Source organism: Tetrao urogallus, assembly GCF_951394365.1.
Source record: "Tetrao urogallus genome assembly, chromosome: 11".
Classification (NCBI taxonomy): Eukaryota; Metazoa; Chordata; class Aves; order Galliformes; family Phasianidae; genus Tetrao; species Tetrao urogallus.
The window spans coordinates 2,732,852-2,791,449 of NC_136824.1; the positions used below are offsets into that span (position 1 = coordinate 2,732,852).

At 51.2% G+C, this 58,598-nt stretch overlaps 2 protein-coding genes across 2 annotated transcripts; one reads left to right on the plus strand and one right to left on the minus strand.

Annotated features, from left to right (window-relative positions):
• Positions 1–1,846: 1,846 nt before the first annotated feature.
• PLEKHO2 (pleckstrin homology domain containing O2) lies at positions 1,847–25,340 on the minus strand (the record flags this gene model as incomplete). The annotated part of the gene is made up of 6 exons (XM_079541097.1): positions 1,847–3,073; positions 5,510–5,608; positions 7,902–8,006; positions 15,034–15,150; positions 21,750–21,902; positions 25,332–25,340. The coding sequence occupies 6 exons, from the start codon at positions 25,338–25,340 to the stop codon at positions 1,847–1,849; spliced, it is 1,710 nt and encodes a 569-aa protein (XP_079397223.1).
• Positions 25,341–36,927: 11,587 nt separating this feature from the next.
• PCSK6 (proprotein convertase subtilisin/kexin type 6) lies at positions 36,928–58,258 on the plus strand (the record flags this gene model as incomplete). The annotated part of the gene is made up of 21 exons (XM_079540983.1): positions 36,928–37,149; positions 39,147–39,251; positions 41,859–41,969; positions 42,501–42,644; positions 42,859–42,935; positions 43,067–43,155; positions 45,494–45,666; positions 48,176–48,388; positions 48,873–48,973; positions 49,884–49,987; positions 50,625–50,742; positions 51,714–51,902; positions 52,090–52,226; positions 53,908–54,084; positions 54,472–54,574; positions 54,887–55,083; positions 55,363–55,450; positions 55,859–55,950; positions 57,115–57,244; positions 57,712–57,824; positions 58,161–58,258. 21 exons carry the CDS (start codon positions 36,928–36,930, stop codon positions 58,256–58,258), a joined length of 2,781 nt encoding a protein of 926 aa, XP_079397109.1.
• Between the last annotated feature and the right edge of the window lie 340 nt (positions 58,259–58,598).

Here is a 58,598-nt window from a genome sequence, read left to right on the forward strand (position 1 = left end):
CATGCAATGTCTACAGCTCAAGAGAGGGGGACAGACCACCATGGCTGCTTTAATCAAAAGAGGCTCTGGGTGGTGAAAAATGGGACATTTGGAAGCCCAAAGGCGGTATTTCTATGCTGGGACACATGAGCACATTGGCGAGGCTAAGAAGAGATAAAGAAAAAGCTTTACTGGGCTGCTGCAAAGGGAAGAGTTTGCAGCTGACTGCAGCTTTGCAGAACCTGGGAAGTTATACAAAGAAAATGGAAGAAATGGAAATGGGGGAGTGGAGTGCAGTGCTGACAAATGAGAAAAAAGAGCTAAGATAGCATGTCACTCCTTAAAACCAGTCAGGGAAGATTGTCATTTTCTGTGCTTCCAGAGCCTGCCTTAAGCAAAGGAGAAGCCCTTCATGGTGTCATATGATTCCCCTGAGAGCAAATACTGCAGAGAATAGGTGAGGGGACCCAGCTCAGGTACAGTGCTATGCAGTAGCAGCACAGACGTGATTTTATCACAATGTTAATCACTAGAGACCATGGGAACTGGGGCTGCTTTCAGCAGGTGGGTGGGAAAGCTGTGGGAACTGTGCCAGAGCCTTCTTGCAGTGCCTTTTTCAGACCCTTCTGCAGCAATGTACTTTTATTTTAATATACTTAAGCCACAGGGACCAGCCCCAAAGTTATGCACACAAAATGCCTTTCCCTCCATACTCCAATTACTCCAGACCTTTGTGCCAAACCATGGCTCTCAGGCTGGCCACAACACAGCAGGTAGAAACATGTTAAATAGGAAGGGGGATCCCATCCAGACTGGCTGCCTGATGTGCATGCTCCTGTCAGCTAACATCCCACAGCAGAGCCAATGGCTAAGGGAACGCGTGTCCTTAGAATATGAGCTTCTTACCACAGGCTGCCCCAGGGCATCTCCTGGACACAAGCGCTCCAAACAGCCGGCTAATTGTTCCCAACCCCGATGGCATTCAGAGTTATGGATGCGTATGGTCCTTACAAACAAACGCGTTGTGATGCTACAAAACACTTCTTCCTGCTTTGCATCGTGTCCTCAGTTTCTACATTCATGGAACAGGAACAATTAATACTTGCCTGGCAGTGCTGCACTGAGACTTGCATTCACTTACACAGTGCCTAGCACACCTACAGCTCTGCCCAGCTGGATTCAGAAGAGTGCCTTCATACAGACTTGCTAGATCTGAGGACACTTCTTGTAGGCAGGAGCTGGCCAGTTTTGCTTGCCTCTGTGTGAGGTCACTTTTTAACTGTGAATGTAGTTTTATGAGCATCTTCAGAGAAGTTGAAGCCATTTATCCTTACATTCCTAGATGTCACTGAGCCAGGTGCTCCAGGAAACCTTGCCAACAAAAGTATAAACAAAGTAAAGTTTTCTCTGACTACATTTATCCTAAATGAATTAAATGGGAAGACTAGATATGTGCCAGTGTAATCTGGTATCTGCTTGTAAATACAGATAGACAGGGGCTTTTGCTAGAATAACCATTCTGCTTCTTTCAAAAATTGAACTTGGTTTGACTATCAGAAATTGTTAAGGCCTGATCCATTCACTCGAAAAGACTTTGGATCAAGTCCATAAAGACTGTTCACATTTTCAAGCTGTTCAGTGTCTTGTAACCTTCTGCTGTGCAAAGAGGATCAGAGCTGGACTAGTACGTATGTACAGCGTGAAGAAAGAGAGAGAGGCTATAACTGAAAGCTCAATTCTGTTCCATAAACATGGTGCATGCACAGCAAAACACCACCTTTTGAACACTGGCCTAGCAATAGTACAAATCATAAATGGCAAAAGTTTAGCTTTGAGTTCCGCAAAAGAAGTCTCTTTGAGGAGTGTGTCAGGGAGCACTTCTCCTATAAAGAGTCACTAGATCTTTTTGCTTGTCTTTCTGTTTCTGTGTTGCTTCTTTTTTCAGTTCTCCAAGACTTCTAATTTCTTGCAAGACTTGTGTAGCTTGCCGAAGTTGTTCTACAGCCTCATTGAGTAATGCCTCTGCCACCACCGGGGGTCCATTGCCCTCCTGGGCCTGCTCCAACCCTTCCCTTAAAACCTTCTGCAGAAGTTTTTCTGCCTTCTCCCGTTCGTTAGCAACTTTCTCCTCCATTTTAGCTAAGCAGTAATGGGAATCCTCAGAGAGACCTTGGCGTGGAAGTGCTCTCTGTGTACTTTTGAAATCAGACAGCAAGTCTCCCAGAGAAGAACTGCGAAGTTTCAGAACTGAAGGGGTTTCTACAGATAATTTTTTCTCAATAGTTCCTTTTATACTCTCATGGCCTGACTCTGTAGCTGGGGAACTCTCTCTCTGTTCTGCTGAAGTTTGCTGTTCCATCTCAGTTGAGGTTCTCCCATTTCCTTCTTCAGTTTCAGCTGTTTGGGATGCTGACTCTGCTGCTTCACCAGCTTCAATGCCATTCACCGGGGACTTGGAACTGCCAGACCCCAGTTCTTCCAAACCCCCAGCTTCCAGATCACTGTGGTTGGAGTTCATAGTGGCTATCATTTTTTCTGATAGAACCTTAGGAGGAGGAACAGGAGGCTTTGCAACATCTGAGGTAGCAATTGTAGCAAGGCTGTCTTTGCCACTATCTCCTGATAATTCCAAGTCTTTTGCATTTTTAGGCTCAAGGACTGGTTGGTCCCAAGCAACTTTTAGCTTGTCTGACACGCTCTTAGGAAGAGGAACTGGAGCTTTTGCTGTGCCCTTGTTGCTGATCTCAACAAGCTGATCTCTGTTCTCCTCACTAGATTCTTCCACATTCTCCTCTCTGCTTACACAGTCCTCTTCCCTGGCATCTGCGTTCTCCTTCGATGCTAAGCCTTCCTTAAGCTTCTTATTTGGAGGCAACGGAGGGGACATTTTATGTTCCTGATCAGGAACACTGTTCTCTGCATCATGGTTTTCTTTTGTGCCAGAAGGTTTTGTAGGTGGCATAGGTGGCTTTGGAGTTTCTTTCTGAGGTGGCGGATTGTCATTTTCACTGACAGTGGAGTCAAAGTTTGGTGGTCCGTTGTCTACTATATCCAGATCTAGTCGCAGGATCCCATCTGATGTAGACTTGGCAGCCTGAAACATAAGAGAGAACTTTATCAATTTCTATTCCATCAATCCCCTGCTCAATCCTTTAACTTCAAGGAATTGCTATGGATACAGCGGTACAAACACTTGCAGCATAAAACTTCAGCTGAAAGGAGAAGGTGAGGGATTACTGTTTTGCACATCCACCCCCTACTTATACTCACACCTGTCGAAACTGCCAGGAGAATCTGACTGATAACAAAAACGGCGCTCTTAAGAGCAGCTGCTTCTGCAGCTCAAGAGCAATCCACAGAGCTTGTGCTGCTGCTATGCAGCATCACCCTGTAATACCACCTCACAGCAGTAGCTGTGAAACCCAATGCAATCTGCAATGCCCAAATTTAATGAGCTGTGATAAACCAAAACATTTTACCCGACAAAGAAGAAAGTAGGGTCAAGTCATGTACCGTACAGCAAATGTTGAATGCATCAATGAAGATTCCTATCCCTCTGCTTAGCCCACTTTTTCTACAGACCAACATGCTCTGAGAATGCTATGGGTGGTTTTGCTGCTGAATTATTTCCTGCCTGATGGTGCAGCAGCTTGCACAAGAATAACAAACCCAAGAGCCACAAGCAGTCAAAAATTAGGACCAAAGCATAGAATTTATTTTAATACTTTCTTTGAGCAGAACATCTCAAAGCCTGCTCCACACTCCTATTTCTGTTTTCCTGTCGATGCTAAGCAGTCAGCTCTGACTGATTCTAGTTCTTCGCCCTGTAGTAACTGGATCCCTCTACCCACCTCATTTCCTGTGTGCTTACCCAAAGCACTGCTGCTTTCTGCTTTTGGAACTGTCATATTTCTATGTGAACACATAAAACAAGTTGGCATACACTGAGATCACTTGGCCAGAGGTTCTATTGTAACACCATTGCCTTCTCACTCTTTCTCAGCCTGATGCCATTGCTGCCACACTGGGGCTAAAACTAGCTGGTTACACCTCCTGCAAACCACAGGCTGCCTGCAAACTTCTCTAGCAGGGGGATATCCTAAAAAGGGTGGATGTGGTCAACACACTGCAGGATGTGAGCTTAGTGCGCTGGACGGAGAGATGCAGTGACAGTTCCTGTGTGAGGGAACCCAATGCTGCACCAAACTGCAACTAGAGCCAGAGCCCTGCAGTGCAGAATTTAGGTAAAGGCTCTCTTGCCTTTCCAGCCGTTAACAGACAGAGAGACAGGCATGCTGCATCCTTACCTGGCCTGCTTTGGCACTGAAAATATTCATTCATCCCATTTCTCTCACAATGCTGCAGCCAGCAACTCTCATTCTCATCTTTCTGCAGGCTCTGTTCTCTCTCCTTGTTACTGCTTTTGAAATTGGAAGCCAGTTTTTCTCGAATTTGGCTGAAAGCGAGAGCACTTACAGATATTTATGTCTGAGGTATCTCATGAAAATAGGGAGCTAAGTAGGGCTGAGAGGGCTTATCAGTGCCCAGGGAAGGGCATCCAGCTTTGCTGAACCCATTCTATGCATCAGAGAATCCACACTTCATTGCTTCTGCAACTTCTGTCATGTTTTGCTCTGTTGTTTTCTGAAGGGATGGGTGAGAACCCGTGATTCATTCTTATGCATACCTCCAGAAGACACACTCTCCCTCCATTTCTATGCAAAATGAAAAATCTTGGGGCATCTCATTTCCTGCACTAGGGCCATCTGAGTGCTGTGCAGACACATAAGTCAGAGTCTGGGAAGTCTGAAGAAAGAAGGTTTGATTTAGAAACCTTCGTTGGTTTAGATTAATGTTCTGCTAAAATATCAATCTGTCTGTGGAAGCTTTTTCATAAATCACAGGAATCAAACATTCATAAGAACCTCTCCCACTGAAATGAGCTGCAGGTTTATTTTTGCCGTGTTATTTCTTTCCCTTTTTTTTTAAGTGACAGATCCAGAAAATCGGTTAAGGGTAGACAGGCTAGTCTATAAAACTGCCTGGGAGAATAATGTATTGTTTCAGAGCTAAGGAAGGGTTTGTAAACCTGAAAGCTTGTCTGTTTTTTCCAGTTAGTTTAATAAAAAATACAGCTTCTCCCCACAGACCGTGCAGTTCTTGTATCTTTACACCACTGTGGCTACAAAATCATCACTTCTTTGCAAATAAATATAGCAGCTTCGGTCTCTTCTGATTAAAATGAAACTATAAAGGCTCTCACCAGACAGCGAAGCAGCTCGTGACTTATGGGAAGCTAAATATATTGTAACACGGCGCAGCAACTACAGATCTATGGGTTAACCTGGAGATTAGTTAAGAGGTGTGGGCGCCGTGTCTCCCAGGGGAAGCCATTTCCCTCCTGAGCTTTCTCTGGACTGTCTGCACCTGGGTTTTCCTGAGGGTTTGCCCGTAGCTGGAAGGAGCAGTGTGCAGGGGTGCAGCTGGTCCCAGCTGGGGAGGTGGCTCTGTCCCCATGGGATGTACCTACCTCCTTGAGGTGGCTTCTTGTGGGCGGCCTGCGACCATGGGCCACTTTCACTCTGTCCCGAGTTACGTGGTCCAAGGAAAGGCTCTCATCTACTTTCACCTTTAAAAGGAAGGGAAACAGAAAAGGAAGAAGGTCGTTAATTTCTCACAATCCATCTATAAAATTCTCACTGTCACACATGAAGGGATGCAGCATTTGATCCAGGGAAGGTTTTTGAATATTTTCCCTTAGTTCCAGCTTGCCTGCAAAGCCCTGTGTGTATGTGATGGATATTTAAGGTATCTTCAGCGTATGTTTATCTAAAAGGCACTCTACATCAAAGCACCCAACCCTCAGAGTTCTGCAATCACTAGCCTCCCCTCTACCGAAAGGGCAGGTAAGAGAAGGACACAGGAGGGCTTTGTTGTCCCCACGCAGCCTGAGCTCTGAAACTGCTGTTGTCATCTTAGAGGTGAAAGCCCATTAATAACCGTGACCTGACGGTGAACTGTATCAGCAGTTCTTCGTAATAGACCTTCCCTTGTACAGCTCTAATGGCTGCAGGAAGCCGAATAGAAGGTGTGAGCAGTGACCTGGATTAATTGCAACTGTAGCTGAATTAACAAATTTATTTCCTGGAATCAGAGGAGTAATCCACTGCCACCCACGTGTGAGCAGGAAGGAATCACAGAATGGTTAAGGTTGGAAGGGACCTCTGGAGGTCACCTGCTCTAAACTGCCCATCAAGCAGGACCACCCAGAGCTCTTCTGAAGATCTCCAAGGAGATTTCCAAGGAAGAAGCCTCCACAGCTTCTCTGGGCAATTTAATAGGCTGAAGAAAAGCAAATCCAAGCCAGTTGAGGCCTGACCCATTAGCTTGTGCCTAGTCTGTGCAGAAACATTTCAAATCTGAAATCTGATCTTTAGCGGAATGAACAAGAATTAAAGTCTAGCTCTGCCCTGGATCCTCATCAGGAACATTGTCTCTGGGAGAAGGGAGAAGGGAGAGGGAGGTGACCCCAGACCTCACCACACCATGCTGGGGAGGGGGCTGTGGGCTTTGCTGCCCACTGCCCTGCTGCTGCAGGCAGCTCTGTCCGTGTCAGTGGCTCCAGGGAGGGCTGAGCAGCATTATGTTAGAGGACATTGTATCTCCTACCCACTGTAACGTGAGAGCAGACCTGGCTGCTCAGCTCTTTGCTGTTCTGCTTTGTAATGGCTTCTCAGGCTGCACACAGCTGCTCCCTGTAATTACACATGCTGCTTCCTCCTTGATCCAAGGGCTCCAGGTACCATTAAAAACCTGATGTGAGATGTGATTTACCCAGGTGAAAAAGGAGCATGTTCCAGCCTCTTCTCCAGCTTTTGCCCTGTCCTGAATAAAAGCAAAGCCCAAGCTCTCAGCTCTCAGAGTTTGCACTCAAGCACTGTCAAAGGAACTTAGCTCTTTTCTCGAAACTTTTACTCACTGCTTTGGTTTCCTTTGCTAAACAGATCTTGCTGTTTTCTTAGTCTCCTAGTTAATCCTGCCTAATTCTTCATGTCATTCCTGTAATGTACACTTGTACACTTGTACACTTGTACACTTCCTTTCAGTTACAAAAACAACTAAAGAATACATACTGCTCTTTCAGTTTAATTAGGGGCCAATTACAAGGTAACCTGGAGCAGAGCAAAGTTAGTCAGGCTTGAGGATGTGCATTTTTCATCCTTGCTTCTGCACACCAGAATGAGTGGGGAACTAGGGCCAGTGGAGAGAAAGGCAGGGAGAGTGCATGGGCTTGAGAAACCTCGGAGTAACTTTCCACTGGACTTCTCTCCAGCCTGAAGCAAGAATAGCTGGTGGACTGAGTCACTGCACATTTTTCCAGTCTTGAAGGCTGTCCTAACCAAATACCTCAATTTCCAGGCTACTTGGTGCTGGGCATCATGACAATGTGGGGAAGACAAGTCCTTCCAGTCGCAGCCAGTCGCATCCTCCAGGACAGGGGAAAACCATGTCACCAAAAGCCACTGATGCCATCAGACCATCTCCCCCTGACTTTGGTGAGCTCTGGTGTCCCATGGGTCTCTCAGTGAGATGTTAGCTCCTGCAGCACTGACGATGTCTCTGTACCATCTACTTAGCCTACTGTGCCTGCTTCTAACCCTACCAGAAAGGATGCAAACACCCCTTGATATGATCGAGCCTCTTGGGCTGGGAACTAGAGGGACTACAGACTCCTAGCCTGTAAGGATGCAGCTTGGTCTGCCTTGCATCCACCTGTGAATGGGCTTTCTTTCCTTTGGCAGTGCCTGGCATTCAGGAAGGACAGGGAGCCTGGGGTCTCACACAAGTTCTGTTGCTAGCTAAATAAGCAGTGAATGAGAAGTGACACAGAAGTACATGAGTTTGAAAACAGCATCTCTTACCTCATCAAATATTTTATTTTTGCCTCTATTGATGCCCTCATTCAGGGCTTTTATCCACGATTCCTTTTCTTCCAAAGTTGCAGCTTGAAATTTGATATCATGAACCTGCAAGAGCAGAGAGAGAATTTTGCCTAAGCATTACAGAGAGGCAGCGTTCTGCATTCTGTATATCCCTTCAGTTTTTATATAACATCCAGTTCCAGTCTGTGTTTAAAGTACAGATTCCTTTGCACTTTGGCAAGTACTTCCCTTCATAGCTCCTGTGAACAGAATTTTGTTATGCTGAGCTGTTTGCTGCTGTCGTTCTATTTTTGCAATTAGCAATTAAAGTAGTAAGTACGTTATGAGCTTCTTACTTCTGTAAAATCTATGGAATAGCTCTTATAGCAGAAAGTTGTTTGTACAGTGAATGGTCAAACTGCGTGCAGTGAATCAGACTGAGAGTCCAAGTTGTTTTGTGGCAGTTCAGATGCTATCAGCTGCTTTATCTCCAATTCTGCCACAGGCTGCAAGTAGGAAACCCACATGCCATAGGTTCTGCCTTCTTCCCTGCTCCTGCGGCTCTGCAGAACAGAGCCAATACAGGAATCAGGGCTCTGACCTTGGCTGCACCAACCCTGCTTCAGCTGCACATGGACAGGATGCGGCTAAGCGCAGCGTAACTGAAAAAATTAACAATATCTTTTCCTGCTTGCAAATGAAGAAAATAAAAACGGACTCTACAGATGTTCATTTTCTGGGGTCTGAACAGCTATCCTAAGAATACAGAACAATCTTAGGCCATAGAAGACACAGCTGGTAAAAAAGCACAGGACGAAAATGAGGACGGGAGCAATGATTGTATGGCTGTCCCCCATTCAACCAGCTCTGCCTTCCTCCAGAGTCATCCCAGGGTTGTGCTCAATGTTTTTAATCTCTAATTGACCACAGCAGGAACAATAAGTAAGATGCTATTTATTTTTCTGCTGTGTGCTATTGTGTAGTTTTGCCCCAAAGTACACTTCAGGTGAGAAAAATACCATCTTCATATTACAAGTTACTGTATGGCAGACTGGCTTGGATCCACATAGCTCCACTGAATCCAAATAGCTGCAATCTGCACTGTACAGACACAGATAAATGCTCTCGTGCTAAAGAACATCATGAAAGCTGCAAAATCAAGCACTCAAAAAAATTGGACAATCCCAAAGTTGCCTAGGTAACCTTAACCCAGCCACCACACAAGTTCCTCATGTGTCTATCCCTAATGACAGGGGTGGAGCTTCCTGCTGTGCTATCTCACAGTGTGCTGTGTGGGTCAATATTGATGGCACTGCGCTGCAGCCCTGCCCTGAAGACAGAATTACCAATTCCACTGATGGTCTCTTCTTCGCTGCTTATCACTACGATACCTGAGGACTTCACAAACTACTTTTCAGAACAATCATCCACATTTTACAGGTGGGGAGGAGAGTTATATAGAGGCTCACCTAAACCACATCCTAGTAGAGCCTTAGTTAAAATATTTTTTTCCAAGTATTTAACATGCTACAGTCATTTGTACTGCCTTCAAGACCAGCTGCAGTCTCATTTGTAAATCAGGCCCCACATTCTGAAATCACAACAGGGTTAGAACATCCAGACTATACAAAATGAGGGTGACAAGGCTAGTGCTCTTAGCAGCTTCCTGTTTTGTTTATGGTACAACGAGGCAGCAACTGTTCGGGGTTTCAGCAACTTCTGAAATCCTACATGCCTATACTCTAGGCCTCCCAGTAGGGATGCTTTCCTGACCCTTACAGCACCATTAACAATTCTGTACAGCTGAAGCCTGATCTCCTTACACTCACCCTGGCTGTTTAGTTAGGAACATACTACCCTTCCTTTCTGCATTTATCGCTCACTGCAGTGCCCAGGTTTTATACCTGCACACCACAGCAACAAAGCTCAAGGCCTTTGCAGCCAGCATGGCCAGCAGGGAGTTAAGAAGCATTTTTGGGAGAGTGTATTTGTTCAGTTAGTTTGCACATAAGGTGATGGGGCCAAATGCCTTTTTAAGAGCCCAGAGAAGAGGTTAGGGCCTGAACCACAGCACTCTGGAAAAAGGGTTCTTTGTCTGGGGTGCAGAGGGATCACACTAACCAGGGAATCTAAGGAAGGCAAGGCTCCAAAACATGACAGCCAGGTTTTGTTTTAGCCTAAGCAGGCCTGTTTTTGTGTGTGCTTGAAAACTTCTTTGTTTGGAAATGATTTCACCCCAAAGTTTTGTGATTACAAAAGCATCTGAGAAAGCTCTACTTGTGAGCAGCTGTGCTGCTGCACTGCCTGGCAAAGACCTGGCATCCTGCACCAAGGTTTAGAAACATACATGGCGTTCAAGGGAAGGATTCCTGCCTTACTTCAAGCTTCCTCTTCTAATGCCACTTCCTGTGCCTTATTCTCTGCCCAGGACAAAAGCCGCTGACTTCCCAAAGCTGTCTGTGACAAAGTGCTGCTGTCAGCTCGCGACTGCGCAGCAGGGCAGAGTGAAGGCCCTGGGGAATTGCTGGTCATTACTGAGAAGCTGAGGTGTCCCTCCGGCATGGCCTATTTAATGCTGACCAACCGCTGCAGCCGCCGATCACAGACCAAGTGGACAGCAGGGGGAGGGGAAAGCGTGGGGAGATGCTCCAAAGGCAGCAGCACAGCCATTGCACTCAGTTTCCTTTCTACAAGAACATTTTTTTCCTTTTTAGCATAATATCCACAGATACTAAGGAAAAATCAGGCTGCTGGAGCTCTGAGGCTGGCACTTGGGATGCTGCCATACAGAGCCTCATTGTTTCCTTGCACTGCACTGCTTGTCTGCCTCCCTCTGAAGTTCATGTCCTCCACCACGGGCACTGGGGTGAGAGGGTTTGCCCATATTGGGATGGAAGCTTGCTATAAAGCTGAGGAAATAGAGGAACAAGCCAGAGATGTTGTTCTCAGTTCTGCTTGCCACTGTGGTTCTGTAGACTAGAGTGAGATAAGGAACAAATTAATTTACTTTGTCTTTATTTTTATTCATCTGAGTATTCAGATATCAGAGGACACACAGCTTTAGTCTGATCTCCATTTAGCTTTAGTCTGATCTCCAGCAGCAATTTTAGGTAGAGGGTCAGTGACACCAAGCCTAAAGCCAGGAAGCAGGGCAGCCCATCTGCCTTCCTACCTGCTAAGCCAGCTGAGACTGACTCATGACATAAACAACTGCCTGGTGTGCCAGGAAAAGCTGTCAGACTGAACCTAATGTGATAGTGGCCATTGTGAGCCATGAATACAGTGTATGCAGTTTACTGTAAGTGAGTTCAGAGCACAGCGCAGCCAGTCAGTTCCTGCTGAATCACTGGCTGCATGTCATGCAGTAAAAGAGGCTCACACTCTGGTCGCTGCCCGTGACGACAGTGAGCACATCTCTCTGACTGCCCTGTGTCTTCTCAGACATCAGTCTTCTGCAAGCAGGGACAGTCTCGTGGCTATGCCGACCCCACTGCCCAGGGCCAGCCCTAAGTGATTTGTCTGACAAGTCTGGAGAACCCAAAAGCTGCAGTTTTTGACATTTACCAATACAAGCTCTTTGTTGAGCTCTTCTGCTTGATGCTACCAATCTGTCAAGAGGTGAGTGACAGAAATCTGTGTATTCTCAGCCATTTCAGTGCAAAGCTTCAGCTGCCAGCAAGGGTAGGCTAAACTGGACTGTGAACTGCTTGTGTTCTGCTGGCTGAGGTGTGGGAACACATTCTCCTCTGCTGACTTTTGTCACTGAGGGTCACCTCCAGCAGATGCCAGAGCACAGCTGGGTCAGTAACCACGCAGGGTGCAGCAGAGGCTATCTGCCAGATGTGATCTCCTGAATCTGGGTCCTCGTCAGGTTGGATCACAGAGGAAAAAGTGCAAGCAAGGGGACGATCAATTAGGGAATTCCTGTTTTTTTTCTGCAGCAGAACCAAGAGCTGCCTCATCCCTGGGAATAACACAGCACCTCTGCCACGTTCAGCCTGGGCAGACTCCTGGAGCAACCCCTCAGAGCACAAGCAAATGTGCTTCACTGAGATCTCGTCAGCTTCCAATTTGGACCCCTGCTGAAGGGAGCCACAGGTACCTCCAAAGTCGACTGAGGGAAGAAAAAAACAAAGTAGTGGAAATTTCCACAAGTGCTGAGTTTGTGCCTGGCAGTGCTGGGCAGGACATGTGGGAAGCTGCAGCACTTGCCCATGGACTCTTTCCCATACTGCCACCCTCTTTCTTCCCATTCTTCATCCTGGTAGCTGAAGGCTTTCAGACCTGCTGAATACCAGACTTGTGCCAGTCTCTGGAGTCTCTAGGCAGCTTACACGAGAAGGCATGGTTTATGCTGCTCTTTGCATCATGAGTACATTTAAGGTCTCCAAGCCAAGGCTGCTGCCCCTTCTTACAAATTCTCTGCTCAGCTCTCTCTGTTCAGCAGTTTTCATTTAATTAGTGTGACTGACGTGAAGCATTTGAGATTTCTAAGCAGAATGGGTCTTCTGCACACTTCCAACTTCCTTTGCTGAAGAACCAAAGCACTGGGGACAGCACTTTGTTTCAGTTCCACATAAGGAAGCTGTCCAGTGCAGGTGTGTGACACGTTCATATTGTTGTGGCTTCACAGAAGTGTTATCTTGTGATCTGGGCAAGCAAAATCTGGGTATTGCCATCAAAGAGCAGTGCTTAGCAAGGCAACTTACTTATTTGGGTGCAACTGTAGCTACAGAGCTGTTTTAACGAGTAGATTCACTGTGAGCAGAGTTCACAGTCCTACACTGAGCTCACAGTTCCATCAGACTCTGGGAAGGGTCTGAACAGTTTCTGTTTTATTGTTTGCTCTTTCCAAGTGTCCTTTGCTCTTCAGAAACATCCCATCAAGTATTTAAACCTGGATTCCCCCAAAGTTAAACTCAGATCCCTGCTTTCTACAGTGACACTTCTATTTGCACACTGGAATAGAAATGGCCTTTCCTGGCTTTATTCGCTTGCTTTCTGCATTCTCCAGCCCCGTGCTCAGGAAAAGGGGCTGAGAAAACTAGTGAAACATGGAAGGGCTTGGCAAGGCACTTCACAGGGTAACTTCAAGCTGTAGTGCAAGCTGCAGATGGCAGCTAGTCTCCCCAAAGGAAAATGTTGAGCAGATATCTATTGCCACAGCTGCAATTCCAAAACAGAAGAAGGACAGTTGTGTACGTTGGGCTCCTCACTGAAGTTTGTTCTAACATCTGCAAAAGCACGTTGTGTGTCAACACCTTCACCAGACTCCCAGCCAAAAGGAGGGTGGGAGAGGAGCTACAAACAGGGAACTTTTCATTTATAAAAGCCTTCCCTTTTACCAAAAGAGCCTTATGAAAAGTGGCCGCTATCTAGGTTTCCATTTAATCATTGGCATGAGAACCAGGGGAGCTGTAAACTTGCCAGGATGCCAAAAGGATGAAGTTTCCCTTTCAGTGCAGAATTTGGACATATCTTTCTTTAGAAAGAAACAAAAGGTTTAGGAACACATCCCACACTCTTTGTTGATTCATGCAGAAACATACTATTATACATAGCTATTATACACTTTGCCTAAGTAATATACTAGCAAATAATTATTAATTCCTACTGTGCCTCCATCTCTGCTCACACATGCAATTATTTGCCTCCCTGGGAGTAGGTGTGCACACACAAGGTAGCCAGAGGCATTCAACAGGGGCAGTTGTTGTGGTCCCGTCTCCCTGTAGAAAATGCACCCAGCCTGCCAAGGTTAGGCATTTTTGATCTAAAATTGACATGATTTGTGATTAATGAAGTTACGAAACAAACATTAAACCTCCAGCCAAACTGGAGAGACTCACTGCTCTGTATCCAGTGCTGAGCAGGAACTCTCTAGCAGAGGGCTCAAATTCCAGGCTACCATAACCTTGGTGTGTTGTGCTTAATATCACTTTTCTTCCTGACGCAGACTGGGCCTACTTGCAAAACAAACATCATTCCCCTTCTCTCTCCACCCCAGCCCCAGCCCAAGTGAATGCTTTGGGGCAGGGGAACTATCCTTGTTTTGTTGTTGTGAATGAAGTTTAGCACAGAGATGCTCTGAACTCAGCTGGGGTCTTGAGGCACCGTTACACAAATAAACACTAAGTGAATGAAGTGAAAGAATAAGCAGCAATGACAGCAAGGACTAAACAGTCTCCATTTATTCAAACAAAATGGAGATGAGGAAATGCATGCAAGCTGATATTTTTGGCTGTTCATATTCTTATGGAAATTAATATTTTTTTTGTCCCCTAACAACCTCTCGGATCCGCGTGGAAAAATTTAATAAGATCTTTTAAGCCAATAAAATCACATTGAAATTAGAATGTAAGTCAAAGTGAGTTATTTAAGAGCAACAACAGAAACATCTGAGCCCAGAAAGATGCTGATACACTGTCAGCAGGAATGAAGAAAATCTTCCCAAGTATGAGCAGTGATGATGAACATATATTGGCCTATACATAAGATAAAAGGGCTTCCTTGCATACAGTCGTGCTCAGGTGGATGTAGAACTTCTTTGCAACATCAGCCTGGTTATTAGGTTCTGGGTACAACTAGGTGCTGCATAGGCAGCTAAGATTGCAGAGTTTCATTAAATCTCCAAAACAGATTTTCTTCTAGGAACTGTTTGGCTGCAATAAACTTTGCAGCTACTTTGCAGTTACTTGGAGATTCTCATATGAGCGTGTCCAAGGACATGAACTGTCCCAGTCATGGATTGGCATCATTGACTTCACTGGAACTTCAGCAAAGCTACAGCATGCACAGCTGGGGCAGGGACACTTCCTCGCTCAGGGCACAGTGGGAACAGCAGGGTATGGTCTCACACCACTGCTCAAGGAGTACTGGGAGAAAGAAAACGATAAAGCAGGAAAATATCAAGAGGAAAATGTTCTCGTAAATCCAGTAAAAGGAAGATCCTTTCCCCAGCACAAGAATGAAGTCTACAGGACAGTGATGTTCATCTCTGTACATCCTAGGCCATTCACAAACACAGGCAATTTCTCCTAACTGTCAAACAAGTAAATTTCAGAGCCTTTTGTCTGCTGCCTGGGGACTCATTTTGAAGTTAGCAGAATTGAGGGTGAAGAGAAAGCAATCCTACCTTCTTACCCGGGGAGCGGATTAAAATGAAACGGTTTTTCTTTTTTAGTAGTGCACGCAGTTCCTGGCATTTGTCGTAACTCTCCAGTTCCACTGTCTCTATGCATTTCTGCTCATCCTGCAGAGAGGGAATGAAACATTATTACGAATAGGAGTCACTGAAATCAGTCATATACCATCAACCTCTGTGTGTTTTCCCTTTGCATCTGTCTAAAAGCTCTTCTGCCTTAAAAATAAATCTGCATGCAGACAGCAAGCCCCCACAGATCAGGTTGGTATCCCACACTCAAGAAAGCATGAAGGTCTCTAAGCTATGGGCTGATGTGTGGCTACTGGTCCACAGCAGCTGAGCAAATAACGCAGTGTGGACAAGAACATCAGCCTCTTCCATGTCTGGTGGCTCCTTCCAATGATTCACAGTCAGATGCAAGGTGAGAAGGATTTTGCCAAGCTACAGTGCTGCCAGTCCTGCTGCATGGATTCTTGTTCATCTATCCAACAAGTAACACACCACACTTTCATAAGGTTTCCTGACGTGATCTCAAAGTCCCCCCACGTTCCCACTTAGCCTGGCAAAATCACCTTCTTCCTGCAATGAATGACGCCAACGTTATTCTGCTTTTTCACAGGGAAGAAGATGGAGCAGGCGTCACAACTGCCCAGCCCTGCAGGAAGCCCGTGGTGGATGTGGGCTGAGCTGAGCCCTGCCGGCACGCTGAGCCAGGCAGCCTGGCCCTCCTGTGAGCAAGGTTGGTGGCAGCCCCGTGTGACTGGGACACACTTCTCTCACAGCCATGCTCTGAGCTGTCAGAATGCCTAGGACTGGAAACGCAGCCCATACAGCCAGCACAACTGTCAGGGCCAGCGTCCCATTGGGGAGTATTTATCTCTGGTGTATCTGCACTGATGACTGCAGGCCGTGAACTTGGCTCATTTCTCCCAATAACATAACTAAAATTCCACACGTGGTACATGGCTCAGTTCAGCTGCAGAGCACCATCCCTAATAGGAATTGCAGTGTAGCGCCAGGCAGATAATATTATTCATGTCTCAGAACAGACCAAAACTCCCTTTTGCAACATATTACATAAATAAGCAGTGAGAATTGCTAAGCAGTTCTTGCCAGTAAAGTGCTTCAGTCAGCATGCCTCGTGAACCTCTCTGTTACCATCCTAAATTAAAACCTCCAGCCACGACCGTACCCAGGTCTGACTCTGCTCATATTTGTAGTGGTATGAGTTTGTACTTAGCAATTCTGTAGCAGCAAGGGGGTGTGGGGTGAGGAAATGTGTCGTAGCCAGGAAGTTACTGCGTGGCTGGAGGCAGGGAATGGAGAGTTCAGAGGGAAGTGGGCTGCAGGGAATTTCCTTCGCTTACCACTTGACATTTAAGTCACTGTGCAGAGCCCGTGCTGCATTCAGTTTTTTTTAAACCTCTGATCTGGAGATGGGGGCACAGCAGAGCCAATGCGAGAATGCAGAGCGAGTTCTGAGCCACAGAGGGCTGTCTGGATCTAATTTAGGTTTATTATTGTTATGCATTACTGTTTATTTTGTTTAACACTGAGTAGGTGAATGTGACCAGGGGACTGGGAAGAGGTATATTAGGAGGAGGAGATTAATCTGCCCAAACCTAAAACCTCACAGATAAAATCCTGCTGACATTACTGAGCCCTTTAAAGGCTCCTGCTGCCTAGTTTTGCAATGTCACTGCAAAAACTGGAAATAATAACCCCTCAGCAGCCAACAAATCAGAGAGAAGGGTGAGGTCAGTGATACATGCCTAAGGGATGGTGATCTCATCCTGGCCCTGGGTAGGTGACCACCCACATCTCAGTGCTGTCACATGACTGCTGTGGTCACCATCTCCTATGGGAAAGTTTGCTGAGCTTGGGGTGTAAATGTAGGTGGTTTGGCTGGACACTGATGAGAGATCTGGACAGAGTCCCCTGGCAACGCTACACATCCTTGGAGAGCAGCTCTGCCTCCAGCAGAGCACAGTTGCTCTGTGCCACCCCCCTTGTCCACGCCTTCCTGCCTGCCTCTTGGACAGGAAACTTCCCTCGGATCCTGCGCAAGCCATCCTCCTTATCCTATGGACTGCCATGGGCTGTGATGAAGCTGGAGGACATAAAGGACACTGCAGGTTGAGCAGCTCTGCTACGCTGTCTTTTGACTTTCAGCTGCCCCTTTTCCCCTGGGAGGCTTTGGGATTATGGGCTGCTCAGGGAATAAAGGCAGAAAGGATAGGGACATGCAGGGCCCTGCCTCCCAAGGGCAATGACTTTGCTCCTTCATCTCAGAGACTGGAGCTTCTCAAGTTATCCTTTTCAAGGAAGGCAGGGAAGAGAGCAGCCAGAGAAAAAAGAAAACCCCACGAATGAGGTAAGGGAAAAGACTGAAGTTCAGGCAATGGCAAAATGGGACTTTTGTCTCTGTTTTACCCTTGGCAAGTGGCCAGCCCCTCTGTGTGCCTACCTGGTCACAAAGAAATCTTTTATTTCTGTTCTGTATGACTCAGATAAAGACCAAAGGGTCTGACCCTCCCAACAGTCTCCAGGTCCCTCCAACCTCCTGGGACGTGGAGGATGCTCAGCATCAGGCAGAGACAAGGTTTCCATCAGAGCCTTGCCCCTACAAACTGGTCTCAGACACAAGCTCCTGCTGCATTTTGCCTCTTGTATCCCAGGGAAGTGAAAACAATTCTTTTCTATTGCACTAAGACACAAATGCTGGATTGAGCTGCCCGAATCCCCACTCAGTAGTCTCTCCTCCCAGCAAAGCATGGCCTGCAGGGTGTCCCATAAGGCTGCATCTGCTGCCCATTGCCACACCTCTCCCATGGCCACAGACATGCCCAGGAAACAGGGAATTCCCTTGAGGCCTTCTTCCCTCTATAGATTTTAGTGCCTGCTTTTTAAATTGCTTTTGTAGTTGCTGTAAGGGACAATCAATAAGACACTTAAAATCCTGGTACAGAAAATCTTACACTCATGATTTAATGCAGAAAAACAATACCATTAGCTATTCGTGGAGCACACACTGCTACTTAAACATGTGTGTGTTTGTAAGCATTTCAATGCCTGAGGGAGAACATTACTAAATACCCATACATATTAATGCATATGCTTAACCAAGGAATCATATTTGGCAAAGCTAGAATTTCCTGAATGAAGTGTTGATAAAAAGGGAAAATAGATCTGGTAAAATTTTTACTTATCTGAAAATAAAATTTCCAGCAAAGACTGCATCACCAATACATCCTAATGGTCTGTGAGCCTCTGTTCTCTGTACAATGCCTGGAATGCTTGAAATAATAATCCTCTTTTCCATCTGAGGATCTCAAAGCGCAGTGATAAATCACATTTGGTTATACATTGCCACCACTTTACCAATGCAGAAGTGCAGACATCAGTTGCACTGCTGAGGTCACACAGGAAGCCAAAGGCCTCGTGGAACCTCTGCTCCCTAGCAGCCATCTTGCTCGGTAGATTTTTGCCCTGTCATGTGGCACACTTTAAAAAAAGAAAAAAGAAAAAAAAAAAAAAAAGAAAGAATCATCAGAAGAGGAAAAAAAAGTTAAAATCAAAAAGACTGACTCTCTCTGATCCGTGGAGTGATGGCATGGATTCATCTGGCCTCTTTGCACAGGACTGCCTGTTCTGCAGATGCCCTGTGCAGTTCTGTGGGCTTAGTTTTTATTCCAGCAAGAATATGCAGAGACAGGAAACATCACTACAAAATGACCTGCCTATTTGGTTCTTTGTGGGCTTGTGTGCAATTGCCTGCCACTGAGATGCATCAGTAATTTCCTTGGGATCTGAATGTCACAGAGCTGTATGTATTTGCATAGGTGCATCTCTCCTGCCATTTGGGTATGTAATATGTACCTTGTACATACATCCTTCTGAACTGAGTCCTAGGTTCACATCAGGGTGCACCTGCAGGGCCCTGTGGATGGAGCCTCATCAGATAACGAGGAATACATTGCATCAGCTGGATGAAACCTGCAGCACAGAGATGCACAGCTTTCACCCACCATCTGCTGCAAGTAATACAATGGCTATTTGCAATTTGCCTTCAGGAGGTAGCTATGCTTTAAAACAGATGAACAGATGCAATATAGGGAACCTGCTTCCAAGGTAGGTCAGAGGCACATTCCAGGAGATTTCTATTGATGATGCTAAAATACAGTGTTTGTGTTACGCTTAGGCTGTACTTACAGTGTTATTGCCAGCATCTTTTGTTGGCCTTCTCTGCTGTTATTCTGCACATACAAACTTCAGAGACAAGTGCAGCTGCCAGCCCTGTGCAATTGCATAAACAAGTGTGCCTGCATATGGAGCAACTGCTGAAGGCAATGTTAACACCTCTGCAGGAAGGGCTGCAACACACCAGGTACTGATAAAAGGACAGCATGTCCAAGTCACCAGCTCGTTTCGTGGAAATCGGATGGTTTCAATGAGCACACTCTCCACTTGCCCTCGGACATGGAAGCTGGCCTCCCTCCCACATAACTACTTTTGTCTAACTTAGCTTGTATTTCTGTTAGCCAATATTTTATCTCCTTGCTTTTTGAGGGCTGTTAACCTCCTGTTCAGCAAGTACTGAATAATCCCATTTAAAAATCTCTCTTCTTAAGAGCCAAAAAAATGCAGATTGAGATAAGGAAATAGAAGCCACCAGAGCGTGCTGCGCCACAGACTCTCCTTTGACATTGGGCAAGTCACTTCTCATCTCCAAAACTTCCCCAGTTGTGAGACAGAGACAGCAGCACTGCCAACTCACGCTACTGGAAGATAAATACAGTAATAAACATGAACTGCAATTCTGCAGTAACAGGACCCCTCCTGAGTACAGAAAATTGCCATTTCCTTCGGTTTCCTTGTTGTCAGTCTGCACAATCACATGCTATCCTATTGTGCTACCAGATAATTTTGTAGCAATTTCCTCTCTTGAGATATTTGACTTCACTATAAGCTAGTTTTAATAGCCTATAGATATTAACATGATCCCTTATTTACAATAATGGGGCCTTGTAGCTACTGTAGCTTACAGATGCAATTTATTACAGGATGTTACCACAATCCGCAGGCTACCAGAAAACATTATGTCTGGTTGTTACAAATGCCATTTTCCTTGTTGAGATAGTAAAATAACTCTTTAAATGATCAGGATTTTTCCTTCTTCTGAATGCCTGTGAAAATTAATCTTACTTTAAAAGCTTTTTTTTCCCTTGTGGTAATAAGAACCTCCATGTATCTTGTTTTTAAAGGCATGCTGTTTAAACAAAAACAAAAACAAAAAAAAACCCCACCATGTCGTGTTTATAGATTTGAATCTGTTTGTTCCTGTAGCTTCAGCTGGAGTCAACAGGTGTCTGGGGCACTCGGATGTGATCTGCAGACAGCCAGCAGTTTGCAGGACAGGCTGTATCTCTGCAGAAAAGCTGCAGGTCTCCACACCCCCACCACTCTGCCTGTCTTCCAAGCTCCTCGTTACCTGACCTGACTTCTCATTTCAGTATTCTTGCACTCTTCGTGACATTTCAAAACCAAGAACAAACGCCTCCTGAAAGCCTTGGGATGTGGGGAGAGCAGAAGGTAATACAATTTAACCCAAAGCGCTCAGAACAAATCTTCCATATTAGGCAATACTGTTTTTAGAAAAGAGAACCAAACTCTTTTGTCAGTCCTGTTGTTCCTGAAACCATCACAGCAGTGCAACTGCTGTTTCCCCATTCCCGTTCCCTTGACATGCTGCACAGAAACTGGACTGCTTTTGTCTTCTAGCGTTCTGATGCCCACAAATGCCCCAGTCCTCTCGTGCCAGGTGCCACAGAAGCACACATACCAGCAGGGCTTAGCCTCAGCTGCCCCTGTCTCAGACCCCTCCGGGCTGAGCTTATGTGATCTGCCCACTAATATATTCCTCTGGGGACCTCTGAGGACAATCTCACTCTTACAGAGCCCTTTCGGCCCAACAACAGGGCAGCAGACTCAGAGATATTTCACTTTTCATTCTTCTCGCATGAAGATACAGAGCAGATTTGGCTTGGCTCTTATTCCTCATTGGATTAGAAACAGCTCTAAATGAAGCCATGAACTTAAGGCATTCAACTTATCTAGGGAAGTTCAGGAAAAGGCTCCCAGGAGTCCTTCTCTTAGCTCTGGCTTGTTCAACCAACAGGAAGGGATGAGCCAAACCCAAACCGTGTCCTTGTTTAAGGATAAATCAAGCACTCACAACCTCATCCTGTGCCCATCGTGGCTAAACAAGACCCTGCACAGCCTGGCAGCCAGCGGCTCCAGCTGCTTGTGGAGTGCTCAACAGCTGCAGGGCTGCCAGTCGTGCCCTCCAGCAGCAGGTGGGCAGTCAGGCCGCTACAATGCAGTTTTAGCCCTTAAATGCCAAAAACTGCGAGCACATATCCTGCTTCCGCCTCAAGTCTTACCCTGTTCACCTTCTCACAGGATGTCCTGCCCCCGTTGCCTTTTTTTTTTTTTAACAATGCTACTGTCAAAATATTTACTGGCTGAAATATTTATGGTATATAATATTCTCTAAAACGCAGCAGCTGTCTCTTCTTCATTTAACCTCCCTGAAAGTATCTACAGAAGTCCTTCTGAAAGGAACAGGCTGGAAAGAGGAGTGAAAATCAAAGGACTGTGTCACCGAGGACTTGATCCTGCCCAAGAGGGTTAAGCTGTGAGCATACCTCATCCTCGTAGACCACGAGCTGTGTTTTCCGCAGCTGGACGTAGCGATCCTTCCACAGTCCCAGGAGTCCTCCACTGCTTTTCTTTATCCAGCCAAATTTCTCTGCACTGGGAGCTGGCTTTGGTTTCTCCGAGACCTCCTCCTTTGTATCCTGAAGGACCACCAAGAAAAGCAGAAGGGAGAAGTTACATTGAGAGCACCTTCCATCCATCTAATGACAGGCCTTGGAAAAGCCTGCCCAGCAAAGACCGCAGCACCCACCATGTGCAGTCCCTCCCCAGCAGCTCACAGGGAGAAAGGCTGGGACCAGACTGGCATCTTCCAGAGAACACTTGTACAGGGGAGAAGAGAGCTCAGGCAGCTCCTGCCCCACAGCCCAGACCTCTGGAACAGGGCTGGGGAGTGGGCATGGACCTTGAGGCTGCTGCTGCCCTGCATGCAGAATCCGGCACGGCTGCTGCCCTAAGCCTTTCCCAGGAGCAAGCAGAGCCAAATCCCCTTAGAAAAACACCTCACCGAACTCGTGACCCTTAAGAGGAGGCCAACCCCAAATCCTCCAGAGCCCTTCCCAGAACCACACTGTTACCCCAGATTTGGCTTTTCTCCCGGGACACAGGACCTGTTGTTGCCTGTAATGGCACTAAGCAGTATTTTCACAAACCAAAGGATGCACGACCAAGGCAGAGCCCCAAGCATCCTCAAATGGCTCTAGCTAGCTGCTGATAGGGAAAAATCAAAACAAAACAAATCAGAACGTCTGTAGCTTAAACATCATGTTTCCTACCATGAGGAAATCCCATGTGCATCATAAGGAGTCAGAGCCAGGCACTCCCGTGGCCAGAAGGGAGTGGAGATAGGGCAAGTGAGTACAGACAGGTTCCAAAAATCCAGAGGAAAGCCTTACTAACAGATCTGTTTTCATGAACCAGACTCCCAGCAAACACACCCTTGGATAGTATTTGGGTGAGCTGTTCCTTAAAGATAGAACTTGCACCCATAATGAGAAGCAAAACAGATTAAATTTGCTGTGTGCAAATGTTTATTCCAGCCTCCAGCAAGGTCAGGAAGAGGCTCGATGCCTGAAACACAGCCAGGCTTCCTCAGGTAAAGGTAAATCACACGGAAATGGCCAGCAGCCCCGGTGCACTTTGCAGAATGAAGCTGTTTCGTGGTGCTGTGCTGTGTTTGACAGGCCCTGCGACAGGATGGCAGCACACCAACAACTTTTCCGGGAAATGAGGAGCACTGTGTTTTTTTTAAGCTCGACTTTTTTAGGTTGCCAGGAAGTTGCAGTCAGTTGCGATTTGCTCCTTCAGCAAACATCAACGGCTGCACCAATACAGACCTGTTGGTGCATCATCCCTTTTGATGTCATGCTTGGGTAACTGGGCACGGGCTTTGACCTCACACCTAGCAGTTCTGCTTGGATGTAGCTGCACCAAGAGTGACTCCTCGCCTGTCTTCCTGCTACTCCCAAATGGGTTGGAGTTTTCTGCTGTGCAGATCAATTTTTATTTTTTCTCTCGATGGCAAAATGGCTGCCTGAAAACACACAGCAAATCAGCCTGTCCGTGGCCTCTTTACTCTGCAGTGTGAAAACCCTCTCCTCCATGGTTTTACCATAAAATGACTCACTATAAAGTTGCAGCACTTCACATCTACTGCTGAAAAAGCAACCCATCCTCATCACTGCTTTGGTTGGAGGGAATTCTCATGCTTGCACTCCTGCGATCTCACAGCATTCACCAGCTCCCTGACATCTTGGGACAATCTCTTTTCTCCACCCATCAGGATTTCCACTTCTGGGCCAAATCGTCCCCATCTGTGCCTAAAGCGTGGCTGCTCACCCCCTCTGTTTGTAGCAGGAGTGACGCTTCGATCCACACACAAGCAGGACACATGCATGGGATGCTCTCCCAACCACGCGGCGCTTCCCACAGTGCTGGCATCCCATGCCTCTGGCTTGTGCAGCCCCTCGATCTGTCAGCAAGGGGAGGTTTGCCAGGGCAGAGCGCTGGGAGCAGGACTCAGTGTCCGCTCCATGCTCACTGCCTGTGATTCCATGACTAAAATTGGAGGGCAGCACAAAGAGATGATTTGTTGTTGTTAATTCAGCTTTCTGCGGGTATTCCTTCTGCTGGAGGCAAGAAATACTAAGATAGCCATTCCAGGATGTTCCCGGGCTGGATTCGTGCCTGATGCTGGTGTAAATCCATCAGAATAAACCCACTGACATCAGCCAAGAGAGCCAGCATAACCAAGGGAAGAACTGAGTTATTCTGTCACTGCCCGAGCCAGCGGCGCTGGTCCCACAGCCGGTACAAGTCATTGGTGCGATTTACAGCACGGTGGCATTAAAAGTGCAGCACGAGTTGGACTCTCCTTTACCTTCATGTTTTACAGCTCAGCAGAGATGTCAAATTAGAGACGTGGGATGGCTTTTAATTTAACAATTAGGCAGTTATTTCTGCCTTCCTCCCCCTGAGTTTAGGGCCCCACAAAACCACACACTGTCTGTGTCTTCTGACAACAGCAGAAGCCAACAGTTGCACTGCGGCAGTGCTTTCACAAGTTGCACACACTGCACAGGAGCATTTTACTTGGCAAGCAAGTGGTGCAACTGGTCCATCCCATACTGCAGCGCAGATGCATCTCCAGATGCATCCCCAGTTGCGTTCCCAGACCTCAGCTCGTTTCCTACCCCTCCACGTTCACTCCTGACACGTTGCTGGCACTTCACATCTGCATGATGCAGGAGCAATACCAGACACCGCACACATGGATGTGAGACCCTGGAAGTTGCACCGTTGCCCACTGCCAGGAGGACTCATTTGTGGCCAACGAAGGGCACGCAGCCCCCAACCCGGCAGCGCCCGCTGCGTGCAGCCGCCAGCTGGAAGCACTTTTGTGCTACAGATTAATTTCATGGATGCCGGCGGATAATGACAACTTTCAGTCCCTACCACGCTGGGCTGCCTTTTGGTCTCCCCGCTGTCGTGGCCCTTTTGGAAGAAGCCCTTATTTTCACCACAACATTTGGGGAGTTAAGCACGGGGAGAGCAAGCCAAGCTCCCAGTGTTGCATGTCCCGGAGCCCGCAGCCTGTCCTGCCGCACCTTCCTCGTGCATCAGCAGCAAAACCTCGTCGGGTGGAAGGGAAAAAGGAATAATCGGGTGAGCAGACGCGTGGAGGAGAGGACCTGCTAAACTTGCCAACAAATCTGTGGCATCAGGAGGCCGTGAAAAGCTCCACGTGCAGAAGCACGACAGCCTTCCCCAAAAGAGGAGGAGGAGGAGAAGGAGGAGGAGAAGCACGGCCGCTGCCAGGCACCCGGCCAGCACCCAGCTCGCGCCCGTTGGAAGCACAGCACGCAGCGGGACGCAGCGCGGGGTGCCCTGAGCGGCGTGCCAGCGGGAGCGGCCCCGCTCTGCTCGTCCTCCCGCAGCACCCCAACTCAGCAGCAAGTTGCACAAGCCGCGGGGCTGGGGATGCTGCGGTAGCAGCAGAGGGACCCCCCGACATGGGACCGGTCGCGACGCCCCTCCCTGGGGCTAAGCCCCTAACGCGTCCCGGTACTCACTTGCTCCATGGTCGGGACCGGCCGCCGCTCCTCGCCGCTCGCTCAGGGGCTCCGCCGCCGCCGGCGTCCCGCAGCCGGGCGGGGGGACATGCCGGGCCGGGCCGTGCTCTGCTTCCACACCAACTTCACGCCGAGGAGCAGCAGCACCGGCCGAGCGGCAGCGCCGGGTTTCCGGCAGCTCCGGAGCTGCGAGCGCGGCCCCAGGGAGGCGGGGATCCCCCTCCTCCGGCCCCGGCCCCGCCGCCGCCTCGCCTGGCCCGGCCCCCGCCTGGCCCAGCCCCGGCTCCGCAGCTCCGTGAGGCCGCGCCCGCGGCGGGAGTGGGGTGGGAGACGTCGGGACGGAGGGACCGGGGTCGGTCAGGGAGCTGGGACGTGGTTCTGGGGTCACATGGAGTGCCAGGGCTCAAGGGAAAGGGTGCGTGAGAGGGGGCAGGGTCTGCAGAATGTTGTACGGACCATAGGGATGGGACAAGGTCTAGAGAGTGGTACACGGACGAGAGAGATGGGACAGGGTCTAGAGAATGGGACATACACCATAGGGGTAGGACAGGATCTGGAGGATGGGACATGGACCGTGGAGGTGGGACAAGTTCTGCAAGGTGGGAAATGTGCTGTGGAAGTGGGACGTGGACCATAGGGGTGAGACAGAGTACCCAGTGGTGGGATGTGAACCTGGAGCCCCTGGTCTGGGGCAAAGAACTGTGGTGTCTAACAGGTCCCTGAGGGTCAGCCACAGCCCCCAGGGTCAGGCTGGCGTCCCCAGCATTCAGGCCACACCCCCATGGAGGGATGGGACCCCTGGAAGTGGTGACTCATGAGGGTCAGGCAGGGTGCAGGTTAGGGCAACAGTGCCCCGGGAGCAGCAGGATGGGATGCAGGGTGCAGAATGATGCCCAGTCAGGCACCATCTGGGCCCTGAGCTTCTCAAAGCCCTGGTGCACATCCTGGGGCTCTGTGGGCTGGCACCGTTCCTTGGAGCGGTGCTGGCTCCTGGCAGCACCATCAGGATGATGGATTTTGGCAGTGCCCAAGGAAAACAGCTGGAAAGTGGTCCTTGGTGGCAGAACTGGTTAACACTACTAGTCACGCTCCAGCTATTGTTCTCTGTTGGTATTCAGCTCCGCAGACTTCTGCTTCTATTTCAGTCCTGCTGAAGGGCTCATGTACCCTGCAGCCTGCCTGTTTTTCTCCTAATTATTTCAGTTGGGCTAAAAAAAGATATTACCTCCCTCTGCAAACCTTGCCTCCATTGTTCTCGGCAGGGTGAGAAGGAAAGGAGAAGAAAAGCACTGATATCTCCAGGTTAAATGCACTTTTTCACAGGTATCTCTGCTTGCTCCACTTGCACAGGGTCCAGTCTAGGACAGAGCTCCTGAGAGCACACAAACAGCAATTAGTGGTAATGAGAAGAAACACCTGATTGCATCTCCTCCTTATCAGCTTGGCTGTGGCTTTGGCAGAGGCTCCAGTCTCACCAGTGTGATCCCTTTGCTGGGTAAACACTGTCTGCAGCCTCAGTGCTCATTCTGCCACCGCTGGTAGCAAAATTGGGCACAGAAGATTCTGATTTGGGGCAGGCGTGGGGCCTGGCATGCAGCTGTGAGCATCCATCCGTTTCATCCCTGCAAGGCTGGGCCCAAAGTTCAGGGTGCAGCACAGAATGAGTTATTGTTAAACAAATGATGCTGCAGCCAAACTTTCAAAATGACCCAAACCAGCAGAAATGCTTTTCTGTATTCTTGATTTTCCTGGCAGGGCTGCAGGGAGTGAGGGGAAACCTCTGGCCCAGCCGATAGGGTGTGGGCTGCGGTTCTGACTCTCTCCTGGAAAATTTTAATCGGTGAAAAAGTGCAGAATGTTTTTAGCATGCAGTCACCGTGCATGCGAGGACACGCGGCTGCTGGGGAGCCGCGACGCCAGGGCCGTATCGTTGGGGTTTATCAGCTGCTGCGAGGGCAGTCCCCATCCGCAGGGAGCAGCAGCTCCAGGAGGACCTGTTGTTGAATGAAAGTAATTAAGGGAAGGTGTTTGCAGAGTGAGAACACAGTTGCACAAATGCAGCGGCTTGCTGGCAGCTTGGGGACGGGCATCATGGCTGGATTTGCAGCAGGGAAGCGCTGCCCGCCCCGGTGCGTGGTCATTGGTAAAAGTGGGGCAATGCTGTTGGGGGTGACACCAAGCAGCTGGTGCTGGTGAGGCGTGCAACGAGGACCTCAGCTGGTGAGGCAGCCCTTTGCTCTAAGCCCTATGTGGTGCTGGCAGTGAGGTCTGTGACCCATCCCTGTGGCCAACGGGAGAGCTGTGACACTGCCACCCATCCCCAGCCCGCAGCACCTGGGCACCTTGGCAAGTCACATGCTTTGATTTCCCTCTGCACCCAATGGTAATAGCACTTCTTCAGGGCACTGGACAGCCTCCTTTGTCAGCATCTGGCTAAAGACCACCTGGAGCAGAGGCTGGGTGTTGTAATTGGACTGGGAGAAGCAGGCAGCCTGGGAACACCTGGGCATGGTGAGCGGCAGGGGCCCCCACACTGGGTTTGGCAGCAGCAAAGGCTGCAGCAGGTGGCGTGGGGACACATGGTCAGTGGGCATGGTGGCAATGGGTGTATGGTTAGACCTGATGATCTTAGAGATCTTTTCTGACCTCAGTGATTCTATGGTTCCCTGCTACACTTGGAAATGCCCCTGGGTGCTGGGGGTTTCAGCCTGCAGGTGTTTGCAGTGGGAACAAAGCAAACCCAAAATCACGGAAAGGCCGTCACTTGCTGGGGTAGAGTTGGGGGTGCCTTAAGTTAGCTTATGAAGGAGTGTGATGAAGGCCATGTGTTTAAATCCAGGTTGGGATCGCTGTGGTTGAGACTCCTGCCAGGGGCTGCCTGTCGCTGCCCTGTGTCCCCATATGAAGGCACTGACACCGCTGGAGGCTCTGAGCTACCACTTCTACTGTGAGTGTGGATCTGGGGAAACGGGCAATGAGATTTGGAGTGATTTTGTGCTTTAAAAAAAGGGGAGAAAAACAAAATGAAGCAACCACCTGAATATGGCTATATGTGCACCAAGCGAGCTGCTGACATCAGCATCCCAACCTGGGGTGCAGAAGGGAGTCCCGGAGCTGCTCCTTGATGCTCATCTTAGTTTGGGGATCTTGTTGTCACCCCTTGCCCCTGCCCTTCCCAGCATGCCAGAGCTTAACCCCAGCCCACAGCTCCCAGCTTCAGACCACTCCAGTCACGCCAAGCATCCAGGGAGCCCCCACCCACCCACCCACCTCTCCCATCGCTTCTCAGGCATTGCCAAAACCTCGTTTCCTGCAAGCTTCAAAAATATCATCCTTCTGGGAAGAGTGGGAAGGAACAGTTTGCAGGAGAGGCAAAAAGCTCATTTTCTGCTTGGGTCTGATGGGAAGCAGCTCCCGGTGCCGTTTTTGGGGATATTTCATCATGGCAGTGCCACTGAGCATGAGGATTTGCTGAATCAGCCTTCTTGTCCCTGAGCCTCTTCTGAAAAGCCACATCCTTCTCTGCCATGTGCGGGGGGAACAAAGGCAGGGCAGGGAGCTGCCCGCTATTAATACATCAAGGGACAGCACCAGGAAGGGAGACGAGCTGTGTGCGCCGGGAGACAATGTTGGCACCAGAACAAATGGGATTGGAGCTGGACAGGAATAAATGGAGACTGGAAATTAGGGAGGCTCTAATCCTCCACAGATGCTGCCAGGGTTGTGCAGTCAGTGCACTGGGATGGGAAAGGGACATCTGGGAATTTGTTGGAGGGGTGGCTGAGTGCAGTTCCTTATGCATCCTACAGGAACCAGCCCAGGGCAGCCAAGCACTGGGTGTACAATGGAGGCAATGTATGATGACGACTGGGGGAGCAGGTTGGGATCAAATGATTAGAGAATTTACGCTCAGAGCTGGAAACTAAACTCCTTCATATGGAGTGCTGTAGGGTTCATCCTCTGTGCCTGAGCTGGGGCTCTCACGTAGCCGTGCAGTGAACGCGTACAGGGGTGGGTGCGCAGGGTGCAGCTGAAGTGCTGATGGTTCCCAAAATGATGTTCTTGATGGTGGTGAGACCAGGAGTCTCTCAGTCAGTTGAATTGCTGCAGCGATGGCTTGTCCTGCCGGGCTCTGCAGCCACATGGGGGGGAATATGCTGTGGCATGGAAGGAGGCTGGGATGGGAATCCCAGTGGGCAATGCTTTTTGTCTGAAATTGCAAAATATAATTAATGTTGGTGATCAGTGTGGAATTCATTGGCTGTGCAGTGCTCATGTTGATGGCAGTCTCAGTGCCAGGGTGGGATCCAGTGGCCGACCCGCTGCCTTCACTTCACAGTGGGCAATAGCAGGGTTCTGCCACCCCCGGCAAACCCCAGTTTGGGATCTGCAGTTTTGGCTATATTGTAGGGTAAAAGTATGCTCCTCTTTTTGCTCCTGGGTGGGGAGCTGGGATGTGCTCAATACGCAGAAGATAGTCCCCATTCCTGCCCTCATCCCCTGCTTGCGCCTGGAGCCTGTTTCAGCCTTCCTCCTCTTCCTCATCCTCCTGCTGCTCGCAGCCCGCGGTCGCTCTGTGTGCCGCCATCCCCCCCTAGCGCCCGCCCGGTGTAACACCGACCCCGACTGCGCGGAGCTGCGGCTGCACGGTCTCGGGATGGCGCCCAAGCGGTAATCTGATGGGATCTGGGGACATGACGGGGTCCGGTCCCCACCACGGGGCTGCGGATCCTTAGGGCTGTTTGTTTCTTTGTACCCATCCGTCAGCCGGGATGTCCTCTCTCCAGAACTATGAGCCCGGCTGGGGACAAGGGGCAATGCCGCAGGTTCTGCATGTTGAGCTTGTCCCAGCGACAGGACTGGACATACCTGTGCACCTCTCCAGGATGCATCTGCACATCTCAGGTCAGGGACCCCATCTGCTGCATTTCCCATGGACACATCCCAAGGATCCCATGGATGCAAACCCAGAGTCTCCACGGACACATCCCCAAAGACCTCATGGATGCATCCCAAGGACCCCACGTGTCTCAGAGCCCACAGAGCACCGTCTCCTCCTGCCCACCCAGGCTCAACAAGCCCCACTGTGGATGCTTAGGGCAGAGCACAAAGCCAGGACAAGCCTCCAGCACTGCTCCCCTCCAGCAGATTGCCAATCAGGGACTCCCAAGAGCTGCAGACAGTGTCTTTTAATTTATCTTCCACTAATTGCCCCCATGCAGCCCTGGGGCTCTGCAGCCAATGCGTCCCTGTGGTCGAGAGCCGCCATGAGCCACCTCCCTCAGGCTGTCCCCGCTGACGCCGTGTCACCCGCTGTCACCCGTCCCTTGTCTGGGAAGAGGTGAGCGGTGACCAACCCTGCTCGCCCACGTGGAGCTCGCTGGGCTTGCACCATCCCCAGTGGCTGAATCACTGGGTAATTTAGGCTGGGAGGAGGTGGCTTCAACCAGCCTTCTGAGGTCTTCTCATTATGTTCTCCTTGAACATAATTCTTCCCAAATTTGGCTCCTTTTTGTCCTTCCTCCAGTTCCACCTCCCCTGCACCATTATTACATTGCCATTTCCTCAGCCCAGCAGTCTCTGGGTCTCACTTTGCTGCTCCCACCCAGTGCTGCTCCCACTAGATGCTTCTCCCTATTTCTGCTGTGATTCAATGCTCACAGCTGCTGCTCCGGAGCCAGGGAAAGATCCCACCCAGGAATTTCAAAACTGGAACACAAATCATTGTCTCAACAAGAATTGGACCTGCCTGTGGTGCGGGGCTCTCTGGCACTGCACAATTGCAGCACTGATCCTCCCCTTAAGCATCACATTGGTGGTGCCATGCAGCCCACAGGGAACCACAGGAGGGGAGGGAAATGCAGGAGGTGAAGGGGCAGCACGGCCTCCGTCATCGTTCAGAAGGAAAGGAGAAAAAAGCACACTGGCCCTATTTTGTCTTGGAAGGAAACCCCTCACAGCTCACCCATAAAAGCTGAATTCAGAAGCTCAGCGTAATCCAAACTTTTCCTCTGCTCTCTTAAAGAAAATGTTGGAACAGAGAGGGCTTAATGCCTTCTGAAGAGGCCCATTTATCTGCAGGCTGAAAGAAAGCATTAGAGTAATATCTGGGAAGGCAGCGCACAGCAGCAGTGACCTGCCAAGGTGGAGCTGGGGTGAAGCTGCCCTCCCCATGCAGCTCGTTGCCCATTTCCCCTCATTTCCTGCCCATTTCCTCACCAAAAGGTATTGCCATGCTCTTGTTTCCATGTTGGGTGCATTTTCTCCTGAAAAGGAAAAAACCAACAAAGTACTTTCACAGGGAGGGGGAAGCAGGGTGGGCAGAAACTCCTCCAGGTGCCAGCATCCCAGCAGCCAGGAACCCCTTCTCCCCCTGGGTAAACAAATGGGGACCCACTTTGTCACGTTTGTTCAAAATTCTGCTGGACATCTGATTCTGATTTGAAGTGTAATTATCTTTGATGAGGACTAATGAGCAGCTCTCAAAATGAGCACAGGTGAACGTCTCTCTGCTGTCTCCTGCAGGGAAACCCACAGTTACCACCAGCTGCTGAAACAAATTTCTATGGGGCTAATCCAGACATGTCCAGGGCTCCACAAAGCCCCGCTTTGCCTTACACCACTGTAATTGACCAATTTCAGAGCTCACAGAGGGTCTTTTCTCACTTCGGACTGTCTTACTGAAGTTCAGTTTTGTTTCCTACAGGATTTTCCCTCCCACTGCTCTCAGTATGACTTTGCAAGTGGCAGCTGCTTAAGGCTGCTAACCTCTTTGGGAAAGAAAATGAACATTGGGGGTTTTGAAGGTGCTGTTTTGCTTCAGTGAAAGGAAAACTTGGTAACAAGACTCCAACTGGCTCCAGGATTTAGGACCTCAATGCAGCTTGAAACCCGGCTGCAATTTGAACTGGGTGGTGCCAAGGCTGGTGCCCAGCTGGATGGGGCGATGGCCCATGGTCCCAGGGTTGATGGCCCACGGTCAATAGCCAGTGTCAATAGTTGACAGTCAGCGGCCAGTGATCAATGCTCAGTGGTTGATGATCAATTTGTCGGTGGGCAACAGTCAATGGCTGATGGTCAGTGATTGCTGGTCAATGGTTAATGATCCGTGGACGATGGTCAGTGGTTAGCGGTCGATGGTCAGCTGTTGGTGCTCAGTATTTGGTAGTCGGTGATCGATGGTCAATGACTGATGGTCATTTATTGATGGTGGGTGAGCTGGCAGTGCAGCAGCACATGTGGGCTCTGCATTAGCAGCAGTGCTTGCCTAGGTGGAGCTGCTTCTCTTCAGCATCATGGCATGTCTGGCGGCAGTGCGGGTCTCATCACACAAACAACGCCTGGCTGCGGCTCTGAGAAGGGATAGGCAGCATCAGGTGAAGAAAACTGTGGGTTTCTGTTTGCTTTCCATGCTCCCCCTTGAAGTACTGTGCGAAAGGTATTCACTCCCAGAGGTTGGGCTTTGGCAATCCTTGTTACGCCACTGAAACCCTCAGATACGCCCTGGGTGAGCCCCAAGTGCGTCCCAGCCCTGGCTTCCTGGGAGGTGTGGGGACATGGGGATACGTGTGACCAGCTCTCCTTCATCTCATATGGGCTGCTGCAGCCCAGCTCTACAGTGTTGGTTTTTTTTTGTTGGTTTTTTTTTAAAGGAGTTTCACAGCAATTACAGAGCTGCAGGCAAATACCCAAACCTCAGAGCCGGGAAAAGCTGCCAATAGCTCTGCCATATTCAGCCAGTGACTTTTGTTCTCCTTGGCCTAGCTGAAACAAGAGCCATATTACAGCCCCAAATAGCTGCTTTTCAGGGACAGGTGGGTCACAGCAACCTTTGTTTTTCTGGAAGCAGCCAGCACGCTGTGCAGGGAAGACTTTCCAAGGATGCTCCCTACGCCCCTGTCAGGAAATACCACGCTGTTCTCCTTATTGCCATGCCAATTTTTTTTTTAATTGCCATAAATGATAGTCTCGGCAGGGACAAGCTGTGTTTTCCCTTGGCTGTCAGATTTTATTTTGAAATCGCTGTTGTTCTGATCTTTGCATCTCTCCCCCTCAGGCTCATCTCTCGCCCCGCACGTTCGCGCTCCCGGTGCTCAAAAACCTTTGCCGAAAGGTTTCAGGTGTGAAAACACAGCAGTGCTGGTCACGGTGGATCCTCGTGGACATCATCCACTTTGGAGACAGAGCAGAGGAGCTGCATTTGCTTTGCAGAAGCCGCAGCACAAGCAGGCGGACGTCCCTGCTGGTGACTCACATCCCCATGGACACACGGGTAGCACTCGGAGTCCCAGCTTTAGCCCAATTTTAGCCCTGGGGAGAGCCACAATGACAGTGCCAGATGCATGGCTCCGGCCAGGGGGACCTGAAATATCCTCCTTTGCTCAGCCACGGTGCTGCCCCTGCCCAGTGCCTGCATAGCCCAGCTCTGTCAGACCTGCTATTCCAGTGGGTGGGGTTGGCTTTGTCTCAGGTTATTTCAAGCTTGCTTTTGGCACAAGGAACAGTGCCTGGTCCCAGCTGGGGCTCAGCGTCCCACCAACCCCACTGGGCATCTTCTTCATTGCCCACATTTCTTAGGCACCAACAAAGCCCTTTGAGACCTATGAAAACATTGGGTTTAATTCTCTTCTTTTAATTCAACACTGGGCATGCCGCTGATTTTTATTAATTTATCAGTTCTTCCCCCCACCATGGATATCTGTGCTGAGCCCTTCTGACCCTGCAGCGACCATTCGCACCGTGCTTAAAATTGTTTCTAAACTTCCAGATCCATCTTCTGGCCATCTTTACAGGCTTGAGCCCACAGTGGGCCCTCTCCTTTCATCTTTTATTACCGGCATTTTTACCAGGATGACATTTTGACTGGTCTGGGAAATCTTCTCACCCGCCGCACTGCTTCCTGACAATCAAGATTTAATCTTTCTGGAGAGCAATGATAGAAAATGCTGCAGATCACTCCGAGATTGCAGAAATCCAGACCGTGGATGCTGTTCTCACTGCAGCTCTGGCACGAGCTCCCATCTCCCTGCTGCCTCTCTAATCTCCAGTTTAAATCTCCTGTGCTGCTGCCTTCAGTTTCTGATGGCTGGGAGAGCTGCTGCATGGCAAAGCCCATCCACGTGGCCCTCCTTGTTCTAAGCTGGGCTCTTCCAGCCCCAATGGCAGCCCTCTCCCAGAGCCTTTTTGCTCTGATTCTTCCTCATTTCTCATCCAGGCTCCAACCAGCAGGTGCAGCATGTCTCCATCAAGCACAGATCTCTGGAAATCCACTCGGGATTTTCCCAAAGTGAAAAAATGACCCGTTGGCCACGGTGCTGCGGATCTTCATTTCTGACTGTTGCACTCAGACAGCTCATTTCCATGCAGCATTTTTGGGATGAAAGCAGAACACCTGGGAGCAGCCCAGCCCAGGAGGAAGGCGGTGTCCACGGGCACCCTCACAGCAATGGAAACTGGAACCACGCAGGATGCGAGGCTGCAGCCGTCCACGGATTTTCCATCTGCAGAATAACTCCAGCGCACAGACGGATCACAAACCGCACTGCTTTAATTACGCCAGCACAATTTTCACTCATTTGGTTAAACCTGCAAGCTACAGAAAGAGCTATTTCCAAGTGCACGGCATGACTTAACGGCCACTCGCAAGCAGCTGGGGCTGTGCCGTGCCACCGCCGTACCCCGGCACGCATCCCATAACCGGGGTTTAACCTGATTCCTGCTGTAATCTCCGCGCCCGGCTGGATCGCGCTGCAGCTCTCTGGTTTTGAAATCAGCCCAGGAAAAAAGAGTGAGCGCCGAGGCAGGCTGTGCCCCGCTGCACCGCGGTGGGGACAAAGTCTGCTTCACGGCACTGCGGGGTCAGCCAGCAGACGGCACCTCCCTGCTGGCACCGAGAGCGGAACACTGCCTTCCTCCCCTCCGATCGATGTTCGCAGTCCTCCAAAGGCTTTTCCCTCATTCTCTGATGAGCTTTTTTCTTTTCTTTTCTTTTCTTTTTTCTTGTTTGGAAAGGAAATGGGCAGGAGCAGCGTGCTGGGTTTTGGAACCACTGTGATGCACAGTGGGCACCCAACTTGTGAGCAGCCCCATTGCTGCAGCTTTGGGGTGGTTTTGAGCCCTGTTCCCACCTCTCCTCTGTTCAGTGAGCTCTTAATTAGAGGGGAATCTCGAGGCAAAGCACATAAAACAGGTGGGGGATGAGCAGTGGATTTCCCACCTCCTGGTGCTAATGGAGACCATCCTTCCCCACTTAACCAGAGCAGCCGTTAATGTGCTCTGACATATTTTTAGCTGAAAAGTGTTTCTCAGCAATGCCACCTTCATGGGCAACACCAGCTGTTTTTACTTCCCCTCGAGGGGTCCATCACCAGTGCTCTGCTCCCCAGATCCCCATTTCTCAACTTCTCATTGTCTCCTCTGCTGCTCCCAAGGGATGTGCCACTCACAGGGCTCAGACCCTATGGGAGAATCTGGGCTCCCCATGGGTTCCTCTTGGATTCATCTCCGTGCTGAGTTTCTGATGCCTTCCCATGGGAAACCCAACTCCACGTTTCCCATTCATCATCACAGGGTAATGGGGAGGGCCAGTGGGGGTGGCTGCGGGGTGACCTCTGGGTGACAGCCGTGGCTCATGTCCCAAAGATATCCCAGCTGGTTTGGAGCACGGCTGCATGTGAGCAGCTGAAGTTCACTGTGGCCCTGCTGTCTTTTATCAGGTTTGCACACCAAGGTCAAGTTCACCACGACCCAGTGGGTCAGCTGGATGCTGGATGCAGGGAAGAGGAGATTCTGCTGCCTGTCCCGTAACAAACCTGTTTGCTGACACGTCATGAGCTTCTGATATTCCCTAAGTAGGGTCTAGGGGTGCAGGGGGGTGTCCAGGGTTACAGGGCTGGGCTGGGTGGTGCACGTGGGATGCTACAGTGGGCTGTGGAGGGGATGCAGGGATGTGTAGTGGGGTATCTGGGTGATGTGGGGAGGGTGAGGGATGGGTACCTGGGGTGATGCAAGAGGGATGCAGGGGGATAACGATGCCCAGTGGGATGTAGGGGGAATAGAGAGGAGATGCCTAGTGGGATGCAGGGAAATACAGATGGGAGTGCCAGGGGTTATTGAGGAGGTGCAGGGAGGGCTGCCTGAAGACATGCAGGGGATATGGACAGGGGTGTGGGCTGCTTAGGAGAAGGTGCTGGGAGTGTGCTGGAGGCACTTAGGGGGTGCAGGGGGGCATAGAGGGTGTATGGGGGGGATGTCCGGAGATGTAATGAGGGTGCAGGGGGCTGCGGGACTGCAGAAGTGGGATGCAAGGGGGGGTACAGAAAGGGCTCCCGGCGCTCAGTGCCAGACGATGCAGTGGGACCCAGTGGGTGCGGGAGCGATGCCCGCAGGCACGCCTCACCCCCCCGCTCCGTCCCCATCCTCCTTCTCCCCTCTCTACCTCCGGGCAGGGCCGTTCTCCACCTCCCCCCCCCCATTCTCTCTCTCACACACACACACACCCCGGGAGCATCCCCCCGCCCCCGCCGGGCTCCGGGGCCGCTTTAAAAGCCGCCTCTCCCCGCTCCGCCCAGCGCGGCCCCGCGGAGCGCCGAGCACCATGCGCGCACCTCCGGCCTCCGCGCCCGCCCCGCGCCGCGCAGCCCCCCCGCCGCCCGCCCCCCTCTGCCTCCTGGCCCTGACCCTGCTCCTTTGGGGCCGGGGGGGGGCGGCGGGGCCCTCCCGCACCGTCTATACCAACCACTGGGCCGTCCGCGTGCGGGGGGGCCCGGCCGAGGCCGCCCGCCTGGCAGCCGCCTATGGGTACATCAGCTTAGGGCAGGTAAGGGGGTGCGGGGGGAGGTGCGGAGGGGCCGTACGGGGCCGTTCGGGTTCGCGCGTGGGGCCGGGAAGTTGCACGGGTGGATCGGGGAAACTTTGGACTCTCCGCCCGGGGTTGATCGGAGGTGTCGGGAACGCGAGGAGCGGGCGGTTCTCCCCGGTCCGAGCGCGCTGCGGTTGCCGGGGGGTCCCGGCACGGTTCCCCCCGGGTCTGGGGATTCCGCCCCTTCCCCCCTGCGGGAGCCGCGTCCCAGCGACTGATTGCAGCTCTGCTTTCTGCCCTAACCCTGCGGAGTGCAATTCGGGTGTTGCATCATCAACAAACCCGTCCCGTGCCCGTGTCCCGCAGCTGTTGGGCGGCAGCGTCCTCCAGCCCGCGTCCCTCCATCCCGTGTCCCCCACCTGCAGCGCCGCGCTCTGCCCTCCCCGGCCGTCCAGCCCCATCCCGATCTCCCTCGCGTAGCTGGGAGCGCGCCCTACTGCTGGTTCTCCCCATTCAGCTCAACGTCTCCATTAAACGTCCCGCTTTGCAGCAGACGCGCTCCTGCTTTAGGCTTTTGCGTCGACCCAACGCTGTGCTCCTGCTTTGGGGTTTTGCTTTGCCTTATATCGGCTGCCCTGTGCAGCGATCCCTCTCCACTCCATCCATCTGTCCATTCCATTCATCCACTCCTTTGTCCCATCCATCCATCCATCATTTCTGTCTGCCTGTCCCGTCCATCTGTCTGTCCCATCCATCCCTCCCTCTCCCCTGAGCCCTCCCAGGACAGCCGGCAGCAGGCTGCAGACCAAGGGAAATATTTCTGTGCTTGCATCAGGGCGTTCCTGCTTCTCCTCCGGCGCGTGCACCTCTGCAGTGCTCTGGCTGCTCCAGGCCATCCCCAGCCCGGGGCTCACCCAGGGGGAGGTCACCAAGTGCTGAACCCCGTGCATCCACGTCCCCCTTTGTGCACGTGTGCCTGGGGCTTGTGGGGACGAGGAGGGGAGAAACAGTGGCATGAGGATTTGGGGACCTCTGCTCTTGCCCTTGCTCTGGCAGAGGGACATGTGGTGCTTCCCTCCTTCAGCTTCTGGGATTTCAGACCCCGTTGGGACCTTGGATGTGGGGACTCCAGTGCCACCATGAGAGCTGCTCTCCCTGCCCCTGTGCTCACGGCGTTTGGGAGAGAAGGGGATGGGAAGCGGAGCAGGAGGCAGCCATACCTATGTGGTTGTATTGCTGCTTAACATTAAGAATGACATTTGTAGAGCAATTCCCCTTGGAACTGGGATGTGTGAGCTTGTCTGGAGGCAGAAGGGATCAACTCACCTCTTTTGCTGTTGTGTTTCTCTCTGGGACTCCGCTGCTCTCGGGGTTTCCAGCATTCCCTTTGTTGTGCTTGTGGGGTTTCAGCCCTGTTGATGCTATCCATTGGAATAACTGAAGTGTCCTCAGCTTCCCCAGAGCTCCCACCTGTGGGGCTCACGCTGCTCCCAGTGAGAAGGGCAAGAGCTCCAGCACTGTCCTCTCTGATCCCACAGAGAGGAGAGCAAATACTCTTCCATCAATTTATTTTTTTTTTTAAGACGGAAATCACATTTTTGAGTTCTTCTACTTGGGTTTAAAGTTAGGTTCAAAGGGTCCCTTGACACAAGGTCCTGCTCACAGCAGGGCTGGCTCTCAGTAATCCTGTGGGAACGAAGAACTCTGATTTATAACTTCCTTGCCCATCTCACTGCATCTCCACAGGATGTTGGGTTGACTGAGTGATGCTTTTGGGAAGAGAGGGTCCACATAGAGCCATAGGGTCATTGAGTTGGAAGGGCCCCTTAAAGGCCATCTGGTCCAACTCTCCTGCACTGAACAGGGGCACCCACAGCTCAAGCAGGTGCTCAGAGCGCAGTCCACAGCATCACTGGCTGCGAGATGAGGGGTCTGAGCGCAGCCTTGGGGTTGGCATTTTTCTACAGACCGTGGGCAACCCTTGCCTTTGTAAAACAAATCTTTCTTTTTCCCAGATTGGCAGCTTGGAAAACTACTACCACTTCCACCACAGCAAAACGTTCAAGCGCTCGACGCTGAGCAGCCGGGGACCACACACCTTCCTCCGCATGGACCCCAAGGTATGGGGCTGTACCCCCAAACCCCACAGCCATGGTCTGCAGCACTGCACGATGACAGCGCTGTCCTTGAGACGCAGCCCTGTGCATGCACACGGTGACTCACCGGGCATTGGGATGTTTATCAGTGATGAAAAACACTTAAAGTGACTAAATGCTAACATCTGCCTGAAGGATGGGGGGAAAGCAAAGGGAGGAAAAAGCCTTACAGAATCGAGAGGCTGCTGCATACTCGGGTGTTGATCCAGTTGCCACAACATTTGCTGTCTCAATGGTTGCTATGTGTGAAATCGTTGGCAATCGGCGTGCATTGCTTTTTCCTAGAGCAAACATCCGAAGGGATTTGGGTTGCAGCTGAGTTGACAAAAGCAATGGGGGACCAGGAGGATGCAGGACAAGTGAGCCCGGGCGGTGTCGAGGGCTGCAGCCCTGTGATATGTTATTTTGGCAGAGCAAAGGACAAATCCTCAGTGCTCATGCCTGGAGATGTGCAGAGCGCTGGAGTGGTGGCAGAGCTGCTCAGGGAACAAGCAAATGATGGGTTCCGATCTGCAATGGAAATACTTCCATCTCAATGAATCTGGGGCCAACAGATGGGGCTGAGTCAGTGGGCTTTCAGTCTGCGAGCGTGTGCCTCGCATTGCTCTGCAATCCTCAGAGCTCTGAGGTCCCGCTGTTGTCACTCGCCCTGAGTTTAGGACCTCTTGCCATGTGTTGTCCCTCTCTCCCATGTTTCCAGCTCATTTTAGAGGTGTCTCAGCATTTGAGCGTGCACAGTGCAATAAAAAATTCCCTGCGAGGCACAAGGAGACACGACATCACAAGCTGGGAAACAAACATTGCAGAAACCCCAAAGAAGCAGCAAATGCAATCAATTGCAGATGTTCCACATCTCGTGTCTTCCAGGGGGCTATTGTTCCAGCCTGGGGATTTATTGGTTGGTTCCACCGCAGGAGCCAGGTCCCCTCAGGCTCTGGCAGTAAGGGAGATGATGGAACGTGCAAGAAGGGTCCTTGGGACACCCTAAACTGCACTCATACCCACGGAGAACCCTTTGAGGTCCTGGCTGCTCACTGTGGGGCTAACGTTCACCAAATGGTGTGGTGAAGATGAAGGGATTTAGCAAATCTGGCAATTTGGGGGGCAAACCGTGGGTGAAAGGAGAAGATGCTGGGTGGAGCTGCCCATGTCACTCAGTGGAGATCCCAGAGCTCTGGGGAGCACAGGAGCTCCCCCTCTACTCGCAGCCCAGGATCCCGGCACAGGGCTGTGTTGTAACTGTTTCTTGTAGCAAAACCCCATTCTTTTCTTTCTTTAATGTAATTTCCAAGAAGCCTTTGCCTCCTGTGAAGGGTGATGGGAGCTGTCAGGAATGTCACAAGCTGAGGGCTGCCCCAGGCTCCTTCCCATCCTCACATAAGTAGCAGTGCTGGGAAGGGGGTGGGCAGCGAGTCCCTCAGACAAGGAGTGCTGCTTTGGGGAGAAAAGCTGCCTAATTGGGCAATTTCCTCTATTTAACATAGTTTTTTCAACCAGACCATGAAGCCGTGTTTTGTTTTTGCTTCCAACACTTAAATCCGTCGCTGCACAAATGAAGCAGCTTGCTATCAGCAGGCAAGGCGCCACGGAACCATATTTTCCTATGAAATATATTTTTGTTTGTTTCAACAGTTATTTTATTTTATTCCCTCCCCCCTCCCCCCCCCCTTCCTCGGAAAAATATAGGTTTAAAAACGCAGCTCTAGGCTGGGAGCGATGCTCACCGTTCTGCCTCTATCTCTGTAAATCAGAGCCATAAAGCCATAAACCAAGTGCGGAGCTCTCGCTTTGGCTGGCAGCTCCAGCATAAATGAGCCAAACAAAAACTTACCGTTTGGATTTGTATTCATTTTTTTTTTTTTTGGTAGAAAAGTGTCTGTCTAAAGATCAGAGCCACGGCCACATGGAGGTCAGGGCTAAGAGATGTGGGGGTGAAGGGTTGGGGAGCTCTGTGCCCAACACTGACACAGGGAGCGTGTGGGGGTAAATGCCTGGGGGTACATGGGGTTGTTTTTGATGAACCTTCAGTGCTTGGGGCTGCATAAAGCCAGGGGCGTCCAGGTGAGTGCTGGTGGGGCTGCAGGATGGGGACTCACCAGAGATGGGCATTAGGATGGAACAGCAGCACCTTGGCATCATATCGAAGTTTACACACACCTCCAGTATAGAATTGTGTGACTTTAATATAAACGAATAGAATTGTTAAAGTTGAAAAGGACTTCCAAGATTCCCAAGTCCACCCCGCCGTGCCTACTGCCCTCATCCCTGTGGTTCTGGAGCACTCCCAGGGTCAGTCACCCCACTGCCCTTCCGCTCCTTCTGGGAAACGTTTCCTAATATCCACCCTGACCCTCCCCTGGATGAGCCTTGTTTATCTCCAAGATCTAAAGCTGCTCTGCAGGATGCAGTGCAAGGAATGAACGAAACACGTAAAACTCAAGATGGCTTTCAGCCAGCGGTTCCTGGCTGTCTGCCTGTCCATCCTGCCCTTCTGCCTGCAGGTGGAGCTGGTTGGGGCCTGGGGGCACATCCCCCCACAGCCCTTTGCCCAGCAGTGCTCTGTGCCCACAGGTGGAGTGGCTGCAGCAGCAGGAGGTGCGGCGGCGGGTGAAGAGACACGTCCGTGGTGATCCCCCCTCCCTGCCCTTCAACGACCCGGTGTGGCCCAACATGTGGTACCTGGTGCGTATTGCCTCCATGAAAAGTGAGCTGAAAAATCAGGTCATTTATCTTTTGTACAAAGGGGTTTGGTTGGAAGTGTTTCAGCAGTGCCTTCGCTGCACTGTGCGCGTAGACATCACAGCATCACAGCTGCAGTGCTGGCACATCTTTGCCCATCAAAGAGCTGCTACCATCTATTTGCAATATCATTTTTCCTCCTGCCTGATTCATCGATCCGTGTTTGACAGGGGAAATTTGTTTGAAATTAAGTGCAGAGAGGAAATGAGCGCTTCAAAAGCCAAGAGCCTGCGGTGTGAGGAGTGGTGGAGGGAAGGAATGATGGGGAGAGGAGAGTGTGCTCCTGAGCTGACCGCTGCTGGTGGCCTCGGTCAGTGTGGTTGGAGCAGATCTATGAGTTACTGGGAGGGGTTGGGATTGGGATGTGCTTTTGGGTTGGTAAATGAGCTCCATGCTGCCGTGGAAGGGCTGAAGCCCAGGCTGTGGGGTCGCAGCCCTGTTGCAGGCTGTGCTCTGCCATTGCTGCCCCTGTAGCACTGCGGGGACAGGAACAGCCGCTGCCGCTCGGAGATGAATGTGGTCGCTGCCTGGCAGAGGGGCTACACCGGCAGGAACGTGGTGGTCACCATCCTTGATGACGGGATAGAGAGGAACCACCCCGACCTGCTGCAGAACTACGTGAGTGGGGCACCTGGGGCTGAATGGTGCCGGTGGAGGGGGTTTGTTTCTGCTGGATCGCGGGGAATAAGCACAGCATGAGGCTGCACAGCAGGAGGTCAAAGGAAGGGGGTGTTTTAGGAAGGAGAAATGAGAATGTGGGGAAACTCTGGCAGGGTCTGGGCTGCTGTCTCATGAAAACAAGCGGAACCTAATGGTGGAAAACCCATTTCAGGACCCTCTTGCAAGCTACGATGTTAATGGGAATGACCATGATCCAACGCCTCGCTACGATGCCAGCAATGAGAATAAGTATGTGGTGCTAATTGCATAGCTGATGAGCCCCTGTCCATTGTATCCCATGGAATCCCATCCCATCCCTTCTGGAAATGCTGCTTTAGGGGCTTTATGCAAAATCTGCTCACAGGGCTTTCTCCCTGCAGGCACGGCACGCGCTGCGCGGGGGAGGTGGCAGCAGCAGCCAACAACTCGTACTGCATTGTGGGCATTGCCTACAACGCACGCATTGGAGGTGAGGCCAGCACTGTCTGCAGCCCCCTGCCCTTCCTAGTCCCCCCACAGGGCCACAATGGGGTTGGTGGGCTCCTGGGGTGGGTAGAGGGATGTCATTCCCCCACATATTGCCAGGAATATGGCACCAATGTGGCTCAATGTGGATCGTCCCCCATTCGGGCAAACCCCAGCATGGGGAGGAGGGAGCTCTGGGGGGGCTTGTGGGAGGATGGGGGTCCCCAGCCCCATGCAGGTGATCCCAGGGTATGGGGGACACTGGCTCTGTGTGTTTTGGGGTGGAAAACCGCTTGGATCACATCCCTGTCGTAAGTCCATGCGTGTGTATGGGTGGAGTTGGCTTTGACCTGAAGTGTCGGGGGGGTTGGTCTGGGTGGGACATGTATTTGGTTTGGCTGGTGGCAAAGAGTTAGCTCCAGAAAACACTCATTGTGAGGTTGTTGTCTGTCAGTGAGCAGTCAGGAGGGATCGTCTGGGGGACCCCAAAATGTCCTCATGGGAAAATAAAATGGTTGTGCAGAAAGGGGTGCGAGCACATTGTGTGGCTGCTGGGACTGTGTGTGGTGAGCCCAGAGCTGGCTGTGCACCCGGTGGGTGCCTCAGCAGGAGTGGGGCTTTGCCAAAGGATCTGTGAGCCCTTGTGCCACCCCAGGCACTGGGAGCAGTCCCAAGTGCTCAGTGTCTGGTTCTTTGCATCCCAGCAATGCACCACACTGCTTTCCATTGAGTTGCGTCCTTCTGTGCATGGCTGGCAGCGGGGACCTAATGCTGAGGAAAGCCTCAGTGGAAGATGTTGTTCTGGGGAGAGTGACGGGGGGCTGGCAAAGGCTGTGTCGTGGCCCCGTCCCCATCCCATCCCACCTGTGTGATGCTTTCTGCTCATTGGACGGGTTGTTCACGCTCTGGCTCTGCTCCACTCAGTGGGATTTAAGATTTGGCACCCTGCAGGATCAGGTCCTGGTGTCTGTATTTCCCCAATAAGGGCTGCAGAAATGAGTGTTGCTTGCTGCCTTTATTATGAGTTCTATTTTAATTTGCTTCCTTTTCTTGACTTGTGTGTGCACTGGGGGTGGTGAGCGAATCAACCTGACAGAGCCAAGAAACCCAGCCTCCAGACCTATCACCTTTGCATTTGAGGAAGAAAACACTGCAGTTTTAGTGAGAGTGACTTTAGATGGATGACTCAAATAAAGCAGTGATGAATGAGCACGACTTGCTGGGGAAGCCCATTTGTCACACTCAGGGAGCTCCCACCTAATTGGGCTCGCTGCACTCCATCACTCACGCATCGCTTTTCATTTGCTGTGGGCAAAACATTGCCATAAGCAAGGAGGGCTCCTGTCATACCTCCTCCTCTCTTCTTTCCTGCAACACTCTCCTGGAAGGCAGCTTCCCTTCATGTTTCCTGGAACAGGGAGTTTGAGGCACAGCTTCCTGCATTTCCAAGCTTGTGTTTGGCTAATGTGGGACAGCATCAGAGAAATGCAGTTGAGCTGAGTGTTGTCTGGAGCACAGCTGCAGTGTAATTCCGTCTGCCCGCAGTTGTCTTCTTTAAGAGAAGCACATGTGGAAGGGGAAATGCATCAGTGTAAACCAGAGTCTGCCTGACTGGATGCTGGGCATCGCTCGGGGCTCTCCATACAAAGGATCAGCGCTTGCATCTGCAGGGCCTTCTGCTCTTCTTACCCCAGTTTTGGGTTTTCCTTGGGGCTGGGAATGCAGCTTTCCATGGTATCTCAGTGGGGATGCCAGGCAACCCCAGCATGGGGTCACTGCTGCTCCTGGAGCTGTCCTTGTCCAGGCACTGTCGGCACCAGTTGGGCACTGATGTGACATAGTGATGGGCACTGCTGTTTCTATACATGGGGTCCCACTGTGGCACTGCCCACCGCCTGTATGTGCCCAAAGCCAATGGGCTGTGAGCACTGGGGAAAAGCTGCTGTCATCCAGGTGATGTTGTTGGATTAGATGGGGCAAACAAGGTTTTAGGATGGGAAACCAACGTTTTCGGATGGGGATACCAGGGTTTTCGGATGGGAATTTCAATGATGGGAGCGGACCTTCCTTCTATCCTGCCCAGGCCCACTGGAGCTGATTTTAAACCCTCACCCAAAACCTCATTGCTTGCAATAGAGCAGCGCAGGGAGCACGAGCAGAGCTCCCTGCATGCCCTTCCAGCTCCTGGCCGTGGGGCTCGCCGGCGCTGCCGCTTGTTGCAGCTATTGGAGGCATGCCGAGCCTCGCGGTTTCCGCCACCGCTAACAAAGGCCTTTGATTGCAATCCTTGCACTTTCATAAAAGCCATTAAGCCCTAATGTCTGATGTTTTTGTGCTTTTAGGCATTCGTATGTTAGATGGAGATGTAACAGATGTTGTTGAAGCGAAGTCGCTTGGCATCAGACCCGATTACATTGACATTTACAGCGCGAGCTGGGGGCCAGATGATGATGGGAAGACAGTTGATGGACCCGGCCTATTGGCCAAGCAGGCTTTTGAGCATGGCATTAAAAAGGTGTGGACCGCGCAGCGCCCAGCGCTGGCACTCCTCCCCTGCCCCGTGGGACCCCTGCTCGGCCCCCCGCGTCCCATCCCTGAGCTCCGAGGGTTTGGTGATGGGAGACCCCTCGAGTGGCAAAGACCTGGTGCTTTTATATTAAAAAAGGGCAAATATTGGCTCAGAGCACTGGGAAAAGCCCTTCTGCGGCCCCTTGGTGGGTAAGTGATGCAACCCCCATGTTCTGGGGCAGCTCGGGGTTGGGTTTGGCTGCCCTGAGACCATTCCCTCCCTTCCTCCTCTCTGCTCTCAGCTCTGCCGCCCTCATGTTATCTATAAATAGGGTGGAGTGTTTTCCCACTATTTACTTGATTTCCTGCCGGGGCGGTCGGGCTGAAGAGGAATTCATTGAAGTTGCTGGGAGTTCATGTCGTGTAAATACAGGGAACAGGCCGCCCTTCACAGAGCTTTTTTCCATGTGGGAGTGAGCAGGCAGCAGTGGGGTCCCTGTCCGGCATGGACCCGCCGTTTCGGGAAGAGTTCTCCACATCTCTGCCTTTATTTGAAGACAGGAGCTGTGGCTGAGCTCAGAGTGGTTGGACAAGGGAGGGGATTTGGATGAAGATGGGTCCTGTACCCCTGGGTGCCCCCTTTTCCCTCTCCCTTTTTTCTTCTCCCTTTCCCCCTTCCTTTTTCCCCATTTTTTGAGTGAGGCAGGGTTACTGATGGACTGCTGTGTTCCTGAGGCCCGTGTTGCCTTTCCCACTCCATACCAAGATGATTTGGGTTCTGCACCACCCCCGTCTCGCACTCCCTGTTGACCAATGCCACCCATGTTTGCAGCCCTCACCACCCTCCTTGCAGAGCTCCTAATTGCCGCCTGCCTCCCCTTAATTAATGAGGAAAGTCATAAGCAGAGAGCTAGCAGCAACCTTTAGCCCAAGCAAATGGCTGCGTCTGAGTTATAAATCCTTAAAATTGAGTTTTTAATGGAAACATTAAAATAACCTTTATCTGTTAGCAGTAGGGCTGCACGGGGGTCATTTATCATCTCGTTACTCACCATACTTGTTAGCTCCCGAGCTAATAGGGCAATATTTTTCCTGGCACCATAGGGCTCCAGCACTGCAGAAGCAGGGGATGTGCACCATGTGTCCCACTGATTCCTTGGTCCCAAGCATTGGCCAAGGGGGAAATTGCAGGGGTTCAGATGCTGTCTGCGTCCTGTTTTTATTGCAGCCTTTCTGGAGTGGTATTGGTTTGGGGAGGTGGCCAATAAAGCCAGTGGGTGTTTTGGGTCTGCTTGTGGGAAGCTTCATGGCTGAGTGAGGAGTGCAGGGATGGCTTGGGGCCAACCAAGTTGCAAAGTGAGGCAATGTTCTGCTCTGTTGGGAATTGCCATTGGGTGTGAGTGGTGCTGTGCTGGGATGGAGGGATGTTGCTTGCGTGTCCTCTTGGCTCTGGAGCTGACTCCCACTGTGGATGCAATGACACAGGCAGAGCCTGGAGCATCCTTGCGAGGGAGATTTTGGCTTCCCCATGCGTGTACCCGAATGGAGCCCATAGCCACATCCCTGCATGTGGTCCGTGGGTACCATTAGATGCTGTAGGTGGCACATGAGTTCTGTTGGTGGTTTCTTGCTGCTAGTTCTTGTTGGCTGTCACGCGTCACGCGGCCGGCCGGCCCAATGTATGCATGGCCATATACATGGGAGACGTGATAAATCCCAGCAAATTGCTCTGACTTTGCATCTTTTTCTGTCAGAGCAGACAGCCAAACAGAGGGTGGGGATGCAGGCAGGCACCGATCTGCCCAGGTGAACCTTGAGGTCTCTGCAAGGAGGCCGGGGCTCCAAGGAGGCAAAGGACCAAGTCAGCCATTTAGGGGAAGGAGACTTAATTAAACGAGAGGGATGCACAGGAATGGTGCTCCATTCCATGCCTGCTCGGTACCCGCTCAGAGCATCAGGATGTGCAATAACACATTAGCTCTGTGTGCCCCAAGGGGAGCAAATGGGCCCCAATTCTGCCGTGCTGCCAGCTTCATTAGGGGCCCCTTGTTAGCAGTGTGGCTGCTCCCACATGGGACTTTCCCTGGCTCCAGGGAGGTCTGGGCAGCCAGCAAAGCTGCCCGGTGGGGATGCTCCATCAGATGTTCGTGCCAAGCCATGAGGGAAGGAAAGAAGCAAACAAACAAAGCCTAAAGGATGCGTTGCAGGAAGCTCTCTGATGGTTTGGGTGGGTGGTGGGTGGCTTTGCGATGGGCTTTGTGGGCTGGAGAGAAGTGGGGCACAGGTTTTAGGGAGTTTCTCGATGTTCCACTAGGATGAGGTGACCCAGCTGCTCTTACCCAGGGGGAAAACTGCATGCTGATGCTGCCATTCCACCCTAACCAAACCCTAAATCCTGCCCCAAACCCAGTGAGTGGTGGCTGCCCCTGCCACTGTCCCCTGCTCCCCGGGCTGCTCCCCACTCTCATCCTGGGCAAACACTTGGTCTCCTCACCCCTTTCCCTCTCTGCCCACAGGGCCGCAGGGGCTTGGGGTCCATTTTTGTCTGGGCATCAGGAAACGGCGGCCGGGAGGGTGACTACTGCTCCTGTGATGGCTACACCAACAGCATCTACACCATCTCCATCAGCAGCACTACTGAGAACGGCTACAAACCCTGGTACCTGGAGGAGTGTGCATCCACCCTGGCCACCACCTACAGCAGCGGGGCCTTCTATGAGCGGAAAATTGTAAGTTCAGCCCTGAGCAGATCAGCAGCCCCTTGGGTGTCTGTGGTGAGGGCTTCTGCTTGTGGGGTTGTTTTGGTGACAGCTGCTCAGTGTGTTGGCCCTGGTGGTCTTGTCCTCAGGAGGCTCCAAAATCTGGGTTTTCCCATTGGTGTGTAAAAATGAAAACAAGCACATAAAAATGAAAACAAGCACGAGCTCATGGACATTTTTTCCAGCTCTGCTCCAGCCATATTTTCCTCCAGCTGATCCACAACAAAACTAACTTTTTGTCCTTTTCAAACAGTTTTTTTGCAAGGGAAAACACAAACACAGGTGTTTTCTTACATGCCAGATGTATCTGCAGCCCCTTTTTTGGGCTGATGATGTGGGAAATGTGGCGAGGGTTCATTACCCATGCCATGGTGCCATGGTTTCCATGGAGCTTTCAATGGCCAGCACTGGGAGCACCTCTGGCATCGCGGGGCTGCAGCTGCTCTCTCTGCAGGTCACCACTGACCTCCGGCACCGCTGCACCGATGGCCACACCGGCACCTCCGTGTCTGCACCCATGGTGGCCGGCATCATCGCCTTGGCTTTGGAAGCAAAGTAAGTCAACCCCACTGGGGTGGGACCTTCCCAAGCTTAGGGAAAAGGATTACTTTTGCATAACACCAAACGCACTCTCAGCCTTGCTCCAGCCATCGCTTGGCTTGCAGGGCATCTGCTCATGAACTTCTGTTACTGTTTTTATTGAGTGGAATACAAGCAAGGCTCTCTCTCCCCTTGCCGTGAATGAGCCGTGGGGCAATGCTGCCATTGCATTTGGGGGCGGTCACGCTCAGCAGACTTCATCTCTTTCAGTTTGATCTTGGTGCCCAGGTTGAATGATCACGTTTTGGGAGATGCTGTTTTCCTTCTTAAGAGTATTAGGTGTAGGATCTGCATTGTTTATCCAGGGCATAAAACGCAACATTAAGTACCAGGGCTGGGTGCAGGGAGATGCAGGCACTCAGATGCCCCATTATGATGAGAAGGAATAAATTATATTTCTTTTTTCTAAATGGTGTTTGAGAGCAATATCAATAACAGTTTGAGATGCTAAGGAGACTGCAAGAAAAGCATGGAAAATTCTTCAGAAATATTCCTGGGTTGAGGCATAGAAACATGTGGTTTCTGCATGGCACCATGAACTCAGACATCATGTCAACCCTGCCTAAGGGTTTTTTTTAAAGCACTTTGGGTTTTGTTTTTATGTTAAATGAACAAACCAAGGTTTTGTCTAGCTTTTATTTTTTCTTTAGCCTAGGAACTATATACCCCCTGTTCATGGGCACACAGCATCCCTCCCTGGGTAATCTTTCTCTATTTGGGCACCCCAAGCAATGGCCACCCCCAGGCAGGGTGTGAGCATTGAAATAACCAATTCATACCCTATTTGAGTAGGATAGCCTGATTTTTAGCCTAATGGGAGGAGACTGGGGGCAGCAGAGCTGTGCTTGACCACATCTCCTTGCAGTCCCCTGCTCACATGGAGGGATGTCCAGCACCTCCTGGTCAGGACGTCACGGCCAGTACACCTACGGGCAGCTGACTGGAAGACCAATGGAGCAGGGCATAAAGGTGAGGTGCCATGGGATGGCAAAAACAGCATCCAAAGGGAAATTAGAGGCCCCCAGATCCAGGGGATTCACACTGGATGGGTGCTCACAGCTGGGTTGGGGACTCTGCTGTTGGGGGAGCTTTGCAGCCTTACCTGGTGGAGGTTTGCCATCTCCACATCTGCAGTGTTGGGTGGTAGTGGAGTGACAGGACCTGAGGGAACAGCATGGAGTCAGGGCAGGGTCAGGTTGGATGTTTGGGAAATGTCTGCCCCAGAGAGTGGTGGGTGTGGAACATCTCCGTAGGGCAGTAAGCACAGCCCTGGGTTGCCAGAGCTCAGAGAATGTTGGGACACTGCTCTCGGACATCGGGTTTGCATTAGGGTGGTCCAACGAGTTGGACCCAATGATTCTTGTGGGTCTCTTCCAACTTGGGATATTCAATGTCCATTGGACTGCTCCTGGTTTTTTGTGTCACCAAGGTGATTTCAGGGTGTAAGTCAGGCAGGTTGATGAGCTCCATGTGTAGGAACACCTCCTGCCACAGTAGGATCAGCTCTATGTCTTCCCAGATGGGTGGAGGACCTGAAACATCAAGACATGCAAGGAGCAGCATCTGTCAGGCAGAGTGGAGATTTCTGAGTCTTCTCTCTTTCCAGTTAGCCATCTATATGGCTTTGGCCTGGTTGATGCAGAAGCTATAGTAGTGGAAGCCAAGAAATGGAAGACGGTGCCACCCCAGCACGTCTGCGTGGGAAGCCTGGACAGGGTACCCAAGTGAGTGGTGGGACTGGGGCATGGATCCCTTGAACTGGAAGAACTGGGGCTGCAGTCCTGGGTCACTGTCAGCCTCCTGAACAAGCCAGGAGCATTTCTTCTGCTTTTGTTTTGTTGTTCATTTTGTGGCTGGTATTACTCTGCAATGGGATATTAAGGCAGGAAGCCTTGTGGGCTGTGTTCTGGGACCAGCTCTGATGGTGGGTGATTTCTCCTGCTCCCTCTTGTGCTTAGGCATCCTGGGGGGAGACCAGGCTCTGTAGTGACCCCTGGTTTCCTCAGGGTTGCTAGGGTCTGTTGAGACAGAACAGAGCCTCCAACCATGGCACCACCTAGCCTTGCAGTTAGCTGTTCAGCAGGAAAGCGCAGTTTCTTTGGAGAGCATCAAGTATGCAAAGCAGGAATGGATTTGGAGCCAAGTGTGTTCATGAAACTATTTATCTGATACAGACACTAATTACAACCCAAGGAGGAATGCTGCACTGATAATTATAATAAAAAAGTGCCCTTGCAACCCATAAAGCATAGATCTTAGAAGCGGTTCAAAAGCATCGCGTTACCATCGGGCAATTCAGCAAATCCCCCTGCTAGGACAATGCATTGACACGGAGGAGGTGATAATTTGCCACTCTTTGCTGTAAAACGGTAGGAGTCTGGGTTTAAACACAACTGAGAAGAAATGGGGGAATGCAGCACCAATAGGGCGCCGAGGGTAATGCTCCCAAATACTCCCAAACACGAGCCCTAGTTCCATCCATCTCTAGGCAGAGCTGAAGTGCATTTGGGTGCCCAGCTCCCATCAGTGGGATGGTATACCCAGTTCCCATCAATGGGAGTTTGATGCCCCAACCATTCCGTCCTGTAAAAAAGGGATTTTTTTTTTGCAGTGAGGAGCAAACATTACCCATGCACGCGGTGTGAGGGCTCAGGATTTACCTCACCTTTCATTGGTTACCCTTGCATCCCGGCAGGTACATCCGCCCGGACCACGTGCTGCGTGCCAGCACCCTGAGCAGCGCCTGCAGCGAGCAGCGTGAGCAGCACGTGCTGTACCTGGAGCACGTGGTGGTGCGGCTCAGCATCGCGCACCCGCGCCGCGGTGACCTGCAGATCAGCCTCGTGTCTCCAGCGGGGACCAGGTCACAGCTCCTGGCCAGGAGGTAAGAGCAGCCGCCTTGGGCTGTGCTCGATGCTTGGAGTTTTTCGTGGGGAGACCTCTAGCACGTCTTGGTTGCAAGGGGATCTGTACATCTTGGACCTGTGCAACGATGCCAAACGCATCCTTCAATCCACACCTCCCTTTCCTGATTGAATGAGACCTGCGTGGCTTTTCTTCTCCTGTCGCAGAGTGTTTGACCATTCCAATGAGGGTTTCAAGGGCTGGGAGTTCATGACGGTGCACTGCTGGGGCGAGAGGGCAGCCGGCGAGTGGACACTGGAGATCCAGGACACGCCGTCCCAGGTGCGCAGCCCCACCACGCAAGGTAAGCGCCCGCACTCCTGCCTCCCCCAGGCTCTTTGCCCCAAATTTCACTTGCCCCAAACTTTTAGATCTCAGATCTTTTGCCTAAATTCACCCAAATTTCCCAAAGAAATCACCCCAAAGAATGGGTGTAAAAGCCAAGCCCTACTGCACAGAGGCTGGGCTGAGCCGGCAGCAGGTTTTCTCCCTCTGGCAAATTTGCTGCAACTGAGAGCGAGGTTTCCAAAATTAAACCGTAATGAGTCCAAAATGAGGAAACCCGAGAGCTGTAATTGTTGTTTGTTTGTTTTGCTGTGCTGCTCGAACATCTGGAGCGTGGGATGGTTGTGCAATGGCGCAAGGGGACAGTGCCCTGTGGGTGCAGACGGACGTCCTGACTGAGCTGCCACCACACAGGCTGGGGGGGGACTGCCCCAACTAGAGCCTCCCAGGTGCCCCCATCCTCAGCCTGGCTCCAGTCCTTGTCCCCTTAGTGGCCAAGGAACCGGGCTGGTGGGATCCAGCCTCGTGGGAAGGGAATGTGGAACATAAAGTATCGTGCCCCAGGCTGGTGTGCCATATGGGGGTGTAAAAATTTGCGTTCTCATTGATAGAAAGCCAGGAGAAAATTAAAAACCTCACCCACGCTGCTCTCTGGCAGGAGGAACACATGGGGGCTCATTGTGTAGAAGGTGTTGCTGTTTGCTGCCTTGGCCTGAAAGCTTTTGAACTCATTGGAGCAGCAGCAAAACACCCCCAGAGCTGCTTTGCCCCTGTATTTGTGGTTCTCAGTTGGCATTAGGGAATCAGCTCCATGCGGCTGCACGCTGCCCCAGGGCTCTGCCTTACCTGGCTGTGTGGAATAAAGCCCAGATGAGCACATAAAGTCACCCCTTAGGGACCTGCAACAGTGTGTTTGAAGCAGAGTGCGCAAAACAGAAGGGAAGAAAGATGAAGGGGAAGAAAGGGAAGAGATGAACGTGGCCAGGGCTGGGATCTTCCCCTTCACCGCCACTCACAGCCCAGTGCAGGGCTGACATTTGCTGGCACTCATCTACTGAGATGGGAGGCAAAACCTTAAAGTCATTTTGGTTTTTTGTTGGCTGGAGGTTGTGACTGAGTTGTCCTTGCTGAGGGTACCTGAGATTGCCCTTTTGCTGGCTCCACACTGTCCATGCTGGATGGAGCAGGTGGCTTCTTGCCTTCCTGCCTGAGAACAGAGTGTAAAGCACCAAGAGCCAAGGAATTTATTTGAAATCATTAAGCCCTTCTTGGAAACGCGGGGATTAGTGGTTAAAACAGAATGCACCACAGGCTTGAAGAGACTTGCATTGATCAAGAATTGCAACAGAAAGAACTGCTGGGAGGGAGCAGCTGTGTGCTCCGGATGGTCCCAAAAGCATGTGGGTCAGGGCAGGACACCCATGAGCAGCTGTCCCTGATGGGGCTGCACCCGTTGTGCACTGAGGACACTTTCAATGAATGGGGGTAAAATTTGGGGTGTAGGGGTCAGGCACCCATGATATTTTAGGTGATCACAGAATCATTAAGGTTGGAAAAGGCCACTAAGATCATTGAGTCCAACTATCGACCCATCCCGACCATGCCTTCTAATCTTGTCACACACTGAGCTCAGCGCTGAAGCATGGAACGGAGCAAGCACTGTGTGGGAAACTTGGTGTGATGGCACACATACCCCACAGGGAAGCTGAAGGAGTGGAGCATCCTCTTCTATGGGACAGCTGAGCACCCCTACAACACGCCAGGGGCCCCCCAGCCCCGCACAAGAACACTGGAGGTATCGGAGATGGAGCCATCGAGGGCTGCCTTCCTGCAGAGCCAGGTGGAGATGGCAGAGGAGGAGGAGGAGGAGTATGCGGGTAAGTGCCTTGGGGTGTCCTTCCTCCAAGGTAACCCCAAAAATCTGAGCTGGGATAATAAGGGTGAGGTGGGGGAGTGGGGAGGATCAGTGGCTGTGGCTGGAGCGGGGCAGCAGGACAGTAAAATTAGAAGGTAGAAAAACAGCACGCCGGCACTCCCACCACAAATTGATGGTGGAGGCGTCTGGCGAATAAAAAAACAAAGATCTTCTGCTCACCTCCCCTTGGAGCAAACAATGAAATGTGTCCCCTACCCTCTGTCTGTCTGTCTTGGGTCGGGGGGGAATTCTGTGGTGGGAGCATCCCCGCAGCCCCTGGGGGGCTCGCAGGCTCTGTCCTTGTGCCAGAGCTGCCAGAGCTGCTGACTGAGCTGCCATCTCCCACCAGGTCCCTGCCACCCCGAGTGTGGTGACCAGGGCTGCGATGGCCCCAGCGCCGATCAGTGCTTGAACTGCATCCACTACAGCCTGGGCAGTGTGAAAACCGGCAGGTGAGGGCCTGCGGGGTGCTTGCATGGAGCAAGAAGCATAAGGGAGAGAAAACAGAGGCAGGAAGCATGGGAACCCCTGCCCTGGGGTAGGGTGGCATGGGAGAAATGGAGCCAGAAGGGTAAGTTGTGCTTGTTGGCTTTGTTGGCCAGAGCCACTGATGATCAAAGGATGCATGGCTGAGGTGCCAGCTGGCACCTGAAGTTGGGCTTTGCTATGATGGCCATGGGGCTGGGCAACCCCAAAACATGAGTGGCGGTGGATGGGCAGAACAAATCCAACCCTAAGGCTCAGCCCCTCTGTTCCTCCCCCAGGATGTGCGTCAGCTCCTGCCCAGCAGGGTTCTTTGGCGACAAGGCAGCGCGGAGGTGCCGGCGGTGCTACAAGGGCTGTGAGAGCTGTGTTGGTCGGGGCCCAGGGCAGTGCACAGCGTGCAAGAGGAACCTCTACCACCACCCTGAGATGGGTGCCTGCCTGCCCCTGTGCCCCCCCAGCTTTTACGCCGATGAACGTAAGGATGCTGATAAACGGCTGTGTATCACAGGGCTAAACCCCGCGTGCATTCGTGCGCTTTCCAATGGAGAAAACACTTTGATTTCCAAATGCCAGCTCAAGTGCCACCAGAATGGAGGGAGGAGGTGTGCACAAGGGGTACAAAATGCATTCAGAGCTGTTAAGTAAGGGCAGTTGTTAATAGGGACACGCGGCTCTGCCTGCAGATCCCCATCCAGGTTTTGTCCTCACCTACTCTCCTTGTGTTTTTTTTTTTTTTTTGTATTTTTTTTGAAAGGTCAGAAACGCTGTCTGAAATGCCATCAAAGCTGTAAAAAGTGTCTCGCTGAGCCGGATAAGTGTACTGCATGCAAAGATGGGTTCAGGTAAAATACCAGAGCTTGTACCTTCAGCACCGAGGCCTGTGTTTTAAATTTGGGAAATGGATGAGCAGCCTGCCCGTGGGGGGAAATTAGAGAATCGTTAGTTAAAGACTTCAGATCCTGCTTTGGAGGTTGTGCTGCAAAACGGTGTGAAGGGAATGGAGAGGAGGCACTTTGTGTCTCTTTGGAAGATGGAAAGCACCCACGGGGGTGGTTCAGAAGCACCCATCTGAATTCAGTGGCGTCTCACACAAGGGAAAGAGCAATGAAAACATTTGCACCGCACACTGCAAACCGCATAAGGGGCAGGCTGACTGTGTGCTTCGTGCAGGGCTGCAGGAGCTGGGGATGGGCTGCACCAGGTCCCCAGAGCCAACGTGGGGCTGTCAATGTTCTCTGCTTTTCCATCAGCCTGGTGGGAGAGAGCTGCGTGCCTGAGTGCCAGCCTGCCATGTACCTCAGCCGTGAGCACCGGCGCTGCGAGACCTGCCCTGCTGGCACAGGTACAGCCTTCACCCCCAGCATCTCCCTGCAAAAAAAACAAATCTTTGCACATCACACACAGCAGCCCACAACACCCAGGACCATGCTGGCTGCAGCAGGAGGGGAGCAATTCCCAAGCAAGGAAGAGAAATTACAGCACAGGGAGGCTGTGGGCTGCATTACTTTCCCTGCAGCCATCCCACTGAATAACCATGTCCATAGGGAAATGCCTGGAGGAGCCCCGGGGACAGAGTGCTCCTGCACACAGTGCAGGTGCTGGGCTGTATTCCTGCTGGAAAGGCTTGTAAGGAGTTTTTACATTTTGATTAGAGCCATTCTTTATTTCCTGATTCGTCCGAATCCAGGTGCTGTGGTTTAATAAGGTTGTGGGGGAGGCAGTAAAACCTTCTCAGTGATGGAGGATGGCTCTGCAGTGCTTAAAAATGTCATGTGCTCAACGTGTGCTGTCCCCAGGGCTGGGGACATCCACTCATGTCCCTAAGTCACTGGATGTCCCCTTTAAATTTTGCCTTTTTTGCTGTCTGCGTGTCTCATTGTTTTCCATGGTTAATGTTTGTGCCTGTTCTTGAAATCATCATAGATCTGATGATAATATGATCTCCAGACAATTCATGTTCAGTCATATGAATCTCACTTATCATGCACAGGCAATTTCCTAGGGCTAAATCCAAAATATTTATTGATCTTGTTGGCAAGCCTGGAAGGGAACGGACTCTTAATCCCTTAAGAAAATTATTTTCCTTCTAATTCTTATTCTGGGCAGTGTAAATGCACTTCCCACTGTTATTTTTCAAGTCTTTTCCCCTCTCTTTTTCCCGCATAACCATTTCTCATGCACAGTGCGTGGAAGGCTCCTAATGACAGCACAGCCACAACACATGGACACCCCACATCTCCTCCCTGGCTGCATTTTGCATCTGTCTTTTTTTTTTCCATGCATTGCACTGAGCAGGGTGGGAAAATCAAACTGGTGTATGCACGTCTGGAGCAGGAAGGGATGCTTGGAGGGAGCAGGGGATTTTGATACAAAGGCTGCCAGGGCAGGATGTTGGATGGGTTTTTGGGGTGGGAGCAGCACACAGGGCTCCACTGGCACCGTGAGCATCTTGTTCACTCCCAAGTGGGACTGAGATGTGAAGTGGCTTCTGTCCCCTGTCCCACAGGACCTGGTGAAGATGACTGCACACCCTGCACCCCCGACAGCCCTGCCCCTCACTGGCGCTGTGTTCTCGCCTGCAGGGAGGGCTTCTATCCTGCCGACAGCCACGGGCTGCCCAACAAGGTCTGCAAGAGGTACGGACCTGGTCAAAGAAATAAGTGGCTATGGTGAAAACAGCTTGCAGCTGGAGCTGTTTGTGGGGAAATCAAACAAAAAGAGGAGGAGGGAACCAGCTCTGCACATCCCCTCTGCCACCCATCCAAGGTGCCCTGGGGCTATGTGGAGGGACTGAGCCCGGCTCCAGTCTCTCTGGGCAATGTGGGAGGCAGGGCGATGTTGAGCATGTGTTCCAGCTCTCAGCAGTCCCTGCCCTGCAGCCACAGCATTCGCCCACCCCAGCACCCAGCACGGCCTGGAGGTGCCGCAGGGCAGCAATTTGGCTGCGCTCCCCATGGGGCCAATGTGCAAGGGAGGGTTGGAAGGCAGTGTGGTTTTCCGAGGCACGAGGTTTCGGATTTGCTGCTTTCCACCTCTTCTGCTCTGCTGCCTGCAGAGCCCAGCTTTGGAGCAGCAAGCAGAGCACAGTGTGGTCTCTCCCCAGGTGCGATGAGCACTGCTCTGCCTGCGAGGGCTCCAGTGGGAACTGCGTGAGGTGTAAGGATGGCTTCAGCCTGCTTGGTGGCTCCTGTGTGACCAACGAGACCTGTACCAATGGTGAGTGGCACTGATGGTTCTCCCCTGTTGCAAAAATGAGGCGTTTGGAGGATTCCCTTCATAGTGTAGATAGAGCTAACGGCAGCTGGGCTTGCTGGGGTGAGGGTGGCTGGCAGAGCTGCTGGCTGTCTGCCTGTTGCTAATTCTCCCCCTTGCTGCAAAGCTTCTTTCTTCCTTCATTAAAACCATGTGAAAGATGCCCTGAAAAAGCAACGCCTTTTCCATTCTCTCTTCTCAAACACTGGAACGAATTGCACCGCCTGTTACGTGCGATGTTTGTTTATTTAAAATGTTAATCTGCTCTCATTTTCTCTTGTTCCTCGGCCGGCCTCCCAGCTGACAAGACTTTCTGTGAGATGGTGAAATCAAACAAGCTCTGTGAAAAGAAGCTGTTTGTGCAGTTCTGCTGTCAGACGTGTCTTATGGCCGGGTAAAGTCCAGTAGCAGCATCCAGGACTTCCACCGACTGCCAGCCCGGTTTTGCCAAACGTTTAGGACAAAAGTTTTATTTTTTCAGCTTTGGGAGAGTTTACATGGTGCTGTCGTAAGTTTGATGGCTTTAATATCACTGTCAGCTTGTTTCTATAGCAATACGTTAAGCAGAGAGCGGATCGTAACCTGAATGATGGAGACCTGAAAGGCCCCAGGCAGGCAGTGATATTAATACTCTCAAACACTCCTCTTGAGCAGGGAGCAAGGCACGACCCGTGCACCCAAGTTTGGGTCCGCACAGAAATCCTGCAGATGTGTGTGCTTGGAGTGGCCGAGGGGACA